This window comes from Cuculus canorus, chromosome W, assembly GCF_017976375.1.
Source record: "Cuculus canorus isolate bCucCan1 chromosome W, bCucCan1.pri, whole genome shotgun sequence".
NCBI lineage: Eukaryota > Metazoa > Chordata > Aves > Cuculiformes > Cuculidae > Cuculus > Cuculus canorus.
This window is the reverse complement of record NC_071440.1, coordinates 3729061-3801149: the sequence shown is the minus strand read 5'-3', so window position 1 is coordinate 3801149 and position 72089 is coordinate 3729061. Positions and strand designations below refer to the sequence as shown.

At 43.4% G+C, this 72089-nt stretch overlaps 1 protein-coding gene across 1 annotated transcript; it reads right to left on the bottom strand.

Annotated features, from left to right (window-relative positions):
- Positions 1-22926: 22926 nt before the first annotated feature.
- LOC128850189 (disabled homolog 2-like) lies at positions 22927-35579 on the bottom strand. The gene is made up of 14 exons (XM_054053177.1): positions 35533-35579; positions 34108-34291; positions 33279-33377; positions 32839-32970; positions 30891-30976; positions 30705-30728; positions 30314-30362; positions 28014-28076; positions 26325-26962; positions 25652-25670; positions 25349-25502; positions 24248-24760; positions 23655-23746; positions 22927-22989 (listed from the first exon to the last, which is right to left on the bottom strand). The coding sequence occupies exons 1-14, from the start codon at positions 35577-35579 to the stop codon at positions 22927-22929; spliced, it is 2163 nt and encodes a 720-aa protein (XP_053909152.1).
- Positions 35580-72089: the final 36510 nt, after the last annotated feature.

Sequence of the window (72089 nt, the reverse complement as noted above, 5' to 3'; positions counted from 1 at the left end):
GCTTTTAATCTCAGCACAGTTTTCTGTTATCGACCCTTTCAGGCCCCACAGAACACTGCTCTCAAGGCCTCTGGCTTCATCATTCTGCTTTTGACCCTTTCAGGCTCCACAGAACACTGCTCTCAAGGCCTCTGGCTTCATCATTCTGCTTTTGACCCTTTCAGGCCCTCAGAATGTATAATGGTTCTCCTCATTTCACCCTTTCTTTTTAAATTGAAAGCGGAATCGGTTTATCTTTAGTGTGTTCCAATTTCATTTTTTTTCATGTCCACGACTATTTGCCGAAACTGTTTTATGATAAGCCTTAAGATGTATGGACAGACAAGTAGTCCCAAAAGAATTACAATAGCAATTGTTATTAAGCCATAAATCCCTTGTTTAAAAGATTCAAAAGATGGAAAGGCAGATCTCAAAGCATTAACAAAGGTTTCTGCCTGTTTGGCTACTGATAGATCTACCTTATGGGAGTTTAACATATCTTGAATATGTTGCTTTAATTTATCCAAATCCAGAGAGGTGTTAGCATTATTCCAAATGCCTTGTAAGTGACTTTGGATTTTATCCCATGAAAACATAGTACAATTATATTCTACTGGGGTTACACAAATAGTACGATATTCTGCATGACACATTAGTGTCCCAGTCATGTTGGATAATCACCTCCTCACATGATGATTCGGTACGATGGATTTGAAAACACATTGGATTGCCATCTAACCTTCCAGAAAAGTTAAAACGTGCTGAAAAGATCACAATATGTTTATCAGAATATTGTCCCATAAACATAGTCTGATTATTATATACGGGAATATCTGTCGGCTCTTCCCATGTAACTGGATGGATAACAGGAGGGTTGGGAACAAATGCCCAATATGTTTCTGCCTTACATCCGCGTTGTAACAGCCATAGGGTGCTCAGCAACATTGCTAATAATCGAATCCCCGTCTCCCAGTCTCTACTCAACGACAGCCTCTGCATTCGTCGCCGTAGTTTCCCCATTCTTGTTTTTGGCATGTCGGATGCACCTTTCCGGAATCCACTGTGGCGAAGCTTCGTCTTGAGGTAAAACTTCCCATTGGTAGCGGTCCATAGGTTCGCTGTAATTAATAGAAGGAACACTAAAAGCAAATCTTTGGCAGTCATCAGGATCTAGCAATATGGTATAAAAACAGTCCTTTAAATCTATGATCAGCAAATGCCTGACACAGAATAACAAAAACATACATATTGGATGACCATCAAGTCGTCTATGGGCTTTTTTTTTTTTTTTTTTTTTCTGAGCAATGTTTTTTTCAATTTCGCCCAAAGTTTGTTGTGTATCACTCCTAAAAGTACGAGGTGCTGTTAAAGCCACGTCCTCCCTTAAGAAGATCAAATAATGGACTTAGTTCTGCATTAGTTATACCCAAATAAGGTTTAACTCGATTGTTTTTAGGAGCTTTTGTAAATTGTTTTAACTACTATTTGCAATTTGGCTTGCTGGGGTTCAATTGTAGCATTCAAAATTTTCCTACTCAAAATATTTCCAGGTTTGAATTTTTTCCAGGTGCGACTTGAAGGCCTATTTTCTCTAATACAATCTTTGAAATGGTATTAATTGAGTAATACAACTGCTTTGGGTGATATACACAGGTGGGAAAGGAATATAAACCATAGCTTGTATTTGTCCAGTAAAATCAGAATTAATAACACCAGGTTACACAAAAAGACTTTGCAAAGTGACACTCGAATGACCTACTAACCAAAACACTTAAACCTTTACCAATAGGACCAAAACCTGCAATCCCTTATTATTGAGGAGGCTGTGGAGAAGATCCAAGCAGGAGCATTTACTGTTGTCACACGTCTCCGCCACATGCTGGGTTGCTGGTTTCTTTGGTTCTTTGATGTTAACGGTTTACCCCCTGGCTTCTTTTATCTGTTTTTACCTGTATGGAAATTCTCAAAGGTGCAAATGCATTAACTTTTCTATTCCTTTGCAGTTTTTTACTCTCAGAGGATACTCCTTTTGGGATCTTAAATCATGTCTTCATTAGTATCTGGCTAAAATTCCCTTTATAACTGTCTGCACTAGGACCCAGCAGTTGCTGATCTGATAAGGGACACTGGAATGCAGAGTGTTCTTCATAAACTGTTACTCCCCTAGAGAGAGATAGAAACTCCCAAGCTGAAGCAAAACAAAAAACCTTCACTTTCAAACAAAATCAGGAGTAAGGGGGGGGTGGGAGGGGGTGGTGGTGGGAACTCACACACAGCCACAGGGCTGGGTTTTTTTCCATTTTTGTTTTGTTTTGTTTTGTTTTCTACGTTCTTTTTTCTATTTTTCTATTTTTTCTTTTTCCGTTTTCTTTTCTGTTTTTCTTTCTGTATTTCATATTTTCTTTCTTTTTTCTATTTTTTTTTTTAATGTATTTTAAAATCTTGTCATCTGTCGCCTTTCACTTCAAAGGTCCCAGGTAAATCTACCTGTTTGCCGGCTTAATGGACGTTTGAGATTGAAAGGTTTCAGAGTTGCATTTTAAAGATTAATCAAAACAGAGGCTCAATATAACCAAAACCCAATTTGCAAGTCTTACAAATGTTTAAAGCGCTTTAAACACACACACACATACACACATAGAACCACTCTTTTGAGAGCTAGCTTAATATACTTATACAATATTGTTTACAACCGGTCAATAAGAACAGCATGATGGTATGAATATTTAAATTACACACGGCACCGAACACACACAACACTCAAGACATGCACATATATCACAAAATTTAAAAAACGATCAATCTGTTTTCTAGTAATCTTTACTCCTCTAGCACCAGGCAGAGACTTTAACATGCTAGCAAAAACACTACGTTCGTTACTTGAAGCAATTCTCATTTTTTTGTCGTCTGTCTAAAATACCCTTGTCCTCGCCCTCGTTTCCAACTTACCAACCGCGGCTCGTGAAGGCGAGCGACGTCCTGTCCTTTAGCAACCGAGTATCCCGGGTTTCGGCACCAAATGACGGAGACCAGCTCACAGGGACGCCTAAATCGACAGACGGACTACCGCTCTGGTGGCAAGTAGCAACATTTTATTCTCCAAACGGAGTTTTTATACTCTTCTGGTTGAGATAACATCGTACTTGTATGCACTGTTTACATACTTTATTATTATTCTTGTCGTGAGAAAGCAGGCTCTACAAGTTCTACAAAACAAGGGTCTACGTGTCTGTCCAGAGTTCACATAACATCCTTAACTAAATCTGCAGGTGTTCCTGGAGTGTATACATTTAGCTTGGGCCCTGGAATGGGGAGAAACCCATTATATTGCCAGGAACCTCTGTGTCCGCATCCTCCCTTCCAGGAGGAGCGGCTTTTAATCTCAGCACAGTTTTCTGTTATCGACCCTTTCAGGCCCCACAGAACACTGCTCTCAAGGCCTCTGGCTTCATCATTCTGCTTTTGACCCTTTCAGGCCCTCAGAATGTATAATGGTTCTCCTCACAGGGGAAAGAGGGATAGTGATGTATTTTGGGTGATGTCCAACTACTAAATAAAAAATCAGTTGAGTATTCAGTAATCAAGTTCTCTGTATAAAGTAGTGGGGGACATTAAAATTCTAGTAAAGTAACAAAAATACCATATCTGTGTCACAAGCAAGATTTAAACTGTATTCTGTGTTGAAACCAGGATTTCCCCATAATCTCAGTAGTAGAACACTGAAAGGATTGCTTCATTGCTGTAAATTGGTCCCAGACTAGTGCTTTTTCAATTAAACTTTCAATGCAATATATCCATATAGTGATAACAGCAAATATCACTACAGATGCCTATAGTGACAATTAGCAAACTCATTACTTACTTTATAAAACTAAGAAATTTACTAGCGCAGCTTGTTGCGAATGAGGTTTTTAGACAAACCCCATATATAAAGTTTGATTTAATAGAGTTCAATGATGAGGTCACACTATTACTTAGTGCATGGAGGAAATAGATGAGGGAAAAAATGGTTATATGTGTTTATAGCTAAAGAATTATATGTCCTTATAGCCAAAGGATTATATGTGCACACCTTATGTCACTGAAGTGACAGGGCCTGATCAACAGACCCATGGATGATTCATATTGCATTGCTATGTGCACTGTTCAGTCCATAACTTCTCACATCAGTGCGATTGTGCTGTGCCATTCTTGGTGCAGAGAGTGTGAAAAAGAGACCCAGTGAGCAGCTGGGGCCAAAGACTCCACGTTTTGGAGGTGATGTAAGTTGTTTGTTTAATGGTATAAAAGCTAAGCCAGTAGTTCCCAGGGTCCTCCTTTCTACCCTTTTTAAAAATGGGCACAATGTTACCCTTCTTCCAGTCACCAGGGACTTCTCCTGACTGGCATGACTTTTCAAATATCATGGAGAGTGGCTTGGCAACCACATCAGCCAATTCCCTCAGGACCCTGAGATGCATCTCATCAGGTCCTATAGACTTATATATGTTCAGGTTCCTCAGGTGGTCACAAATTAGATCCTCCCCTACAATGGGAGGGGCTTTACCCCCCTGGTCCCCTTCTTGATGTCCATTGACCTGGGAGGGGTGAGGAGAAGGGTTGCCAGTGAAGACTGAGGCAAGAAAGCTGTTGAGTACCACAGCCTTCTCCTCGTCTGCTGATACGAGGCCCCCACTTGCGTTCATCAGTCAGAGTAAGCTTTATTTAACCTTCCTTTTCTGGTTGACGTACCTGTAGAAGTCCTTCTTGTTAGTCTTCACTTCCCTTGCCAAATTCAGCTCCAGCTGTGCCTTGGCCTTCCTGACTCCACCCCTGCACAACTGGGCAGCGTCCCTGTCCTCTTCCCAGGTTCTCTGTCCTCTTCCCAGGTTCCCTGTCCCTGCTTGCACTGCCTGTGCAGTTCCCTCTTGCTCTTCAATTTGACCAGCAGGTCTCCACTCAGCCACAATGGTCTCTGCCCTTCCCTACCTGATTTCCTACAATTGGGGACTGAGTGCTCTTGTGCTTCATGGAAAGCATCCTTAAATATTTATCAGCTCTGCCCTTGTCCCTGAGGACCGTGTCCCAGGGGGTCCTACTGAGTAACTCCTGGAAGAGCTGCTGGAAGTCTGCTTTCCTGAAATTTAGTGTCCTGACTATACTCCTCGCCTGTCCCATATCCCTCTGGACCTTGAACTCCACAAGGGCGTGATCACTGCAGCCCAAGCTGCCTCCGATCTTGATGTCACTGATGGACTCACTTGTATTAGTGACCATCAGGTCCAGTATTGCATCCCCTTGGCTGAGGGTGTCTGTTACCTGGGTTAAGAAATTATCTTTGATGCACTCTAGTAATCTCCTAGATTGCCTACAGCTCGCCGTGATACTTTTCCAGCATATGTCAGGGTGGTGGAAGTCCCCCAGTAGGATGAGAGCATGAAGCCTTCTGTAGCTGGAGGAAGAAGGCTCCATTGATTGGCTCCCCTTGATCAGGTGGCTTGTAGTAGACACCAACCACAAGGTTCCTTTTGCTGTCTTGGTCTCTTATTCTGACCCACAAGTTTTCAGCCTGTTTGTAGCTGTTTTTCAGGGGCAGCTCTTCACATTCCATCCCTTTCCTGATATAGAGGGCAACGCCTCCACCCCTTCTTCCTGGTCTGTTCCTTCTGAACAGCCTGTAGCCATCGATAGCCACACTCCAGTCATGAGATTTGTCCCACCAAGTTTCAGTAACAGCAATTGGGTCATAGCTTTCCAGTAGCACGGTAGCTTCCAGCTCCTCCTGTTTGTTGCCCAAGCTGCATGCATTTGTGTAGAGGCGCTTCAGTTGGGCTGTTGGCCATGTCACCTTCTTAGTGGAACACCCCTTATTTCCCTTAAGGTGTTCCATGGATTTTCCTTCCTGGCTCCTACTACCTCAGGAGCCCCCAGCTCATCTCTGCAAGACTTCAACTGTGCTGTGGCTTCCCCAGTATGCCCTGGGGCAGCATGTGGAGGGCCCATACCAGCACCCCATCCCTCTACCCATCATGTGTCCTCCCTCAGCTTGTCACAGGCAAGCCTGATATTATCCCCCTCCCCCTTCACATCTGGTTTAAAGCCCTGGATCTAGTTTAAAGTCCTGAAGCCTCTGTGTTTTCCTGTTTTCATTGGCTCTGGAGGCCATGTTTTGACTGAACAGGTTGTACGCGCTGGGGAAGTTGTAATTGGAAGTTCCCAACTTGTGGCCTAGTGCTTCAGAGCAAGTCTTGCTGCTCATGCTTAGAAAGCTAAGCAAATGGCGTACTTAATCTCACAATATTACAACTCTAAATGATTTATTCTATTTAAAACGTTACTTATTTAGACTAAGCTACTAATTCCTGCTAAAGAGGAAAGTTTCCTGGTGTGCAGTCCAGCTGCCATCCAGGGAGGTTTCAAATGGGGCTCATCAGCAATGACTTGCCATTGGTAAAAGATCTCATGCTTCAAGGAGCACTCTTGAAGGTGTCCCAGTGCAAGGGGAAATCACTGCCATATAGCCACACTGCCTAGCAGAGAGAGAGCTCAAAGCAGGCTCACTTAGGCTATCATATTTATGGGATAAAAGTGGTTGATTCATAGTCAAATCGTATATGAGGCTCCTTATTGGTGTTCACTGTGTTGCTCTGCTTCTTGTGGGTTTCCTGGAGGAGTTCTTGGTCAGCTGTGGGCAGGCCTTTACCTCCTCTGGAGCCTGAACCAAACTGCTGCTGGTTTGGTTAAAGGTGCAGATGGAATGCATCTGTCACACAACTACAGGCTTATTTGGTTGAGCACAACATAATGTAACTCTAAGAACAGATGTGGAAAAAAAACAATTTGAAAGAGAAAATATCTGGTGTATATATAGCTACATTTAAGGTAGATTTCATTAAAGATGGATTATGTCTGAATAACGTAATATCTGTTTTCATAGAATCACAGAATGCCAGGTTGGAAGGGACCTCAAGGAGCATCTGGTGATCTATAGTTAAAATGAGATTGCCCAGCACTCTGTCAAGCTGAGTTTCAGAAGTGTCCAGTGCAGAGGGATCCATCACTTCCCTGGGGAGATTATTCCAATGTTTAACTGTTCTCATGGTGAAAAGTTTTTTTTCTGGAATCCAATTGGAATTTCCCCAGGAACAACTTATATCCATTACCCCTTGTCTTTTCCATGTGACTCATCATAAAAAGGGAGTCTCCATCCTCTTGGATCCCTTTATGTACTGGTACATGGTAATAAGGTCTCTGCAGAAGGATGACTCATGATTTAATAGCAGTGAACAATCCAGGGTTTGCTGTCTGTAGCTAGGCCTGACCTTGAGATAAGATAAAAGGGAGCAGAATACAAGAATGTGGGATCCAGCGCGGGAAAGTCCCGAAGAGTCGTGATGAGAACCTTGTATCTGCCCCTTTCGCGTGCTCAAGAGCGTCCGGCCAGTTGCGTGACAGCATAAGGCGCGTGAACAGCGGGACATAACCAATTAGGATTTGTTTGTTAGCGCGTGCACTATTGGAATAAGTATATAAGAAGTGTAAGGTGTATGAATAAATGAGAACGATCATACTCATATTGAGACTCCATCGTTACTCCGGGTCTGCCTCCCACTCCGACATCTGGTAGTAGAGGATGGTTACAGGACACCTTTGACTTCTCCGAGACTGCGGTAAGCAGCTAGAGGAGGGGAGTGGGAAAACTGCGGCTAAGGGAAGCGCTGCCTGTGCATAGTCAAGGTAGACAGCTGGTGTGAGGTCACTCCTCACCCCTTAGGGATAATTATGGAAACAGAAGCTGCGGCAACGCTACTTGTGGGCATCCTCTCTAAGAGAGGGCATGAACTGCCTGCAAAACTGCTGATAAAACTTCTACATTTAGGTAGAAAATGGGGACACTTTACTGATCCGCACACGATGTTTTTTGTTACGGAGTGGCGAGATTATGGAGAAACGTTGTGGCAAAAGACTATATCAGGAACAGACAAAGAGGAAAAGGAAATTAAAACTGGTCGCGGGGATTGGAATTTGGTTTCGGACACTTCAAAAGAGATGAAAGCGAAGAGGGAAGTGGCTTGTGCAGCAGCCCAAATGCTGGGACCTCTACCTAATGTCGAAAAAACCCCAGCCGGGGCAGGTTCGATTTCCCGTTTATTCGGATTGCCTGCAGTGAAAGGCATGAAAGGAACTATTTGCAAGAATGTTGGTGAGTTAACGCGAAAAGCTGAAACAGGGTAGAAGGAGGGGGAGCGCTGGTTCGGGAAGGAGGAAGTTGATGCGTTGGGAGACATGGAACCGACTGAGAAAAAGCAAGAAGTACCCAAGGGTGGCTTTAGTTGCCGCCCACGTTCCTGTGGTCAGCCTTCTGCCCCCCGCAATCGAGGAATTAACTCCTCCGGTGCTGCCTTCCCCTCCGCCTCTGTATCCTTCATTGTCGCCGAACAAGCCTTACCGCCATGCTTATCCACTACTCGACTGGCTTTATTACGGGGAGTGCAATGGAAGGGAATTATCAAAGATGCCATAGTGCAAGGCCAGTGGATGTCACCTAACAATAGTGAGGGGCTAATGCCCTTAGCTTTTCCTCTCGTCCAAGAAAATGGACAGGGGAAGTGGGAACCGCATGATTGGAAGATTTTACAACAGGCACGTGCCACTGTGACCACATATGGGCTGAAATCCGAAGCTGCGCGACAGATAGTGACCTGGATTTTCTCAGTAGATTTGATGTGTCCATATGATTGTCAAAATTTAATGAGACTACTTTTGACCCCGACTCAACTTTTGCTATGGCAATCCTCATGGCAGCAGCGTGCAGTTACAGCAGCAGCACGTCGCCAGGATCCACAGGATCCCCTTAGGAGGGTAACACCAGATATGCTCACCGGTCAAGGTCAATATGCTGATACCAGAGTGCAAACCACCTTTCCTGAGGATATGCTGTGCTTATCTGCCCAATTAGCTTTAGAAGACTTTTTGAGCCTACCAGGACCTAGTGCCCCATTGTTTGGTAACCTGGTGCAGGGTGCAATAGAGAAATATACCCACTTTGTTGATCGACTTTGGGATAACGTCGTGAACCACCCTGATCTCTCTCCTGAAAGTAAAGAGCAAATGTTTCAAGTATTGGCCTTCGATAATGCCAACAAGGCTACCAAACAGATTCTAGCCGGGCTCCCAAAGGGAGCCGGAGTGGAGGAGATGCTTTTAAGAGTAGAAAGAGCTGACTCTTATAAACAAAGTAGCTCTGTTGCTGCCGCAGTGCAGAGATCTGTACGTGAACTTGTGCAATCACTTGCTACCGCAGCCCAGAAAGGAAGGGGCTGTGTGCTAAAGGGAGGAAAGTCATCAACTAACCAACCCTTCCACGGGAAGTGTTATTGATGTGGGAATGAAGGGCATTATTAATTATAATACCTGGATTGATCGACGCAGATTATACAGGGACGATACAAGTCATCGTGTATACACTTTGTCCACCTATCTTTATACCAGCAGGTAGTGAAATAGCACAGATTGTGGCCATTGAAAGTATCTTACCTTCACAGTCCCGAGTGGAATTCTATAGGGGCGACCGAGGTTTTGGATCTACAGGCCCTGCTGTTTGCTTTACCACTAAACTACATCAACGGCCTGTATTAACAAGTGGACTGCTCCGTGACAATGAGAATCAACACATTCGAGCCATGTTAGACACTGGTGCAGATATCATGATAATCAGCTGTGAAACATGGCCTCGACATTGGCCAGTGGAGCAACCTTTATCAGCTATAGCCGGAGTAGGAGGACACTCTCTCCCACAGATCAGTCGGGAACCGATTCAACTAGAGTTCCCTGAAGGACAAAAGGCTGTATTAAAAGTATATGACAACCAAGGACTGTTACCTGTTAAACAATTGATACAAACCTTATCTTATAATATATGTGCATATTGTAAGTGTTGTATGTGTTCAGTACCGTGTATAGTTTAAATATCCATACCATCGTGTTATTCTTATTGACTGGTCGTAAACAATATTGTATAGGTATATTAAGCCAGCTCTCAAATAGTGGTTCTGTGTGTGTATGCGTGTGTGTGTTTAAAGCGCTTTAAACGTTTGTAAGATTTGCAAATTGGGCTTTGGTTATAGGAGTTTGAGCCTCTGTTTGTTTCGATTAATCTTAAAAATGCAACTCTGAGACCTTTCAATCTCAAAGGTCCACTAAGCCGGCAAACAGGTAGATTTACCTGGGACCTTTGAAGTGAAAGGCTGCAGAGGACACAATTTCAAACTGAAAAAAAAAAAAACAAAAAACCAAAAAACCAAAAAAAACACAAAAAAACAAAACCAAAACAAAACAAAAAACCAACAAACAAACCCAAAAAGAACGTAGACAATAGAAAAAGAAAATGGAAAAAGAAAACCCCAGCCCTGTGGCTGTGTGTGAGGGGTTTTCCCCCCCCCCCCCCCATTCCTCCCTGCCCTTACTCCTGATATGTGAAGGTTTTTGGTTTTTTGTTTCAGCTTGGCAGTCCTTATCTTTCTCTAGGGGAGTAACAATTTATGAAGAACACTCTGCATTCCAGTGTCCGTTATAAGAACCATTTGATGAACTGGCACTGTAGACATTGAGGGATATGCTGAGAGATAAAGGACTTGTGGTTGCACCTGAAAAAGTACAAAGGTCAGCTCTGTGGAAGTATTTGGGCTGGTGCATTTCTGATGCCCAAATCCCACCACAGAAAATCAAACTGACAACCAGTTTACGAACTGTTAAAGATGTTCAAACATTGTTAGGGAATATTCAATGGGTCCACCGTTGTGTGGACATTTCCAACTCTGATATTGCTCCCTTGACTGTGTTGTTGCACAATGCTGACACAGCCTCCAAAATTGAGCTTACCGCAGATCAAAGGACTCTTTTACAAAAAATCAGTTGTCGCTTACAAAATATCTTGGTCATCTTGGAAGATACTGAATTTACCGATATCGCTTTTGGTTTGTAAGAATAGCGAATCCCCATATGCAGTCATCTGTCAATGGCAAAACAAAAGAGGGGAATCTGGGAAGGATGGAGACCTGAATGACCCTGCCATTGCCAGTAGTAAGAGAACTGATAAAGCTGAATCATTCTGTGTATTGGAATGGGTGTTTCTGGGTGTGCAGCCAAAAACGAGCATTCAAACCAGACCCAAAGCTGTGGCAGAGTTAGTATGAAAAGGCAGATCTTGAATTATTGAGGTCAGTGGTCAAGAACCTGCAGACATCAGCATTCCAGTTAATGCTGTAGACCTAGAGTGGTGGTTATGAAATGTAATACCACTTCAGGAAGCCCTATTAGGATTTGAAGAACAAATACATTCGCAGCAGCCGCAAGGGAAGAAGTGGCAAATATTGTCACGAAAGCAGTGGCTGGAAAGAACGAAAGTCAGTATGCAACCACTGGTGGATGGCCTTACTGTATATACTGAGGCCGGAAAACGACTGCATCGTGCTGTTTGTGTATGGCACGAACGTGCTGAATGGCACAAGCATATTTTGGAGGGACAGCCCCAAGATTCTTTACAGACCTTAGAATTAACTGCTGTTGGTTGGGCCCTGTTGAATTGGCTAACCACCCCTCTTAATGTTGTAACGGACTCATTGTATGTAGCAGGAGTAGTCCCAAGATTAGAGGATGCTCTTCTAAGACAGACAACTAACCCAAGATTAGGAGCATTGTTTGTGCAATTACTCTCCACGCTTCAACAACGCACAGAGCCTTGTTGTGTTATTCATGTGCAAAGTCATCAACTTGACGTAGGACTAGGAAGGGGTAATCAGATAGCGGAAAGCTTTGTTAGTCCAGCTCAGCATATGCCCCCTATGGATAAATTTTGTGTAGCAAGACAGAGTCACGACCAATTTCACCAGAATGCCAAAGGATTAAAACGACAGTATGGCTTAACAGAGAATGAAGCCCGTAGTATTGTACAAGCCTGTCCAAGATGTGGAAATCACGGTCCAGGAATAGGGATCGGAGTTAACCCTAAAGGACTAAAGTCCTTAGAGCTTTGGCAAAAGAATGTCACTCACATTGGGGAATTTGGAAGACTAAAATATGTTCACGTGACAATCGATACCTTTTCAAAATTTGTATGGGCAACCGCATTACCTGGTGAGAAAGCACAACATGTGTTTAAACACCTGTTGTCCTGCTTTGCTGTAATGGGGGTGCCTGAGACCATAAAAACAGATAATGGGCCTGCCTATACTAGTCAAAAGACGAGGGTCCTTTTTGTCCAAGCGGGGAGTACAACATATCACAGGAATCCCGCACTCTCCCACTGGGCAGGCTTTCGTGGAGCGAACTCATCAAGTGTTGAAAGATTATTTACAAAGACAAAAAGACACTGAAATGGACGTGCAAATGAGATTGAACAAGGTTATGTTCACATTAAACTATTTGTGTTTAATGAGTGATAGAGAAGAGCCACCAGTGATAATACATTATCAAAGTATAAGGTTGAATGAAAAGACAATTATCCCCAGCTTTCGAGTATTATATAGAGATCCAGTAACGGGAATATGGAAAGGACCTGTTGCTGTAATATTTAATGGTCGAGGATATATGTGTGTTTCCACAGAAGGTGGTCCTAGGTGGATACCAGCAAAAAGCATTCGACCCTATCTACAGACGTCATCAGAACGTGATCAACGGCCTACACAAGAAGATCCTGCACAGGAATGAATGAAGAAAGCTGTAATTGTGGGAATTGTGATCCCTGGGTGTTCCATAACTGTGGTGACTGTGATAATAATCAGTGACCCTGTAATATGGACTATTAAGGATCAAAACTGGAAGAAAGTAAAAGAAAACTGTAGGCATTCTTGTAAATGGAAACAGTATTGAATAATGTATGGGTTACTCTTGCACAAGTCTTGAACATTACTAGTTTTGTGCCAGTTTGGTGACAATTTGTGACTTGTCTTATAGGACTTCCCATAAAAAAAAAAAAAAAGAAAAAAATATTTAACTTTAATCAAACAATGCAAGAGTTGAAGTTACAGTTTAACATCACTAGTAACTTACCCTTTCGATGGGAAAACCAGAGCGAAGCATTCGATAAATATGATAATTGGGATAACAAACTTCCAATTGGATCCAAACCACAAGAACTTGAACTTGTGGATTCTCTGAATGCTACGTATTGTTTTTTGGTTTTGTTTTTGTTTTTTTTTTGTTGTTTTTATAGGTTTGGCATCGTGGTCTGAGGTATAGAAGGAAACAAGACTAGCAGACCAAGCAGCACCAACAATAATTAATCCCATGGGGAACAGCAGTGATTGGGAGCGGAAATGGTGCAACATTACAATGCGAAATAAAACTCACTCCGCTCCTGGCACTGTATTACCAAGACGATTACCACCAGGATACCTTTCGATCTGTGGTAATCGAGCGTGGGCAGGCATGCCCTCTAACCCAAAGGGTGGACCATGTACCATTGGTCAGCCCAGTTTGGGCGTTCCATATCATCATCCAAATCAAACTCATCCCACAAGGTGGAAAAGAGACCTGAATTATGGAATTCTTGGGAAAGATTTTTACATTTCTTTTGCTATCAAGAGTCGCAGCCATAAAAGCGCTTAAAAACTTAGAAGAATTATTTTGTTGGGTAGTGAAGCAAGCCAACATGACAAGTCGAATTTCGTCTGAACTGGCTGCAGCAATAAATTTTTCTTTTTTTTTGTTTATTATTGGCGCATGGTCATGGCTGTGGCGATTTTGACCTAGGTCTCTCCTTTTTTTTCTCTCTTTTCTTTGATTTGGATGGATTATCCAACTGGTTAGGATTGACTGGTTGGCTTAGGAGCGTATTAAAAACGGGATTAATGTTGTTGATAGTTATACTTGTAGAAATAGTTCTTTTCAGTTGTGTAAGGTTATGTCTAAGAAAAATGCTATCGCGAACAACAAATGAACCCTGGCTTGTTCAAAACAAAAAGGGGGAATTGCAGAAGGATGGCTCATGATTTAATAGCAGTGAACAATCCAGGGTTTGCTGTCTGTAGCTAGGCCTGACCTTGAGATAAGATAAAAGGGAGTAGAATACAGGAATGTGGAATCCAGCGCGGGAAAGTCCCGAAGAGTTGTGATGAGAACCTTGTATCTGCCCCTTTCGCGTGCTCAAGAGCGTCCGGCCAGTTGCGTGACAGCATAAGGCGCGTGAACAGCGGGACATAACCAATTAGGATTTGTTTGTTAGCGCGTGCACTATTGGGATAAGTATATAAGAAGTGTAAGGTGCATGAATAAATGAGAACGATCATACTCATATTGAGACTCCATCGTTACTCCGGGTCCGCCTCCCACTCCGACAGGTCTCCCCTAAGCCTCCTTCTCTCAAGGCTGAACAAACCCAGTTCTCTCAGCCTTACTTTGTATGGAAGGTTTCCTAGTCCTTTGATCATCTTAGCGGCCCTTCTCTGGACCCCCTCCAGCCTGTCCGCATCTTTTTTGTATACCAGGGACCAAAACTGAATGCATTACTCCAGGTGTGGCCTGACAAGCGCTGAGTAGAATGGGTTAATGACTTCTTTATCTCTGCTGGTGATGCCCTTCTTGATGCACTCCAGCATCCTGCTGGCCACCTTTGCTGCTGCAGCACACTGTTCACTCATGTTCAATCTGTTGTCCACTGAGACCTTCAGGTCCTTCTCCACAGAGCTGATCTCCAGCCAGGTGGAACCCAGTCTGAGCTGCACTGCAGGGTTATGTATTTCCAGGTGCAAGATCTTACACTTATCTCCATTGAACTTCATAAGGTTTCTGCTAGCCCACTCTTCCAGCCTGTCCAGGTCTTCCTGGAGGGTAGCTCTTCCCTCTTGAGTGTCAACCTCCCCACTCAACTTGGTGTCATCTGCAGATTTCATCAGGATGCTCTTGATCCCAACATCCAAGTCACTTATGAAGATATTAACAGTGTTGGGCCCAGTATCGATCCCTGGGGTATCCTGCCTGTAACTGGTTGCCAGTTTGAGAAAGAACTATTTACCACCACCCTCTGGGTACAGCCTGTCAGCCAGTTCCTCACCCATCACACAGATCATTTGTCTAAACCATAACACATCAGTTTTTCTAGGAGGAGGCTGTGAGGAACCATGTCAAAAGCCTTGGAGAAGTCCAGGTAGACAGTGTCCACTGCTTGCCCCACATCAACTGATTGGGTTACATTGTTGTAGAAGGTGATCAGGTTTGTCAAGCACAATCTGCCCCTAGTGAATCCATGTTGGCTTTTCCCAATCATGTGCTTCAGGTGACTTGTGACAGTTTTGCTAAGTTTAACTGGCATTCTAGGCAAAGGTAATGCAATTAACTTTATCTATCTAGTTTTAAGCAGAGTATTTCATATAATATCCTTTGATGAATTTTAAGTGATGAGAATAGGGAGAGGATATGACCTGTCAGAAAGACTGCAAGGTAGAAAAGGAGCTGACTAAAGCAACATCAGTTTAGAAGTGGAAGGAGAATTCCTGAGTTTAACTGGGATTGCTAGCAGTGTTCTGCTGGCATAGGTCATGGGACTGATCCTGCTCATTACTTGGGTCAGGAATCTGGTTCAAGAGCTGATGTTATCTGAAGATGTACTAAACTGAATGGTGCTGCTAATACAGGGGAGAATCAGGTCATTGCACAGGAAAAATAAGACTGAGTATTTGAGTGATAGAAGTAAACCAAAGTTTATTATTAAAGTCATTTACTTAGGGCTAAGAACAATAATTTTTGCTTTGAGACAGGAAGACAATGAAGGAGAACTGGTATCTGAATGCATTGACTGAATATATAATGAGTATGAGTCACTGACGCGATATGGACATGTGAAAAGCTCATGTGATTTGAGGGCAAATATCTTTGAGGAGATACAGGAAAAGACTTCATGCAGAGCACCAATGAGAGTTCATTTAGAGTGCTGTGTGCAGTTCTAGTCAATTATGTTGAATGACCATGAATTTCAACTGACACAGGTAGAGGTGAAGTCTTCCTGGCTTCTGAAAAGACACTTAAAAGAGCTTGCATTGTCTAGCTTAAGAAAGTGGAGATGAAAGGGCATATGCTAAGGACTGAAAGTATCAAGTTCATCAGCAAACTTTTACTTTTCAAATGCTCTCCTCTGTAGGGGCCTGGGGAACAGTTCTCTCTCCTGCTTGCTTTCATGATGTTTTATCTTTGGTGCTAAAAGTCTTCAGGGCTCTTTGTGTTGGGCAGAAGGCAGGCAAAAAAGGTTCCAGGGGACTCTTCCAGACCTGGACTGCATGCATGCAAGGGACTGGAACAGGTTGCCCAGGGAAGCTGTGGATGCCCCATCCCTGGAGGTGTTCAAGGCCAGGTTGGATGGGGCCTTGGGCAGACTGATCTATGGCAGGGGATTTGGAACTAAATGATCTTAAAGGTCCCTTCCAACCCTAACTATTCTATGATTCTATGACTGATCTCATTGGTCTGATGGCTTTTACCATTTCTGTGTTTCAAAACTGCTCAGCCCTCATACACCTTTGTTCTTAACCTTTTAAAAGAAATCTCTTTTCTTGTATCTTGCTTCCCTGTAGATCTTCTGGTGTCTAGTAGAATAGCTAACATTAATACCTTTTCCAAAATAGGGACACTAATTTCCTTTATTTCTCTCAAATTAGCTGCCTTTTTTCATGAAATTTCTTTGAGAAGTATCCTTCCTCCCCACTCCAATTGAATTTTCTAGTAATTGTCCACAAAGTTCAAAAGTTACTGAGGAAGACTGACAGGTAGGTGCAATTACAGAACAATTGCCTCAGCCTTGTAACCACTGGAAGTTGCTAAAAATATGGATGGTTATACAGTAATTCTTCAATCCCATTTTAATGTACCCCTGCTTTAATATTAAACTCTTTAACACATTGACATAGACAAGATACAATATCAGGCTATTCAGCAAATGTTTGGAGGAGCAAAAGTAAGAAGTAAAATGTCACCTCGTTCTAGCTATCTGCTGCTGGGTAGCGGGGGTGTCTCAGCCTCAGGGAGTAACCTTGAGGGCTGTCCCTGCTGAAAGGGGAGATCACCACCATGCAGCCTGCTGCCATACAGGAGAGAGATCAAATGGCTGGCAGTGGCTATAGGTATTTATAGCATAAAGTGATTGACTCATAGTCAGACTCTCCTTTAGTGTATATGCAGCTGTAGTAATTTTTATTTTGTCTAGTCCCAGTTTAGGCTGGCACTGTTAGCTCTTGATAAGATATGGACTAGACTCCTTGGCTCCCGAGAAGATAGGGCCTAGCACAATTCTCAAGGTTTGCACAGCAAGGCTGATTTCAGGCAGGCCTACTTTTCAGTGATGACTGAACCAAAGTACTGTTCAGTCAGAGTGGGTGAATCCATCACACATACTGCAATTTAAGTCTTAAAGCAGACTGATCCAATTTTTTTCTGATGTCCAGTCTGAACCTCCCCTGGCAGAGCTTGAGGCCATTCCCCCTTGTCCTGTCCTCTGACACTTGGGAGAAGAGGCCAGCTCCCTCCTCTCTGCAACTTTCTTTCAGGTAGTTGTAGAGAGCAATAAGGTCTCCCCTCAGCCTCCTCTTCTCAAGGCTAAACAACTCCAGTTCCCTCAGCTGCTCCTCATAACACTTGTTCTCCAGCCCCTTCACCAGCTTTGTTGCTCTTCTCTGGACATGCTCCAGAGCCTCAACATCCTTCTTGTAGCGAGGGGCCCAGAACTGAACACAGTTGTTGTGCCCCAAGTGCAGGACCCGGCATTTGGCCTTGTTAAACCTCATGCCATTGGTCACAGCCCATTGGTCCAGCCTGTTCAGGTCCCTTTGGGGAGCCTCTCTATCCTCCAACAGATCGACACTTCCTCCCAGCTTAGTGTCATCTGCAAATTTGCTAAGGGTGCACTCAATACCTTCATCCAGGTCATTGATAAAGGTATTGAATCGCTTTGCCCCAGGCATCCTCCAACCACCACAGACAGTTTATTACCAAGAGGACAAACAAAAAGCAGTGCTCATTGAAGAATGCCAATTACTGGCCAGAACTGACTTATGGTAAGCACTCTAAAGTCCGCTTTTCAGAAAATTCTACTTTTTCCCTATATGGAGACTGGGAAATAGTGTAAAATAGTTTCAAGACTGAAAGCAAAACATTTTTTGTTTACTAGTACCTTCTATATATGGGAAAGACATTTTCTATTTAATTACAGAGCAGTTAACTGCCTAGTAAAAGGTGTCATAGAAGTGGCTTATGTAAGGAACAAATAGTTCCTAAAGCAGAGCATGGGTTGAAAGACCTTTAAACTAGATTTGAAGGGGGAAGGGGATGCCAGCAGACTCACTGGAGCTAAACCTGTTGGTGAAGTGCTGACGTCTGTGGGATGGTGCGTTAGTGAGATTCTTCAGTCTGCTGTCTCAGTGGAGGTTGAGGATGGAGATCCATGCAGCAACAAAGACGCAAGGGTTACTGATCAGTTAGCAACCGTGGAAGCTCCTGAGAATGGCCAGGGAAGGTCATGGAGCAGATCATCTTGAATGCCATTACATGGGACATGTAGGGTGATCAGGCCAAATCAGCATGGGTTCAGGAAGGATTAAGATCCTTCTTAATTAACCCAATCCCTTTCTGTGACAAGATGACTCGCTCAGTGGATGAGGGAGAGGCTGTGGACATTGTCTACCTGGACTTTGACACTGTTTCCCACAGCATTCTCCTAGAGAAGCTGGTGGCTCACGGCTTGGATGGGCATACGCTTCACTGGGTAAAAAACTGTCTGGATGGCTGGGCACAAAGGGTTGTGGTGAATGGAGCTAAATCCAGCTGGCAGCCAGTCACAGGTGGTACTCCCCAGGGCTCAATACTGGAGCCAGTTCTATTTAATATCTTTATCAATGACATGGATGAGGGAATCGAGTGCACCCTTGATAAGAGAAGTAGTTACTATTGCAAAAAGTGGAATATTTTGATTTAAGCTAAAGTAGAGTTAAGTTTCATGTAAGTAATTGTATTTTTTTGAAAGTTAGACACAATGTCCCTCTGATAGCATTTTTTCTTTCAAACAGTATTTTCCCAGACACTGTTCATTCTTTGGAGGTGATAACATCTTGTGTGAAGTATGCTTTGTGCTGAACAGGTGTCTCTTCTTCTGTAATCACCTCTTTTTGCAGCCTTTCCCTATCTCAAAGGCAAGGTCAAGCAGAGAGCTGGCTCCAAAGCGCCAAACTAGCCAGGGATTTGACTTTTGTGAATTTCATAATTATGATATCACAACCCCAGGCAATGCTACAGGCTTGGAGAGGAGTGGCTGGAAAGCTGCCTGGAGAAGAAGAACCTGGAGGTGTTTATTTACAGTTGGCTTAATATAAGCCAGCAGTGTGTCCAGGTGGCCAAGAAGGCAAATAGCATCCTGGCCTGCATTGGCAATAGTGTGGCCAGCAGGACTAGGGAAGTGATCGTGCCTCCTATACGCAGCACTGGTGAGGCCACACCTTGAATCCTGTATTCAGTTTTGGGTCCTTCACTACAGGAAAGACATCAAGATGATGGAGCGTGTCCAGAGAAGGGCAACGAGGCTGGTGAAGGGTTTAGAGCACGTCTTACAAGGAGCAGCTGAGGGAGCTAGGGTTGTTTAGCCTAGAGAAAAGGAGACTGAGGGGAGACTTTATCGTTCTCTACAACTACCTGAAAGGTTGTAGCAAAGTAGGGGCTGGCCTCTTCACCCTGGTGGCTAGCGACAGGACAAGGAGAAATGGCCTTGAGTTGCACCAGGGGAGATTTAGGTTGGATATTAGGAGGAATTTCTTTACTGAAAGGGTTCTCAGGCACTGGCAGAGGCTGCCCAGGGAGGTGGTTAAGTTACCATCCCTGGAAGTGTTTAAAAGACAGGTAGATGTTGTACTTGGGAATATGATCCAGTGGCTGGATCAGTGGTTTTAAAGGTCTTTTCCAACCAAACACATTCTATGATTCTATGATTCTATGCGTCTGAATACTAAATTACATGTTGCCATGCAGCCCCCAAAAACTTCAAAATAGTGATTTTTGAAGCACTATAAGACCTATATTTCAACCTGGATACCAACACCCTTTTAATTAGTTGGTTTCCCTCCTTCAACCATCCCAATCAAATGGTACTGAAAGAAGTAAGCAAGCATCCATTCTATTTATTCAGTGATGCATCAGTTGACAGTTATAGGTCTGTCTCCAGTACTAAAAGCTAGTCTAAAAAAAAAAAAAAGGGATTTTTCCAATCAGTTTGTTCTTGTTAGCCATCTGCATGAATGGAATTGTAAAATTTGTTTTGAACACCAGTTAAATGTGTTCCCTATTCTAATTTAGTTTTCCTACCATCACTTTAGACCTCTTGCAGAATTGGAATAGACAAGTTGAATGAATGAATGAAAGTTCTAAATGCAACATCCAGCTTCCATGGTCCTGCAGAAGAGAGCAAGAAAGCATCTTTAGTAGTAGGAAACTCAGGTTAAGCAGTTGATGGAGTGAGCCTCTAGTGACATTTTACAAAGACAGCTGGAGACTGTATATTTTGCTGCAGGGCAGTTCATGTTGAACAAGCCTGATGCAAGAAGAATACTTAAATTCATCGCTTTTTCTTCTGTATTACAGAAAGAGCAAGAGAAATTTATATACAAGACTAATTACATGACTGGCTGAATTTGATACTAAGGCTGTTTTCAAGTTGACTTTCTTAGCTCTCCAGTTCAGCAACTGCTTAGGCATTTGATTTAACAATACTATTTCAAGTTTATACTTAGCATTAACAGAAAAACCTCTGACATATCAGCCATCATCGCTATCCAAGAATGTAGCTGGTACAGTCAGTTATACCCAACTGATTTAGAGATCCATTATCAAATAAGTTTTTTAGAAAAGGCACTGTTTTCAAAAGACTGAGAACTACCTCACATTAATGGCACATATGTGGTACATCTGTTCACAAAGAATCTAGTATGGGAGAAAGCATGTTTGGGTTTGAATTTGATGAGAGAAGGCTTTGTCCCTAAAATGTACAGACTTAAAGACTCCACTATTGCACATATGCTGGCGCAGGTGGCCGCTTGCTGGTATGCCTATAATGTCAACAGTGAGCACAGACCAAATGGCCATTGGTCTGAAGCTTGCTAGCTAGCCTAAAGTCCTTGAATCATTAAGCTGTACAAGTGGGATGCTGGTGAAGTGTGTGAGAAGTGAAGAAGCAGAAAACATAGCAAGGAGATAAGGTGTACATCTCTAGCTGCAGTTTTTGTCTTTATGAAGTCATATAGTGGAATTTTACTGGGGTAGCTGCTAACGAGCTAGATGAGGGTATAAAAGCTCTGTACTTTCACTCAATAAACGATTTCGTTTGCACCTCAAATTAAGTCCTTGCCCCTTAATCACCACAACCTAGGCATAGAATAAAGCCATTACTGTCTTTCTGTTGTCTAACATACTGGAAACATGCCACATTACACTACACCACGACTCAAACTGAGCAACATCAGGGACATTCACTGATATAAGCATGCTAGAAGCCTATCTGCTTGTTCCATTTGTCTGCCAAGCCACTTTAATAGACTACCTCAGTGTTCTGCAAGAGGTGTTCCAGCTTATCTTACCCTACAGTGCAGACCTCTAGTACTCAGGACCCCAGCAGTTCTGTTACAGACCCCACAGTTAGTCCCTTTATTACACATTTATGTCAGAGTGCTACTTTTACCATTAGTTAAATGGACAAATACTGGATTCTCCCCCCCCTACAGTTTACATCTTTGTAGCTCATATGGTCCAGTGACCAACTAGGAGTAGTGTCCACTTAACTTTACAACTGGCTGCTGTTGTGATAACATGCAACTGACCTAGTTGTTTAAGGTGGAGTTTTAGCTACTAATTCAATTCCCTTATGTGAAGGCAGCATTTCTTCACCAGGTACATGCTGTCCTAAAATATAGGAACTGAGTGTGTTACAGAAAGAGGAACTGTGGTGACCATATTTATGAGACATACGACTTAATGTTGCTAAACTCTTCTGTGGAAGACTACAAAGAACTAAAGTAAAATTAACATCCACAAATTTGAATTTGGATCTTCAGCATGAGTCCAACTTCCCATTTGCTTTGCCCTGAATTATGAACTTCACAGCATGTTCTTTGAGGGTTCTTGTTTCAATCCACCTGGACATGTTTTAGATTACATACATCATGGAATGGCAGCAAGAGCAGCAGACAGCAAAATGAAACAAGTAGAAAAGTCATGTTGAGAGGAGGTCCATTTGTCCTTTTCTGGTTATGCCTAGCATGATGAAAAGGACTTAAGGTTTGGATGGCTATAAGTTATAGTTTTATCACTTAAACTAGCTTAGAGCCACTAAGAGAACAAAAACTGAAGCAATAAGTAGTAACACTTCTGTTAGAAGCTAGACAGTATTTCAGGGGAAGACTTAGAGATGTGGCAGGAGAATAGATTTGCTAACTTGACAGTTCATGTTCTCTAGTCAGTTGTAAAAAAGTTCGAGTTACATTAGTTTCTAGTGACAAAAGCCCTTATTCTGGTTTTACTGTAATTCACCCAGAGTAGAAACCTGCAATATTTAGGGGATTAAATTTCAGAAAGCTGTATAGGATGCTGTGTGCTAAAACTCTCCTAAAGAGATAGCTGAAAGATTTTAGTCAGGCCCTCTGAGTTTTTCAGTATGTTTACTTATTAACTTTCCTCAAGGAAGGGAAATCTAGATCTATTGTGGCCTTGAGATTTAAGTCCATGGAAGAATAAAATCTTTATTTCCAATAAAGTGAAGCCAGCTAAGTCTTAGTCAGAATGCAGCTATACAAGTCTGAATAGAGGTACTCTAGCAGAAGTGTTCTAAGGGACTGTTTGCCATACTTCAGAGGAGCATTAAAGTTCAGCCAGCTCTTTGCCAAAGGTTTTCCAAATAAATTTTAGAGAATGAAGTAAATTGCCTTATTAGTGGAACAATTACCTGATCTATGCAAATGGGTTGCCAAAAGGTTCACCAAAAGGACCACAAGGTGGTTTCTGAGATTCCTTCTAAGAAAGAGACATCACATGCTTGTTAGTGAATTCCCAGGTTTCATCAGATTTATTCTGCATGTTTGTATCAGATAATTCCTGTTCCAAACACCTTCTGGAAAGAAAATCCTGCAGAGTGCCTGCTAAATACACATTAACTGTACAGCTTTTACAAGAGAAAAGAGCTCTAAATCCATTTTAGCAGTTATCCTAGTCTGAGGCAAGGTATCTTTCAGAAAAGCCGAATGTCCATAATGGACACTCATTTGGACCTGAGCCAGTATAGTCATGATGAGATCTGTTTTAGCCAAATGCTAGATGTCTTAAGTCAGCATTCCAGAACTGATCCAGAGTTTCCACCAAGGACATCAAGTGCTGTGTTCCAAATGGAGTGATGTGGCAAAGCCACTTACTCCCCCAGGGAATACTGAACATGGGAACCTCACATTTATTCATCTAGAGAGCTGCACAGTCCACACTCAGTCTACTCTACAGAGGGGTAAGCACAGTCAATGTGGAAGACTTCTGCAGCTACATTATTTTACGGTCTTTTGTAGAAGCTCCCAATACAGAGCTAAAGAAATTCATGGTAGGACTTTTAGCTTGGGGAACTGGTTACAGACTCCCCAAGGGGGAGTGAGTGGTGGTGTTTGGGTTTTGTTTGTTTTTTTTTCACTACTTACAGATGATGCACTGAAGAGGTCTGTTTTAGCTTGACTTTCAAACAGGCCATCATCTGGCAGCACAGTTTTTCGGGAAACAGGCTTTAGTGGATCTAGGGAAAAGAGAAACATACTGCTATATCGCTAAAGAGCTTTAACGAATACTTGACTCTGTATAGCAACACAAAAGCTCGTCTAATTAGGTGCACAAGAACCACCGCAAAAGTTGCTTCAGTTTTACCTCCTGCTTGTCCCTCAGTACACTCAAGCTAGATGGGACATCTAACTAACACTGTGCAGATCCAGTTTACCTCAGTCTAGTCAAGTAGTATATGCACTAAGTATCAGCATTTGGCCACTGACATTGGTCAATTCTTTAACATTATTAGAGGAGATAGTCCTTCAACTCTGTTTCAGTAACCATTAAATCCATTTTTTAGTTCTATCAGAAAAGAAGAGCCATCAGTCATCCCACAGCCTGAGCAGCTTCCAAGCAGAAAAGTTTTCAGTCATTTTGGCAGACAGTACAGATCATGATGACATGGAAGTTAGCAAGCTATCTTGAGGAATGCCTACTTTAGTAGTAAAATAATTGCTGAAAGATCCAGAAGCACCTGAAAAGCTTTGCTGCTCTCCTCTCCTTGCTGGCACTGCAGGTGGCTTTGTCATCTGGAAGTCTTTGAACATTTCCTTGACATCCTTCATATCTCTATCACCAAGTGGATCCAGAGCAACAAAAGCATCCCACTCTCTCTTGGATAGCTCCTTCTGGAGTGCAGTTCTAGATGGTGGCTGAGGTGGGCTAGCTGTTGTTGACACAGAGGGCAGTACAGATGAGGTCTGAACAGGTAGTGTTGAAGATGAGAACACACTGCTCTGGAAGGGATTTACAGCACTGGATGGCTGTGCCCATGAAGTAGATGGAACTTGTGCTGGCTGTGCCCAGAGACCAGAGGTCTGAGAGGTTGCTGGACCAAAGGATGCAGACTGGCTCCAGCTTGACACTGCTTGAGTACCAAAGGCAAGTGGTTGAGTAAATCCTGTAGGCTGAACAGGAAAGATTGATGCAGTCAAAGTGAAGGCAGATGTCTGTGCACTCCATGGTGATGAAGTTACTGGCAAGCCACCTAGGGGGAGATTGTTGTTACACAGCACATTAGTGATCTGAAGACCTCAAGGAGGAGTGTATCCATTCCACCAAGGATGCTGGCAAAACATTTTTCATATGCTGTTTGCAAAAGACTGTCAATCAACAATTAAAATCAAGTCATTGGAGGGCGGGGGTTAACATTTTTTCCTTACTTGGCTCCATTTTGGTCCTGGAAGAACAGAATTGAGGTTGATAGATGTACGTTCCTATCCCTGTTCTATCACTTCTATGCTGGGACTATGTATTTACCATATAGTAATAATTTATACAGAAGTAACTAAGACTCTGCAGCAGTGCTACCCTGGCCTCCCAAGTTCTGTTTGGCATGTTTGAACCTTGTGTACCTGAAGCAGCAAGTTGCTGTCAAAGTTTAAGCAAAAAGCCTTGTTCCAGTTAAGGATGCAAGTTTAGGGCTCTATTCACAGAATTTAACATTTTAGGACAGACAGCACATGAATTAAAGGGCAGGGCACTGCACATGAAGTAGAGGACAACTAGAACCCATGTCAGTGTTGACAGATATCTTGGACTGGAGCAAGAGTTGAGCTTCACTTTGTGAACTAACCTAGACCAGCCAATGGAGGCGCTGTGGTAGGACTTGTTTTGAAGAGATCCAGTGGATTAGTTGGCACAGGTCCTGTCTGTGCCACTGAGGTCAAACTGAGGCTCTCTGCAGTTGGCACAAGCAAGTCTGAGCTAAATAAATCATTTGATGCAGTCTAGAAAGAAAAAAGCTGTTGTGAGACAGCATGGCAGAACACATACTAGCTTCATTGAGATCCACTAGTTCAGAGCTACAAGCTTTTATTTCAGCTACAGTAGAGAACTCTGATGTATCCTTTAGAGACCAAGTATAAGAGTTTCAAACCTCACCATTTTGTTCACACCTACTGAGATGCACGGCATTAAGTAAGCATAATATACAGTATTTGCAAGTCAACAGCAGATGAATAAGACTTAAAGTGACTGAATTATTTGCTAGCATAATGAGCTTCCCCCCTCCCCCCCCCAACATTCCTGCTCAGTTTGCAGTGATCTCTACAGTTGTGGCAAGGTCAGCAATTGAGTTTTGCATCATTTCAATGCAAGACAAGTGCAACTGACCCAGAGCTATCCTATGTCTAATCAGGCATGTCATTGAGATTGCTCTCAGTAGGCAGGTACTGCAAAACTACATAGGTTTCTGTAAGCTAGTATAAGTACCTCATTGTTATGAGACCACAGGATGATGGGCATACAACTATAACAGGTCTGACATTATATCAATATACATAGCAGTATACTTACCACATCTTCACAGAAGTATGGCAGCATTAAGGAAGCAAGCGTATAATTTAGTGATCATAGCTACTAGGAAGCATTCATGAATGTTAGAATGTACCATAGCTGCAGAGAGGTTAGAGTAAGCATGACATGTGAAAGGAGATGTACTGTGAGGCTGTTTAGCCAGTTATAAAATATGAAGAAAGAAAAGCTTCCTTCACCCATCTTCTTTAAGTAACAGCATGCATGTCACCATTAATTACTTGAACATTGTTCACCTTGACATTGTTCTCCTTCCTCTTCCTGGCTTGGTACTTTGTGGTGGTGGGCTAATTGTTATAGACTCATGTGACATGAGCTGGATATTGCTTTCAGAATCCAGCTTTACTCCATTCTGTAGAGATACTCCTCTGGAAGGACCTTCCACAAACAGGTTTGATGGGGCTTTAAGAAAGTCATTCTGTTCTCTCTCTGGTATCCCATTTGGAGTTTTTGCTGCAGGCAACTTACTCTCAAATGGCCACTGGCTTGTTAGTGATTCTTGTTTGCCATTTCTATTAGAAATTGGGTCAAATTGTTTACCAAAGCAGTCAACAGCAACATTTGAAGCACCATTACCCACTGGTGTCAAGGTACTTGGACTTTCCTCCTTCTGATCAGCAGATTTTAGAGAATCAAGTAAAGGCAGTGCAGGTTGGTCTGGCTGTTCAAAAGGATCATCACTGAAAGGGTCTGGATTAGGTGTAGGAAAGAAGCTGAGATGGGTAGAGAAAGAACTCTCAGGCAAGAAGGGTGGCTGTGGCTTTGGTTGTGGAAGAGAGGTTGTGATGCCGTTCAAGAAGAGATCCTCTATTACAAAAGTCTGTTTGGTCTCAGTTTCAGAGTTTAGATCCACTAATAGAATCTCTTTAGCTTCCTATTTGTTCAGAAAGAAAAAAAAAGTTAGGTTTATGTATTACTTGCTGCATAGTACACAAGCCTGTGTACTATAAAAATAGATGCAAAAGGAGTGATCCTGGTATCCAACATATCATACTATTAAGTATTCAGTGTCACAATGAAGTTACACTAAAGCTTCATCTTCTAAACCATTAATGGCAAGCACCACAAGCTGTGGCCAAGTCACAGTTATTTGGTGTCAGAAGCTCAATGTTAAAATCACTTGTTTTAAGATCCCTTAGTTAAATATCAGATGCTTGTTCTACAGCCTAGAGACTGAAGAGTCATTAAGCACTAATTGTACCTAAACTTTCACTTGAGTCAAGAAGCCCTGGTTGAATTCTAGTCCTTTGTTTTGACAAGTTGTGAAATCACACTGCTTTAGTGACTTCAAGTTGCAGTTTCAGCTTTGGAATAAGATTAGAGAGCCATCTCTCCACCAAGCTGGCAGTAGAAGGGTGAGAGTTGGTCACTAGCTGGACTGACACATATTGCAGCACCAATGGTATCATGGATGATGGTGGTTTATAGTAGGATTTTTGGAGTCACACTGAGCTATGACAAGCTAAATGCATACTTTTGTGGAGTTAGGCCACATCTTGAACTAGGGCCACTCATCTAGAATGGTCACTCAGGCACTAAAGTATTTGCTTGCCCATAAAATGATCTTCAGCTTTAAGGGTCTTTAGTTCAGTTTTTGTGATAGCTCTCATGACAGCAGAGGCATGTACTGCTAGTACATATTTCTAAAGGCATCTAACAACACAAGATTATCTCTGTCATGCAGTGTCAAGTGACCTCCAATGGATAGCGATGACATTAGCTACTCTAGTTATTAAGTAGATACTATTATAGTCCTAAGACACTTGTACACTGATGATAGTTAAACAGATGTCTCAGTGAAAGCAGAAACTGGAATTAGCAAAGTAAAAAACCCAAAACCCAAAAAAACCCCACAAAGATCTATTACTAGGAGAAAGTTTGCTCTCAAAGTAAGAACTAAGACAGCTAAGCTAGATTCTACTTACTGTGGGACTGCTCACATCAGGAGGTGTTGACATATCCCCAAACAAGCCCATCTGGTCAACTCCCTTGAGATCAGAAATATTGAAAGAATCAGTATCTGTTATAGTTCTTCAAAGAGCAAGAATCAAGCATTACACAGATCTATTGCAAACACATAGAGTCATAGAATGAATCATAGAATCATAGAACAGTTTATGTTGGAAGGGACCTTAAAGTTCATCCAGTTCCAACCCCCCTGCCATGGGCAGGGACATGATCCACTAGATCAGGCTGCCCAAGGCCCCATCCAACCTGGCCTTGAACACCTCCAGGGGGGGATGGGGAATCCACAACTTCTCTGGGCAACCTGTGCCAGTATCTCACCACCCCCATTGTGAAGAATTTCTTTCTAATGTCTAGTCTAAACCTTCCCCACTCCAATTTAAAGCCATTCCCCCTTGTCCTATCATTCCATGCCTTTGTAAAATGTACCTCTCCAGCATTCTTGTAGGCCCCCTTCAGATACTGGAGGGTCACTATAAGATCTCCTCTGAGCCTTCTCTTCTCCAGGCTGAACACCTTCAACTCTCTCAGCCTGTCCTCGTATGGGAGGTGTTCCAGCCCTCCGATCACCTTTGTAGCCCTCCTCTGGACACGTTCCAACAGCTCCATATCCTTCTTATGTTGAGGATTCCAGAACTGGACACAATACGCCAGGTGGAGTCTCACAAGAGAGGACTAGAGGGGAAGAATCCCCTCCCTCGACCTGCTGGACACACTTCTTTTGATGCAGCCCAGGGTACAATTGTCCTTCAGGGCTGCGAGTGCACATTGCTGGCTCATGTTGACCTTCTCATCAATCAGCACCCCCAAGTCCTTCTCTGCAGGGCTGCTCTCAATCACATCATCCCCCATCCTATATTGAAACTGCAGATTGCCCCGACCCAGGTGTAGGACCTTGCATTTGGCCTTGTTAAATCTCATGAGGTTCACACAGGCCCACTTCACCAGCTTGTCCAGGTCCCTCTGGATGACATCCTGTCCTTCCACTGTGGCAACTGCATCACTCAGCTTGGTGTCATCTGCAAACTTGCTGAGGGTGCACGCAATCTCGCTGTCTATGTCATTGATGAAGATATTAAACACCACTGGTCCCAGTACGGACCCCTGAGGGACAACACTGGTCATGGATCTCCATCTGGATATCAAGCTGTTGACCACTGCTCTCTGAATACGACCATCCAACTAATTCCTGATCCACTGAACAGTCCAACCATCAAATCCATCTCTCTCCAATTTAGAGAGAAGGATGTTGTGGTGGACAATGTCAAAGGCTTTACAGAAGTCCAGATAGATCACGTCTGTAGGTTTTCCTGTGTCCACTGCTGTGGTTACCCCATCATAGAAAGCCACTAGATTGGCCAGGCAGGACTTGCACTTGCTGAAGCTATATTGGCTGTCTTGAATCATCTCCCTGTCCTCCATGTGCTTTAGCATAGCTTCTAGGAGGATCTGTTCCATGATCTCCCAGGCACAGAGGTGAGGCTGACAGGGCGGTAGTTCCCAGGGTCATCTTTTCCACACTTTTTAAAAATGGGCACAATGTTGCCACTCTTCCAGTCACCAGGGACTTCTCACGATTGCCATGACTTTTCCAATATCATGGAGAGTGGCTTGGCAACCACATCTGCCAATTCCCTCAGGACTCTGGGATGCATCTCATCAGGTCCCATAGACTTATATATGTTCAGGTTCTTCAGGTGGTCATGAACCTGATCCTCCCCTATAGTGGGAGGGGCTTTACCCCCCTGGTCCCCATCTTGTTGTCCATTGACCCAGGAGGGGTGAAGAGAGTGGCTATCACTGAAGAGTGAGGCAAAAACGTTGTTGAGTCCCTCAGTCTTCTCCTTGTCTGTTGATACAAGGCCCCTATTTGCGTTCATCAGTCAGGGTAAGCTTTCTTTGACTTTTCTTTGACGTTCTCCTTAACCTTCCTTTTCTGGCTGACATACTTGTAGAGGCTTTTCTTGTTAGTCTTGCCAAGTTCAGCTCCAGCTGCGCCTTGTTCTTCCTGACCCTACCCCTACACAACTGGGCAGCGTCCCTATTCTCTTCCCAGGTTCCCTGTCCCTGCTTGCACTGCCTGTGCAGTTCCTTCTTGCTTTTGAGTTTGACCAGCAGGTCTCAACTCAGCCACGCTGGTCTCTTCCCTTCCCTGCCTGATTTCCTACATCTGGGGACTGAGTACTTCCCACACAATGAGGGGACAGTCACTTATTAACTCCTTAATGACATCAGAATAAAGCTCTAAAGTTCAACTTACCAGTTTCAGTTTGTCATCTTGATCAGCAGGTAGCACTTCACTATCATTTAGTAATGGATAGACAACAGTGCCAGTGATTATTGGAATATCAAAACTTGCCTTAAGCAAGGGACTTTCAGGCTTGAAAAAGTAAGTAATGGAAAGAGGAAGCATGAGGGCGATCACTATTTAATATTAGTTCTGGAGACTCCTTTTACTCCCATTTCCAATGTAATTCAGCATCTGATGTTTCCTCCATAATGCTAGCAGAAGGTCAAAGCTAGCTGTATCACAGCATCATATCTAATCTAGTGGCGTCAAGTTGCAGTGACTTACCTCAGTCTTACTTGCTTATATGACTCTAAAGAGAGGTCTTTTAGTACCTAAATATCGTGTAGAATATGCAAAGCCTCTTGTTTTGGAGAGCTTATCAGATCTAGGAGTTAATCAAACTGCTGGTACGACTACCAACCAATAGCCTCAAACGATCCTGGCTCTAGACAGACCTCAGTGTCAAGTCTCACAAGACCCCAAAACAAAGCCAAAGCTGAAACAAGCTTTATTTCTATGCAGACTAATGCAGTTTCTATAATTTTACTTGCCTTTTTTTTTGTCTTCCTCCTCCTTCTTCATATTATATATTAGCTGGAAGAGGTCCTTAAGATCAATAACTAGAGGCTCAGCCTGAAAGAGAATGTAGATTTTAGGCCATGTACTACTTCACAGCTTGCTTCAGTAGAAATCCAGGGAGCAGCAAGCCAAACTTTCCTAATTGGTGCAACAGTTAAGGCTGAGATAACAGGAAAAGGAAGAGTTTAAAATGACTGTCTAATCTCTGCATAAGAGAGCTTATGCAGAATCCAAGGGTAATGGGGCACAACCCCGTTTTTGCTAAAAGCATGTAGCACAAGATTTCATAAATACATGGCAAGTCCTAATCATATTTCCTCAAAAGTGCAAAGGGTATCCAAACCCTCTGATAGTCTCATGAGAAAAACAGTTTGCATCCCTCTGTTTTCTATCAACTCTAACACAGTACCTGAAGAAAGCTTCTATAGCTAGTACTACATTTTAAACACTATGCAAGTAGTAAATCGGTGATGCAAGCATAAGATTATCATTATCTAAAATGTGTGGAGCAGATACCAGCTTTAGTGAATTAGAAAGGCACTGCATTCCCTGCACACCCATTAACAAGAATGTTTTGAGTAGTTGCTGAGTTGGTGGCAGGTTCAGCTACATTGATTTGGATCTTTTGCTTGAGGCACATAGCATCTGTGTCAGTATCGAAGAGCAGAACAAGTCCTCCCATTCAGGCACTACTTTTAGCTCAAGCAGAGAATCTATTGAACAGCTCTCAATGTTTACATGTGAGCATCATCCTCTCCTAATCAAGGAGTTTAGACATGCAAATGCAGGAAGAGACATTTCAAGAGTTATGGCCTTTGACAAACAGTACAGCTGCAGCAGTCCAGAGCTGCAGAAGTCCTTACTTATCAGCTAGACAAGTTTGTGTTCTAAACAACTAGCAGCAAGCTTTCTACAGCTTAGCTAAGCTTATAGGCTGGAAAGCAGCATCCTATGGTGAAAAGCTCAGAGAATAGACTCCACTCCAGAGCACACACAGAAGGCTTTTGTACTTTACAATTCCAGTGAAGTCAGTATAACACAGGCTCTGATAAACTAATAAAACAAGCTTAGGACAGTATTACAGCTATTACTAAAGTAATAACATGCTCCAGCAAGGAATCCTACACAGTCTCACCTGTAGTGGGTCTGAAGCTGCCAATTTGTCCAGGAGGGCAGGCATGGATGTGTATGAGGATATTACAAGCTTTGAAGCCTTGGCTCTTCAAGTAATTTTAATGATTATTATAAAGACATTATAATGACAAGCTAATAAATGATAAATACTCAACTTAAGTTCATGTAATTTAGGAAGCTGCATAATACTCAGCAGTAATTCCAAGTACTTGTTTCCAGTACTGCTTATTCACAGCTTCTCTTCATAGAGACAGACTCTGCATATGGGTTTCCCCCATGCAGAAAACCTGTAACAGAAAAATTAGAATTCTTCCCAGAAGTAACTCTAGGAGGACCAGACCTGCCATTCATTGGCCCCAGAAACTCTGTTGCACAAGTCAAAGCATCGTGAGAACTAGATTAGTGCAGTTCTAACTTCTGACTCAAGAATTAGCATTCTCACTGAAAGCAACAGGCCATTGTACAGCAAAGCCCATGATAATGAATTCATTCATCTCACTAATGACTTCTGTGGTACATGGACATGTTAAGAAAGATTAATCACAGTAAGCAAGGCTACTTGAGTGTTTTTATTCTGGACTATAGAGAAGCTGAACAAAATAAAAGCCACTTGTGATACAGTCAATTCCTACTACCCTTCTCTAGGAGGAGAACCAATCCATCTGTGCTGATGTTCTCCTACACCTCATAGGGCTAGTAGCAAAACACTACACCCTTATCAGATATTGTGTTTACACAATAGCATTACTCATAGCAAGTGAAAAAAGGCCTCTGATCCATACCTGTTGTGCTGTTTTTATTGCAAAAAATTGGTGTTGGCCTTCTCCTCCACAAATATATCCAAAAGCACGATTATCTGTTACATCCCGAGCAATAAAGGAGACTCTGTTTACTGGATGCTCATGCTCTATGACCTAGAATGGGGAGAGGGAATATTAGTTTAAATTGCAAGAAACGTAATAGCTGCTCTTCTCTATAGTTAGAATTAAGATTGTTAGAAGGCTCCAGTTCAAGACTCGGATTTATCAGGCTTTGACTAGCCACAATAGGATGTAGCTATTTTTCTGGCAGGAGGCGTCAGCTTTACAACCCATTCCACAAGACAATTCTTATATACAGAAGGAAGGCATGATGTTATTAATGAATCTAGTTCAGATTGGCCTAACTTCCAAGTGTCTTGCTTGCTTCAAGAATCACATTAAGAGAATGAGTCATATCTTACCCCCATTTTCTCATCTATTATCTTGATACCAGAGAAGGAAATGTTCACCCAGATCTTCTGTTTGTGTTGACCTTGGGAGCGTGCTGCCATTGCCATTCCCTGAATAGGATGAATATCAAAGTATTGATGAGACTTCTGTTAGATCGAGCTTTAACTTGTTTCCTTACATTTCTCATGAGCCCATGGCTGTGACTGTATTAGTGCTAAACTAGTTATTCCTGTGCAACTGTACAATTAGAGCAGCATTCTTCTTGGAACATGTGCCTGACTAGGTTAGAAGTGATAACTCAGAACTAGACTGTATTTCTCCTGTAAATGTTTAGGAGCTTTAAAACTTCCTATCTTAGTTCACAAAACTGCTGCAATAGCAGCATCCTTACTAGCTTTCATGGTCTGATTGAAGCTATGCGAGAGTTCTGCCCTCCAGAAGTAATCATCTTTGCTGCTGCAGGGTCTCTTCTTTGGCTTATCTACATCTCTTGTTGTCACCATTGCCATAGGATGCCAACTTGTGCTTTGAGTTCTTATGTTAAATTGCACAGTTACCCACTCCCTGCCCAAAACCCAAGCTCACTATTTGTGATCAAGTTCATGCTATTAGCATCCATACTGAATGCCAACAAGAGATCTAAAGGAGTATTCTTAAACTGTTAGAGAAACACTGTCCTATGAGCAAAGGGTTACAGCTTTAGAAGTAATGTCCATCTAGGATGGTGCTGTTATTATGCTACCATTAAGCTGTATTTTAAGTTATGCCATAGTGACCATTTGAACAGCTTTCTGAGGGCTACCCAGATGATGTTCCTTACGTGCCAATTCAAGCTTTTACCTTCAGCTTCATCATTGAATCCTGACTCATTTTGTCACCTCTTGCCTCTGGGACATCATCAATGCCAATGAGTTTAGCTTTGTATCTTGCACCATCACCTTTGAATCTGGTCAACAGAAATTCATCTGTCTTTTCTGGCCCTGGAGACAGAGAAAGGTTTGTGGGTTTTTTTTGGGGTGTTGTGGTGTCATGGGGGGGGTGTGTATTTGTTTGTTTATTTGTTTTTTAAAGAGAGAAATGTTGTGGCTGAGAGCTTTTTTCATATTAAAAAAATACATCATATTAGTACATATTAAAACTGTCCCTTGAGTATAACTGAGTATCCCTCGGTTCTTCCAGTAGTGCATGCACTGCAAGACAGTTACTCCTTTAAAGTTACAGTGTTCTTATAGAATCTGGCCTCAGTTCAGAGAGTGGAACCCAATGCTTAATATTTGGGGACTTGAGGAACAATCATTTGCCACATAAGACTAAAATATTTATAGGTAATGCCAAAAAGATTTAAGTGCTAAGCAACAACATCAAGCAAAGTGGGACTTCCCACAGCCATATAGGATGTTCAGTAAGCCTTTCAGATGTTAGCCTCTAGTTCTGGCATAATCAGATATCTTCTTGGCATGCAAGAATCACCTAGTCCCTGTGCTAGACCTTTCTATCAGCACTATCATTTCTACAATTCCTGGTACCCCCATTCCTTTAATCACTTTGTATTTTAGCTAGATTTGCTATTTCCAGTGTTCCCACTACTTCTCAGAACTGCTTGGTTTTCTTCTTTGCATGCTTAACATACTCAGGGTGTGTGCCTAGGTATGTACCTCTTTTTGAAGTAATTACATTCACATAGAATCATAGAATCACCAGGTTGGAAAGGACCCACTGGATCATTGAGTCCAGCCATTCCTAACGCTCCCTAAACCATGCCCCTAAGCACTTCATCAACTCGTTCCTTAAACACCTTCAGGGAAGGTGACTCGACCACCTCCCTGGGCAATCTGTTCCAGTGCCCGATGACTCTTTCCGATGACTCTTTCCGTGAAGAATTTTTTTCTGATATCCAGCCTGAACCTCCCCTGGCGGAGCTTCAGGCCATTCCCCCTTGTCCTGTCCTCTGTCACTTTGGAGAAGAGGCCAGCTCCCTCCTCTCCACAACCTCCTTTCAGGTAGTTCTAAAGAGTAATAAGGTCTCCCCTCAGCCTCCTCTTCTCCAGGCTAAATGACCTAATCTATGAAAAAATCCATTATCTGATTTACAACAATTCTCATTAAATGAGTTTTCTAGCTTCTCTGGACTAGAATTTGTATGTGTCCATCATGTCATTCCCTCTCTAGAGGGAGGGGAGGAAGATAGTTCAGGTTCAGACTGACAACTATCAGGATGGTCCCGAGTCTGGTCACCTCCTCAGTAGGCTTTTCATTTCTCTCCATTGCTCAGGCTGGCTGTTGATAGTAGTAGTTTCAGCTTCAGTAGACATGATGAGATGGTGGTCAGCTATGCTTGCTGTAGTTTTTAAAAGTCCAAATAACAATCAGTATGCAGGCATAATATTTTACCTTGAAGAATAAATATTCTCGTTAGACCTGTTAGTCCATTTTTTTTTTCTGCTGAACACTGAAGCCCACTAATGCCTGAAGACATGCTCTCTAGGAGCTGAGCTTTAGGACATTCTGCCCAGATCCATGCTGGAAAAAACCACAACAACCTCAAGGCACCGAGTCCTGCCTGTATATGTTCCTGCTTCCCCAGTTTAGTTGGCAGAGCTATACCCAGCTCTGATGTTATACAGCCACAGTAAGTATCTGACTGAAGTAAAGTTAAGAGGCAATAACACAAATAATCTAGGAAGGAGCAAATATACACCAGCAAGACCTCACTTTGGTAACTGTAAAGTGATAGAACTCCAGATGGAGAGTTGTCATCTTTACACTCTAGTCATCCCTCCATTATTGCATCGTCCTCCATCCCACAGAGGTAAGACCACCTATTTGCATAGACCCAGACAGCCACAAAACCCCAAGGTGGAAAAAATTGGTGTAATGGGTTGACTGGCTGGATGCCAGGTGCCCACCAAGCCACTACTACTCCCCCTCCTCAACTGGACAGGGGGAAAAAAATATGACTACATGCTCATGGGTCAAGATAAGGACAGGGAGAGATCACTCAGCAATTACCATCACAGGCAAAAAAGACTTGACTCAGGGATATTAATTTCATTTATTTGCCAATCAAATCAGAGTAGGGTAATGAAAAACAAAATAAAATCTTAAAACATCTTCCACCCACCCCTCCTTTCTTCTTGCACTCAACTTCACTCCCCATTTCTCTACCTCCTCCTCCCCAGCAGCACAGAGGGACAGGTAATGGGATACACACAAGTCTGAGCTTCTCCATAGTAAGGCAAGGGTATTTGCAAGGGTTCAGCCATTCTCAGCATTAACAATTCATTTTGAAAAGATTAATGACTGGTTTCTAGTCAGTTTACTCTCCTATCTGAGGTGTGGCACAGCTCATGTCACTTGGTGAGAGCTCACAGTACATGACAGTTATTTAACTGGAACTTGGTATCTTTGAGAATCATATCTCCGGAGCAAGAGAATTAGCTGCTAAACTACAAATGCAAGGATAAAGGATACCTTAATACAAGTTCATATCTTAAATAGCTACTTCTTGACATCTTAATTAAGCTACTAGACTAGCACAAAGTCCCCTCAGGCTTTGCTTTAAAATTTCACTGGGACAGGAAGTAATGTTACATAGCAGTAATCTAGTCTGCTTGAGATACAAGAGTCTCAGCCACAACTAAATTTGGATTCTATGATTTAGACCAAAGCTGTGCTACAGTGCAAGGTATTTTTCACACTTAAGTTTGGCTTTTCTTAATGGAAAGTGCTGGTGTGGTCTACACACAAGTAACTAAAGTGAAGTTAAAATCTTCTATTTGTAGTTCTTGCTTTTGCTTGGAAGCTTCCTCTTGCAGTACTCAGTCCCTTAGTCAGACTGCAGGAGTAAAGCAATAAGAGACTAGAACTGTTCTATTGCATTTGAATTCTGAGTTCATCTGAAAAAAAGCCAGCCAGTAGCATGGCAGGGTTAGAGATGCATGCGCTCTCATGCAGGGACAATCATGTCTTCAGTTATACTGGCATAATGAAGAACAAGATCATTCCCACAGCAACTATGCCAGGACACTCAGAAGTGATGTCTTTTGAATCTTTGCCATGTAGATAAATCCATTGCTATCACTACAGCTTAATTGCTATGCAACTATATGGCCCTATGCTAAATGCACTATTTAAAAAGATCTAGACTACAGATTTCTGGATATTGCTATCCTAGAAGTGCCCCAAACTCTTGCCTGTATCAGTAGCTACACACAACATTTTGCTCACTCATTTTTCAATTTACTCCAGAAAGGGCTTGTTAATAGGCCACTAGTATAATTTCCCTAATTTTTTATAGGGACTAGCCTGTGAAAAATGAGTACTAATCACTCCTTTGGGAAAGACCATTTCAGGCCCTCAACACGTAGACATTGAAATATGAGCTTTTTACCTACTATCTCAAGTCAGGCAACTCTCTGTTCAAGCACTGTACTTAGTTTCTATACATCTACCCCGGGAGAGTCAGTCTTAAGACTTCAGACATACTGTGCTCTTGGTGTCTTCTCTGAACTCCCTACAAAGAAAGCTGTTGGAAGTGACAGACATCCCTAAAATACCTGTTTCTTCACAAGAATTGAAGCACATGCCAAACAATTTTGTTGACAAACATTTAGTTTCCCTTAAGACATGTTTTCACAATTATCCCTTATTTGAGCAAGGAGTGGCAACACAGTAGCTACCCTTGATTAGATTTTTGTCCTGTGCAAAAGCAAGAGATTTGGCTGCTGTGAAGTGCATAATAAAATTAAAATTAGTCTTTGGAATGGGTCACTGAACCATAATGCTTTGTGACAATTAATGGTTTTTCTAAGAAGAGAACAAAAATGGGACGAAACTATGTATTTGGATATGTTTTATACGTTGCGGTATCACCTAGAGTGGCAAAGAGAATGTGGTACAAATTTAGAGCCCAGTAATCTCCTTGTTTTAGCCTTGGAAAAAGATAAGGGAAAGGCTTTGAAAAAATGTTGTTCTGCTTGTAGTATTGGGCAAAGATGTTTGCAAGTTTATGAACAATAAAAAGAAAGTGAACCTGAAGACAAAATAGGCTTATTGATCACTCCCGGACGCTGTCTTGGAGGGTCTCACAAGAGATCAGAAGTAGATGAATGAGAGAACGATGATCGGGGTGGTAGATCGTTAACGGGAGCAGAAGGTTTCAGTCTGATTGTGGGGTGAATGAGAGGTAAGCAGGGAGAAGTTCTACCAACTCCCTTATGTCAGGCTGTGGAAAATGCAGAACTGGTGATTTATTATTAAAGTCCCTATTTTATTACCAATTTGAACAGTTGGAAATTAGCAGCTGGAAATGATAGAGACAATCCAGATCGGACAGCCAGCGCTTTTGAGAGAATGATTAAAAAGCAAGGCTGACTGAAAGGCATTAGGGCAATTATGCAAGTGTTGTTTGATGACTCATAAAGCAGGTATTGGGAATTTTACAGGGAACAGCGGCTCCATTGTTTTACAAGGAGCTGAGGCACGAGGCTCGGAAAAGTTACTGGATGTGGCTTGGACTGCGTATAGAAATAGGGAGAGAAAAGGAGATCAATAGCAGTGCTAGAAGGTGTTGGAGAATGGCTCGAAGAACAAGGACATGGCTCTTTAAAAATGCTACATTCAAGCAAGGCATAGGCCCACACAATAGACCGAATGGAGGAGTACCGAGAAGCTGCACAATCATGTTGATAGCGCGAACTGGCAAGGACACTGTGACCTTGACTAGTTTCATAAATAACCTTAGGGAACTAGCTGTAGAAAGAATGAGAAACTAGCTTAAGCTGAAACCGCAAGTAGGAGGACTCATGCAAAAACCTAACCCTTAGGCTTCGCCAATCAGAGTAGGACTAGTAGGCATAATTAACTCACGCTGTATATAACTGAGCTATCTGAAGGCAATAAACGGAGCCTGCTTATAACTCATATTGAGTTGTGCACGTCTTCCTTTCTCGACAAAAAACAAGGGCCTCTGAACCTCCCTCACAACAAGAAGGGAATGCTTGTGGAAAAAGAAGATACAGAGGGACACAGGGGAAGGGGCCAAGGCTGGAGCCCCTTCCCACAGAAAGCCCGAGTACAGTCAGGAGAAAAACAGTGTGCTTATTGTAAAAAGGAGGGGCATTGGAAGCAGGAACGCCCTCTGTTGAATTAAGATACCCTTCCAAATCCCCTGTTCTCTGTAGAACAGGATTAAAGGAGAAAGGACAAATTTTCTGCAGAACCCCTGCTTAAAATCAAGCTGAGGGAAGAGGACATAATAATAATAATATATAAAATAAATAATATAATATAAATATCATAAAATATAAGCAGTATTGGTGTGATGGGAGCCAGGGAAAGCCAACCATGGTTTTAAATCTTTGAAATTTAAGTTAGGAAAACAGTGAGAAACTCACCAGTTTTTGTATTTGCCAGGCTCCCCAAAGCCATTGTTAGGAAAGGATTTGCTTGAAAAATTAGAAGCTCAAATAAGATTTGGAGAAGGGGAACTTGAATTTTATATACCAGGATCTAAATACATCAAAGCGACAACTTTATTATGACAGGATGTCAACATTCAAGGAAAATAATCCCTCAAGAGTTTGAAGATGCTGTGGTCCCGCCAGTATGGGCTGGAGAGATACCTGGGAGGTCCAGGTGAGCAGAACCTGTATGAGGTGATTTGAAACCAAGGTCAGCCCTGGTAAGAATTAAACAACACTCTTTAAAATTGGAAGCTAAGCTTGTGCTAATATTGGTAATTCAGCAATTCTTGAAATATAAGTTGTTAGTGGAATGCGAGTCAAAATATAATATCCCGATTTTTCTGGTTAAAAGGCAAATGGTAAGGGTTACCATTTAGTAAAGGATCTTAGAGCAATGAATCCAATTGTTCAGGAAATACACCCAGTGGTTGTGAATCCCTATACTCTTTCAACAGCTTTAACTGAAGAACAAGGGTAGTTTACAGGATTAGATCTAAAAAGATACCTTTTTCTGCATTCCCCATGAAAAGGGAAGTCAAGAGCTTTTTGCTTTTGAATGGGGAAATCCAAAACTGGTAGAAAAACTCAGTATACACAGACTGTTCTACCCCAAGGATTGAGAAACAGTCCAACAATTTCTGGGAATCAATTAGCCAAAGAACTAGAAATATGGGAAAAGAAAATGACGGAGGAACAATATTACAGTATGTGGACAATATCCCCACTGCTACAGCTGCTAGAGAGGATTGTTTGTGACTGGTTATAAGTCTTTTAAACTTTTTGGGACTGAGTGGATACAGAGTTTCCAGAGAGAAGGCTCAGGTGGTATGAAGAACTGTGACTTGGATTTCAGATACAACAAGAATGGCGACAACTGGGAATGGAAAGATAAGTAACTATTTGCCAACTACCCCGGACAGTTTGCGAGTTAAGAACTTTTCTTGGGATGGTGGGATGGTGTCGGCTCTGGATTTCAAATTATGGACTGTTAGTAAAACCTTTGTATGAGGTATTGAAGATATCTACCCCATAGCACCTGGACTGGACTGATAACAGCAGGGCATCCTACAAATATTTGAAATTGTCCAGCACTCGGGACGCGGGACGGCCCTGGGAGTGCTATTGCAATTTCTGGGAGAGCAGAGATGCGCAGTGGCCTGTCTCTGAAAACAACTGGATAATGTCAGCCAAGGATGGCCAGGCTGCCTGAAAGCAGTTGCTGCCACAGTAATATTAATCCGAGAAGCTTGCAGATTTACAGTGGGTCAGAAGATGGCAGTATATGTACCACACATGGTCATCACTGTCCTGGAACAAAAAGGAGGACATTGGCACTCTCCTAGTCGATTGTTAAAGTAGCAGGTGCTATTACTGGAGCAAGATGATGTCCTCCTTAGGACCACCTCAGTTGTTAACTGGGCAGTGTTTCTTTCTACTGACCATGTGGAAGGGACTCCTGAGCATGAATGTTTGCAGACAACTGAAGAAGTATATTCCAGCGGCCTGGACCTTAAAGATCAACCACTTGGAGAGTCCAGATTGGGAATTATTTACAGATGGGAGCATTTTGTGTGGGGTTGTCAGGGTACGCAGTTACCATGATAAGCTCCATAGCGGAAGCTCATTCTTTGCCATCAACAGCCTTTGCTCAGAAGGTCGAATTAGTGGCCCTAACCAGGGCCTTGGATTTGAGTCGAGATGAGAGTCAATATATGGACAGATTCTAAATATGCCTTTGGAGTTGTGCACGCCCGCGAAGCCACATGGAAAGAGAGGTCGCTTTTAACAGCACAAGGGACTGAAATCAAGCACACAGAACAAATCCAAGAATTACTAGCCAGCATTCAGAAACCTTCAGAAGTGGCTTTTATGCATTGTAAGGCACATCAGTCAGAGACATCTAATATTGGATTGGGAAATCAATTGGCTGATAAAGCTGCTAAAGAGGCTGCAAAAAACAGGCATCATAGCTTTAGTGCCAGAGAATGAGATAAAATTGCCAGAAACAGCTCCTAGATAAGATAATGAGGACCTTAGATTGGAACTGTTGGAACAGGTCCAGAGGAGGGCTATGAAGATAATCAGAGGGCTGGAGCACCTCCCATACAAGAACAGGGTGAGACAGTTGGGCTTGTTCAGCCTGGAGAAGAGAAGGCTCTGAGGAGATCTTCTAGCGACGTTTCAGTACCTGAAGGGAGCCTACAAGAAAGCTAGAGAGGGACTGTTCATAAAGGCTTGTAGTGATAGGACAAGGGGGAATGTGTTTAAACTGGAGAGGGGCAGATTTAGGCTAGACATAAGGAAGAATTTCTTCACCGTGAGAGTGGTGAGGCACTGGAATGGGTTGCCCAGGGAAGTTGTGGCTGTCCCATCCCTGGAGGTGTTCAAGGTCAGATTGGATGGGGCCTTGGGCAGCCTGGTCTAGTGGGATGTCCCTGCCCATGGCAGGGGTGTTGGAACTAGATGATCTTTAAGGTCCCTTCCAACCTAAACTATTCTATGATTAAGCCATTGCAGGCGAAAGAATAAAAGAGTGGGTGGTTTGTCACACCAACCGGGCAGGTGGGTGTGTTTGTCACACCAACTGGGCCAAAAGGGAACATGATAAAGTACACTGGGGAACAGAGAATCTTTTAAAACATTTGAAGAAAGTAGTTATAGGAAGGATCATGACAGAAATTGTTCATTCAGTTACAGAAAAGCATGGGCTATGCCAAAGAAACAATCCCAATACCAATAATCAAGTAGTATTTGGAAATGTTAAGGAAGGAAATTCCCCTGGAGATTAATGGCTAATAGATTTTACTGAGCTGCCCCCAAAAGAAGGATACAGATACATTCTAGTTTCAGGAGATACTTTTTCGAACTGGCCAGATGCTTTCCCTGCTCACACCAATAATGCAAGAGAAGTAGTAAAAATTTTACTTAAAGAGATTATTCCAAGGTTTGGGGTGCTTTAGGAATGTCTTCAGATAGAGGTCCTCATTTTGTGACAGAAGTAATCAAACAACTAAGCAGTGATCTGGGAATATCCTGGGATTTGCATACACCTTATCATCCTCAGTCTAGTGGGAAAGCGGAGAGAATTAATTATACTTTGAAGCTGCAGTTGAGCAAAATATGTCAGGAAACCTCTATGGCCTGGGTAAAAAAAGCACTGTCTTGAGCGTTATTAAGAATTCAAATTCAACCTTGGTGAGGAGGCCTTAGCCCATATGAGATATTGTATGGGAGGTCTTATCAGATGCCACATGTCCCAGGAGATATCACTGTTACAGGGAATTTGGACATTAATAACTATTTGATATCTTTAGGAAAGACTCTCCAGGAACTGCAGAAATTCCCGACTGTTAACAAATCCCTAGAGCTTGATACGCCAGTGCAACGGGCGAGGGAAGCAAGCAGACGACTCAATGTGAGTGATAAAGCAAGCTTCAACTTTATTGATTACAGTTGCGGTTTATATATCTTTTACTACATTTTGCTTAGTCATTCCCTAAACTTGATTGGTTTGGTTATACATTTGTCAAACAATCATTGGCTACTACTACATTCATTTAATCTTATTCCCTTCTACTTGCGGATACAACTGGGGGGCCCAAGATATGTTCCTGCTTCCTGCTTCCTTCAAGTTGTTTGTTCAGCTTATCTCCAGATCCATTTGATCTTCACATTCTTCCTTATCAGCATGTTTTAACATACTTCTGGTACATCTTCCTTGCAGCTGATAAGTTTCCACTGAGATACTCATGCTAAACAAAAGCCTCATGATAACCATGTCTCGCACATTTTCTCCATAGATCCATGGCCTTGTTCAGTTAGCCATTCATGCATCCATTCTCCAACACGCCAGCACATCCCTTCCAGCCTGGAGACTGGGTGTATATCAAGACCTGGGACTCGGAACCACTAACTCCTAGGTGGAAAGGACCATACCAGGTACTTTTAACTACATACACAGCTGTGAAGCTAGCTGGAAAAGGACCTTGGATTCATTATTCATGTATTAAGAAGGTTCCTGCTTCATGGACTGCAGAACCACGATCCCCAAATGCTCACCACATGGGAATTGAGTGGGTATTGAAGCCTGAGTGGAAAATCCAACGGGACTCAGGGAACCCACTAAAGATAAGAATTCAAAGAGTTAGATTTTGGGATTATGTTTCAAATGACTGTCATTACAATGATAACTGTGGGTAAAGGGGTGGATTGGAACGACAACAGCATTTTGGAATTGATAAAAGGTTTTGGTATAATGAATAGACTCTCTAGCATGACAGCCTGCCTCCCCATGCCACATTCCACCCCAGACCCCATACCTTGGGGAATTATTCCATTAAGTTTTATAGATCTTCAAAAATTGGATACTGTCACCAAAGCGCTAAAACAGGCAAATGCGAGCTATAATTTAGATAGCGAGAACCGGTGCAGACAGAGAAGGAGTGATGTACGGCACGATGCAATGTTTTGGAGGCTGGGAAGTAACAGGACTGCTTGTGGGCATCGCACTAACACCCCTTGCCCAAAGGGGTCCACCCCATTGGACCATCATTTCTTAGACTGGGTTGCAGGGTCCAGTGAGACACAAGTCATTGCTGGATTGATGATCCTATGTGTTACCAACCACAGCAGTGACGTGACTAAATTACCAGAATGCAATATCTTGAGAAAAGGCTCTGGGACTTGGGATAAAAATTACAAGGAGTTGGAGATATATTTTGAATTGGTGCCTTAAATGGGGAAAGAAAGATAAATTTGATTACTCCAAACTGTCCTGGAAGCACACACAGGAAATCACATGTAACTTTGCCAGGGGCAGATGTAATAGCAGCTTTCCCTTTATTATAAAAAGAGCATGAGAATTACGAAAAGCCTGTATCAACACTTCCAGCTGTTCACAGCCCCTGGGTACAGCATATGGGTATTGGGAAGCGGGCCTTGGACTGCCAGATTATCTTTTACTGAAGGAAACACGCCTGTAACCTTAGGCCTCCTGACAGCGTGCCCTGTCTGGGAGTGAAGCCCAATAAACCCTCGGTATTGGGGAAACACCAAAAGAGCCAGTGACGAGGATAACTGGCAAGGGCCAAGCACATCCACTGAGATAGGATGAGGATTACAGAGTGTTTTTTACTCCCGGGATTGACTGCATTGGAAAATCGGATTCTAATTGAAAATCTTACCTTGCAAGTGGAAACACTGTCAATTTCTGTTACCAAAGGATTCAAATTGATCAGTCAGCAGGTACAGGCCAACACTAAGGCAGTGTTACAACACCGCCTGGTTTGAGATTTATTGCTGGCCAAAGAGCATGGAGTCTGTGGGGATCTGAGATTGTACACAGATCATTGTTGCATCCATAGCCCAAATGTAGCAGAAGATCCTAATAAGCAGATAGAACAAATTTAAAATGTTGCCCGACAAGCTCAGGATCTTAGAGAGGATGCAGAAGACAACTGGCTGAAGAAATTTTAAGCCATATAGGTGGAATATCGCTGACCGGGTGGCTGGCTTCCTTGTTACAAACTTCAGTGTAAATCACTGTCATAATAGGGATCGTCTTTTCAGCATTATTGTGTAAAATGCATAGTTTTGAAAAGCTCATGTTTCTAGAATAGAGGTAGATAAAAAATGTTGGTGTTATTCTGCCTTCCTTGTTATCCGGTGGGAAGAAGGGTGATATGGACCTTTAGACAAGGATCTAAAGGTCCAAAAGAAAAGGAGGGATTTGATACAAGTAGTTACTATTGCAAAAAAGTGGAATATTTTGGTTTATGCTAAAGTAGAGTGAAGTTTCATCTAAGTAATTGTATTTTTTGAAAGTTAGACACAATGTCCCCCTTGTTTTCTTTCAAACAGTATTTTCCCAGACACTGTTCATTCTTTGGAGGTGATAACGTCTTGTGTGAAGTATGCTCTGTGCTGAACAGGTGTCTCTTCTGTAATCACCTCTGTTTGCAGCCTTTCCCTATCTCAAAGGCAAGGTCAAGCAGAGAGCTGGCTCCAAAGCGCTAAATTAGCCAGAGATTTGACTTTTGTTAAGTTCATAATTACATTAAAATTAGTCCTTGGAAAGTAAGGAAAGTCTGGGAAAAAATTATCCATATGCATGTAAGTGGGAAATATATTCTGTAACCAGCTCTTGTCTCACTGCACATGATTGATGGAGATCACTCCCTCACATTGCCGAGGCCTGATAAAGGATGCTTGCTTTCTAAAACTCCAAAACGAATCTTAGAAAGTTTTATTTGCCAGCATTTTCAGTATGAATTGCATGAAATATTAACCTCAAATTAGAACCCGAGAGGCTAGAAGAGGACAAGAGAAGCTTTTACTGCCAAGTGCAATATAGCCTGTTAGGATGAAGGAGTAACCAGGAGCGCAGCAATAGTTTAAGTGCTAAACATGCTTCAAAGGCATGCTGTTCTCTCCCCTCCTTCTTGAAGAGTTAGTCAGGTTCTTCTGGTTAGAAGGTTTTATCAGGACATGCACAACATATCCTTAGAAATGTCTCTAGCCATCAAGTTCTTGACAGAAGAGCTGTTTTCAGAATGCTGATAGACAACTTGTCCATTTGAATGAATTCAAGACTTTAGTTTTGCAGGCTGAAGTGCTTTCTGCACACTTGAATCTCAGCCAAGTGAACATCACTAAGTTTACAGCTGAAACTGAACAGATCACTCAGTTCAAGCGGTGTAAAAAGTACTGGTCCAATTACCATCGTACTATGCTTTTGAGCACAGCATTATTGAAGAGATGATTAGTTACTTCTCAACCCAGCTACCACAGTCACTCTACTTGGGATTTCCCCACCACCACTTGTCATGGGAATCAATACAGATGTTGCAGGACTATTAGAACAGAGGTCTCAGGAGAAGTCATGACTAGTTTAAACAAGCTGGTATGATATAAATAACTTTGTATGATATAAATTAGTAAGCCCTCTGTTTACTTTAAAGCAAGAAAGTTAAATTCTCTTCATGTGCTATTGCTATCTGATTCCCTGAAGAGTTCATGTCATGAAAGGAACTAGTACTGTCATAGTCTGATACACAAGAGTTATTTTTAACCAGGCACTTCTGTGTCCAAAGGTAGTGTCCAGAAACCTAGCTAGTCTATTTCACCTTATGAGTTGTCCCAAGAATAATGCAGTATCTTGCAACAAGTCTTGGTAGCAGTCTTTCCAACCTCTGTGTTCAGCATGCTATTAGTTCATTTCTCAGACTAAGAAACCCATTCACTCTTAGCACTAGCAATATCATCATCTTAACTCCAGATTCTTCTTTTACAAATAGATTAATAGATAGAGCATACTAGAGTTAGATGCTTAGATGATCTATGCTTAGATCATATAGTTAGATTTTCCACTAGAAGTTTCTTTATATCAGTTTTCCAGAAAGACAGCATACTTTGCAACTTGCTAAGGAGCCACTCCTCTATACCATTCATTTCAGTCTCCAGTGCTGAAGCCCTATAAGTCAGTGGCTCCTGAGCCACAGTTCAGTTGTCTGTTGTAGCTATTGCTCAGGAAAGTATTACCTGACCTGCCTACTCACAGAATGAGGAATCTCAGGCCATGTGCCTGCAGTGTCTACCACTCAGTCTTCTGTCAATACTACTTGATCAGACTCACTGGATATACCAAGCAACCTGGAAGCAAAGCAGTTGTTAATCAAAGCATTTACTCAGATGCAAACTAGAGTATGAACTAGGCAACAGCTCAAAATTCACATCCAACTGTACTCTTCACTCCCTCCTGCTCTAGAAGGAATGTTTCTGATCTTCTTACTAGTTAGTACAGTAAAGGGCTCTTGCCAATAGCCATGCTTTTCACCTCCCTTCCTCATAGCAGGAACTTGATATATATTGAAGCTGTTGTCATAAGTTATTTCAGCTGCACACTGTTAACTGCCCAGTGCTGACAGAGTTACTCCTCTTTGCAGTTTGGGTGTGTGCAATCTGTACCAAGAGAGACTGCATACGTCCTGCATAGCCTATGCTGAACTGTAAGTGTTCTCTACCTGTTCACAAATGTATCTGCATGAGAAATAGGATTTTGCTGTATTATTCTTTGAGTTCACCCAACTTAAAACTATATAGTCATTACTACACTGTCAAGGTACTGCAGTTTACTAATCCAGATGGTAATTACCCAGCCTGATGATACCACGAGCAACCAGAAACCTGTCCTTAAACATTTGTTTAAGCAATATTTGAAGAACCCCCTACCTAGCCCCCAGCTACTTGCTAGCCTCTGGTTATTTAAGCTGTTACAGCAGTCATTGGTCACGAGTTACTCCTTACTGTCTCTTAAGAGATGTAAGTTATGTTCCTGATGTGCTATTAGAAGGCTGATGATTCTGTTTGCACCTTATGAAGACAGGTTCTTCTACAGCAGTTTCAAACCTCAGTTAGATAGTATGAAGCATACTGCTTAACACAAGGGTTACTCTTGCCTTCAAGATCACAAGGGAGAGCTGGGGCCCTTGGTATATGCAACAAGAAAGGCAATGAATAACTAAACGAGTCAAATCTAAAAAGGAGGTACAGAAATATCTATACCAGGGGTAGAAAATGATCTAACTATGATTTTAAGAGCTCCACTGTAGCTTCTTCAGTAGCTGTCCTACTGAACGGCTAGTCAAGTTCCACAGATGACTCTTCTTTAGTAAGTTTCCCTATATCTAATTGTAGTTACATGTTTATGATGTACATTTAGAAGCTTACATTTTTGCTCCTAATTCTAAACTCTGAAGTAATCCTGACCAGGCTCCCTCTAACTTTCCATCTTTATGATGACCTTGACATCAGATTATGTGGATGTCCCCATCCATCAGAAGCATGCAAGGACAAGTGTCAGTCTTCCATCCTGCTCTAGAGTTTACCTTCCATCAGACAGGATAGCAGCTGTTTACAGATAGATCTGCTATTCAAGCTACCAGGAAACTACTTCTTACTCAGTGACCCGTGTGCCCTCCTTTAAAGCACAAATAACCCTGTTTTGAAGGAGCACAGAAGACAGTCTGTAAGGTAGAAATGCTGGTTGCAATATTAACACTACATCTTTAGTGTTCCAAACTTGCCTTGGCCTTTCCTAGGAAGAAAGTCTCATCCCTAAGTGTTTTGGTCATAGGGCAGGTGTATTAATTCTCATAGGAGGAGACTTGCAGTTGTATGACATATCAGCATTAAGAGTTCAGTATACTTTGATAGAGGAGCCAGTTCCTAGCTGACACAGTCATGAAGCCTCTCAAATGCCAAGATAGAGGTCCATTATCCTGTCTCTGACCTACTTATTCTCAAGAGAAAATCTTCATCAAGCATGTCACTTATGTTATTGCTTAAGGATGCAACATGAACTGAGAGAGCAGCAGGAAATTCAGCTCCAAAGCCAATAGTCTGTCCTTAACTAGCCCCATAATGTCTGAGCTTTGAGCTTTAATGTGACATGCACCAGCTATGAAGCTTTATTAGAAGCTTTTAAAAACTGCACAGATAGTTGGGATTAAAGGTCTGCAGGGCATTTCAGCCGAGACACTTCATCCTCAAGCACTTCATAGCATATGCAAGGCACATCCTTTCAGAGGGAAACCTGGAATGGTCTATGTCTCCATTAACCAGGACTTACATGAGTTATATGGAAAAAGATGCTTTGTTCAGCACTCAGCTGCCCAGCTTGTATAAACAAGTTAAACCTGTTGAAATTGGTACCTCTTGTTTATTGACTAGGCCTGCCACTATGCTTCATCCAGCTTCTTTATAACCCTGAGACCTTTGAACTCAGATGCAGCCTCAAAACCAGGTTCCTAAAGTCAGTTTGTTTTGTCAGTTATGGTACTTAGACATTTTATTCTATTTGATCCTTCAAACATGACCCCAAGCTGTATTTCTGTGGAATCCATCCTGAGGCAGGGGAGTAGTGGCTTATTCTTGATTATGTTTCACAGCAGAAGCTCATTAAGACCTCTTAGCATTCCTACTCTGAAAATTCCCAGGGATGGGGGGGGGGTAGGTTTCTTGATTCTACTAATAATCCCCTTAGTCTACATGCAAGAAACAGTTCTTTTCCCCCAAATCCTTGTGTATTACAGGGTACCTTCATGCTATTTCTTCATAACTTCTTTTGACAGAATCTAGCCAGCAAGCAGGATTTTGTACCCTCAGTACTGTTTCCAGAGGAAGCTAGCTTTCTCTATGCACAAAATTTATTGCTTCATTGTCCAAGTGACTTCTTGCTTCTGAAGTGAGCACATATGAGGTCCAACACAAAAAAAAAGAAATTATGCCTGTAACTCTTTATTTAACAAATTAAGCAAATCAACTACTATCAACTTTGAAACAGTTCCCTTCTGAGTTGACTCTCATATGATGCAGCCAACGCTCAAAGCAATTCCACAGTTCATTTCCTGAAAGGTTGTTGAGGACCTCCATCATTTTTGCTTTCACATCTTTGACCGACAAAACATGGGTTCCTCTGAGCACCAACTGGATCTTTGGGAAGAGGGAGATGGGTCTGGTGAATAGGGTGGGTGTTCAACCACAGGGATGTTGTTATTAGCTATAAACTGCTTCACAGACAAAGCACTGTGGGCTGATGCACACCGACATTTTCTGACTGAGAGTAAGAAAACATCTATATTTGAACATACATCTTCTCATACTGAGTGAAGCCATTGGGTTCAGCCTTGTCTCACTGTGACAGGTTAGAACATGTTCTACAACCATCTCTTTATCTCTCATCTCCCACTCTTGGTTCCTGAGCTATAGGGTTAGTCTCTTTTTTTTTTTGTGTGTGTGTGTGTCAGAACTTGTATTGCTAGCCTTGCTGAATAAAGTCCACAAGCATTCCTAAGAACTGGGCTAACCCAGCAGGCCATACAAACATCCTAGCAGTGTAAACGTCACCAGGAGAGAAAAAAAAATCTATAGGTTTGGCAACAATACTTAGTGATTACAGCACATTATGCATTTTTATTTACTTCATATCTCAAACTGTCATTTTTATCCTAAACATCCTGTCCAGACACCAGCCCTTGACTCCTCCTTCCCTGACACTAAGTATGTTTATTTGCTTTTGCACAGAGAAAAAAAATCTGAGACCTCTTTTTGCCACCCTTTGCATGTATCACATTCACCTGTTTAGAGTGCTTCTTTCCATATATGCTCATGAAGTAAAGGCCTTAAGCAAGAAGCATATTCATAACTACTACTGGTCTGTAGTGTCCAGTAACTAGGTCATGCAGGCATTTTGACAAGTAATATTCTTCTCAACGCAAAAGTGCATTGTGTACTGCAGGTGTATAGAGATACTAGGAAACACAGCAGAAGGCACACATTAGAATGGATAACCATCTCTACCTTCACAAGAAGAAACTGATGCCAGATTTTTGGCATTTGGCCCATCCTTCCAACTGACAGTGCTGAACACAACTGCTGGTGCTCAGCCAATAGTTTTGTTTGATGTAAAAGCACAATGGATGAGAAGTATCATAAGTCACAAGCCTATTAGAGTACTGCTCATCATTCTCCTGTCTGCAGTGACAGGCACAAAAGACCCTGTTAGATCCCCCTCAGCACAACCATCTCTTTATTTAAGACTTGGAGTACCTGGCATTCACTCCACTGAGCCTTCCTAAACCAGCAAACTTCATGACTTGGAGTAAAGCCTCTGTTTTGATGGTTCACCTTACATTCATTTAGCACTCACATACCCCTTACTATTTCTACCACTTGGTTCTCTTTGGTGTAGCAAGTTACTATTAATAGAAATTTCTGCTTTAGACTTGACTACATCCTTGGGCCATTCAGGGAATTTTGGAAACCAAATTAGGCCTCAAGAGCAATTGTGCTGGATGTGGCTACAGTGATTCTTTAAACATATGTGGTAGATTACTCCCTCAGACAGTTGCCTCAGCTGAAGAGATTTCCTTTGGTATCTGATTTGCCCCTCTGATTAGCCACCTACTGCCTCACCCACCTCCTGGAATGTCCTATAATCACCTAATGGAAACTGATGTGAAGACCTGTTAGCAGTTATAAGGCTAGTAGAATCACTCATAGAATCACTAGGTTGGAAAAGACCTTTGAGATCATCCAGCCCAACTGTAGGTCACTATCAGACACCAGGACGTGTTTTAAATTTACCAGTGCCTGATAAGTCTTCACAGCCAGCTAGAATACATAGCTTCATAATTACTTTTCTCTAATCGAATCTGCATCTCCATTTTGCATATCTACACAGGAGTTCCCATCCCTAAACATACCTATGCACATTCCTTAACATACAATGGGCAACATGCTCTCAGATTTGGTCCATTTTGGACAGTCTTGTTACAGAAGACTTCTGAGGCAAAAATATAGCCTTTTAAAGCAAACTAGTTTTACTAAGAGAAGATGGAAACACCCCCAAGTTAATCCCACTTTACCAGTAGATTTACATGCTTCCCTAGTAAGTGCTCAAGTAACTAGCCTCAGCTTATCCAAGGGGTAGAAACTCTATTACTGAGAAGTCTAGCTGTATCAGCAATGCCTGCATTTATCTTACTGCTCAGGCAGCACACATGCCAACGTAAGTGTTACCATATGATAATCATTAGAATTGAAGTCTCCCCAAATTAGAAGTTAGTTTTTCTGACAAGACAGAACACTTATTTCTGTTAATCCTGGACATATTTAACTATACTTATTTACTACAAACACAAATAGCATCCTGAGATTCACCAGCAGATAGAGAAGTGCCCAGCAAGGATGCTCTATCCAAAAGAAAAACCCAAACTCTTTCCTCCTCTTTGCTACTAGAGAGATTCTTTCATCTCAGTTTATGTGAAATTTTGTGCCTATATACATATTGTTCATGTCTTAATCCCCTCCTCTCCACTCACACAAAAGTGGAAAAGGCCCTGCTAGAACCCAGAGCAGGATGCAGGCAGGCGGCTTCCACCTCGCTCATCCAGTCAAGTCATCCAGGACCAGTCAATCGAGAATAAACTCTCTTCCCTTTATGAGGGCTGAAGGTTCATCAGCCCAGCTGAAGTGCATTTACACCAATGCACGCAGCATGGGCAATAAGAAGGATGAGCTGGAAGCTGTTGTAGGGCAAGGTGACTATGATGTCATTGCCATCACAGAAACGTGGTGGGATGACTCACATAACTGGACTACAGCTATGTTGGGATATAAACTCTTCAGGCGGGACAGGAAGGGTAGGAAAGGAGGCGGGGTAGCCCTCTATGTCAAAGAGTGCTTTGATACTCTTGAACTGGATTACGGTGAGGACGGGATCGAGTGCCTATGGGTTAAAATCAGAGGAGCCCACAAGAAAGGGGACTTTGTGATAGGAGTCTGTTACAGACCACCCAGCCAAGAAGAAGCTGCTGATGAACTCTTCTATAAACAGCTGGGGACAGTCTCTAAATCTCTGCCTCTTGTCCTTGTGGGAGACTTTAACTTTCCGGATGTCTGCTGGGAGTACAATACAGCAGAAAGGAAACAGTCTAGGAGGTTCCTGGAGTGCATCGAAGACAACTTCCTTGCACAACTGGTTAGCGAACCAACAAGGGAGGGTGCCTTCCTAGACCTGCTGTTTGTGAATAGAGAAGGTCTTGTTGGGGATTTGACGGTTGGAGGACGCCTGGGATTAAGTGATCATGAGATGATAGGGTTTTCAGTTCTAGGTGGGATTAAGAAGGGGGTTAGCAAAACAGTCACATTAAACTTCCAGAGGGCAGACTTTGGCCTGTTCAGAAGGTTGATTAGCAAAGTCCCGTGGGAAACAGTCCTTCAGGGCAAGGGAGCCCATGAGGGTTGGGCGCTCTTGAAAAATGAAATCCTAGCAGCTCAAGAGCAGGCCATCCCTGTGTTCCGGAAAAGGAGCCGGCGGGGGGAAAAGCCAGCTTGGTGGAGCAGGGAGATCTCAAGATGCGTCAATAAGAAGAAGAAGCTCTATGTGCTCGGGAGGAAAGGACAGGCATCTTGGGTGGACTACAGGGACGAAGTGAGATCGTGCAGGGAAAAAATCAGGAGGGCCAAGGCCCAACTAGAATTAAAACTCGCTAAGTCTGTGAAAGACAACAAAAAGTCTTTCTACAAGTACATTAACAGGAAAAGGAGGACGAGGGAGAATATCCAGTCTCTAGTGGATGCAGAAGGAATAACAGTGACAGGGGATAAGGATAAGGCTGAGGTACTTAATGCCTTCTTCGCCTCAGTCTTTAATAGCAAAGGAAGTTGTTCCTTCTGTTTACAAATCCAAGAGTTAGAGGGGCAGAATGAGGCTCCCGTGATCCAAGAGGAGGCGGTTAGAGACTTGCTTGCCCAGCTAGACTCCCACAAGTCTATGGGGCCGGATGGGATCCACCCAAGAGTATTGAAGGAACTGGCGGATGTCCTTTCCAAACCCCTATCCATCATCTTCCAGAGGTCCTGGCTGACTGGGGAAGTTCCACTAGACTGGAGGCTGGCTGATGTTGTGCCCATATACAAGAAGGGTTGCAGAGAGGATCCGGGGAACTACAGGCCTGTCAGTCTCACCTCAGTGCCAGGGAAAGTCATGGAACAGGTAATCTTGAGTGCTATCATGAAGCACACGCAAGAGAACCGGGTGATCAGGCCCAGTCAACATGGGTTTACAAAAGGCAGATCTTGCCAAACTAACCTGATCACCTTCTATGACAAAATCACTCGACTACTGGATGGGGGAAAGGCTGTGGATGTAGTCTTCTTGGACTTCAGTAAAGACTTTGACACAGTTTCTCACAGCATTCTGCTTCAGAAACTGTCAGCCTCTGGCCTGGACAGGCGCACACTCTCCTGGGTTGAAAACTGGTTGGATGGCTGGGCCCAGAGAGTGGTGGTCAATGGAGTTAACTCCAGCTGGAGGCCAGTCACAAGTGGAGTTCCTCAGGGCTCAGTACTGGGTCCAGCTCTGTTCAATGTCTTTATCAATGACCTGGATGAAGGCATCGAGTGCACCCTTAGCAAGTTTGCAGATGACACTAAGCTGGGAGGAAGTGTCGACCTGCTGGAGGGTAGGGAGGCTCTGCAAAGGGATCTGAACAGGCTGGACTGCTGGGCCGAGACCAATGGCATGAGGTTTAACAAGGCCAAATGCCGGGTCCTGCACTTGGGGCACAACAACCCTATGCAGCACTACAGACTGGGGGAAGAATGGCTGGAGAGCTGCACGGAAGAGAAGGACCTGGGGGTGCTGGTTGACAGCCGACTGAACATGAGCCAGCAGTGTGCCCAGGTGGCCAAGAAGGCCAACGGCATCTTGGCTTGTATCAGAAATGGGGTCACCAGCAGGTCCAGGGTGGTTATTCTCCCTCTGTACTCAGCACTGGTGAGACCGCATCTCGAGTACTGTGTTCAGTTCTGGGCCCCTCACCACAAGAAGGATGTTGAGGCTCTGGAGCGTGTCCAGAGAAGAGCAATGAAGCTGGTGAGGGGGCTGGAGAACAAGTCTTACAAGGAGCGGCTGAGAGAGCTGGGGTTGTTTAGCCTGGAGAAGAGGAGGCTGAGGGGAGACCTTATTACTCTCTACAACTACCTGAAAGGAGGTTGTGGAGAGGAGGGAGCTGGCCTCTTCTCCCAAGTGACAGGGGACAGGACTAGAGGGAATGGCCTCAAGCTCCGTCAGGGGAGGTTCAGGTTGGATATCAGAAAAAAATTCTTCACAGTAAGAGTCATTGGGTACTGGAACAGCTGCCCAGGGAGGTGGTCGAGTCGCCTTCCCTGGAGGTGTTTAAGGAACGGGTGGATGAAGTACTTAGGGACATGGTTTAGGGAGTGTTAGGAATGGTTGGACTCGATGATCCAATGGGTCCTTTCCAACGTTGTGATTCTGTGATTCTGTGATTCTGTGATCCGGGACACGCAGACCCGCTCAGGCAGCGCCGACCTTCCCCCCCACCGCCCTCGCATGCCGCAGCGCGGCCGAGCTCAAGCGCTCCCTGCACCCACCTCTCCGCGCTGCCAGCGCCGCAATTTCGCCGGCTTTCGGAGGAAAAGTGCAGCCTCACCGGCACCTATTGCCTGGGGCTGCGGTAAAATGCGAGTAGGCAAGACAGGCTGAGCTTCGGCCCGGCCGCGGTTGGATCTTCCCCTCAGCGCCCCATCTTTGTTAGTGCCCACCATGCGCGGCCCAGCTGCTGCTAGGGCCAGCAGCCCTACCACGAGCACCGACTTTGACGTCCTTGGAGGAAAACAGGCCCTTTTTTTTCCTCTCAGTGACAGCACCCACACGCTTTGGGGGAGCCCAGCCCCTCTCCAAAAGCTACTTACAGGCTAGATGCGTTCCGCTTTGTGCATGATCTGACAACTGCAGACGGTAATCTGGTTGAGACCAGGAGCCCGGTTAAATATTCAGTTGTACTCTGGCCTTCAGATTAGTTAGTCACTCACAGCGAGAGATATGGTTTTAATGAAATGCTGGAAGTTGAGGACTACCCAGGAATGATGTTTTTGCTGCTTGCTCTTGGCTACTCCTCCTCATTGTGTGGGTGCTCATAGGCTTAACCCCTTTCGAGCCTCTGCTTCGGCTCCTGCTGCGGGTGGGGGGAGCTGGGGCTCGGGACAGCCCCCTTCCAGGAGCGGGTCAGAGCCCCCCCGGAGGACACGCCAGGAGAGGAGTGCAGTGGGTGACCGAGGGACCCTGCAGGGGCATGGAAACGTGTGGTGCCCACAGTTTGCAGGGCATAGTTATTTATGCTTCTTAGGCAGCATTGGCCCCAAAACACTCTTCTAGAAAATGGGTCCCCTTATATGTCTGTATAAATGTATATATATACACCACCCTCTCCCCTCCAAATCTGTGGCTAGCTGAACCAAAATATTGGGTCAGTACAGTTCAGTTTCTGGGTCACATCCAGACCTGACCTTTGTACTTCCCACTCATCTTTATTCAAACATCCATCATGTTTTGTTTCACAGTACAGTACAGCTGTTTTCCAACTTGTATTAAAGAACCTCTGATAAAAAAAATCACATTTTTGTCCTTGTAGCAGAACTTATTTTTTTTTCAAGGCTGTAAACTTAGTCTAACATTTATTTTCTCAAAACAGTGCAAAATATTTCTGTTCAAAACTGTGATATTGCCCTCTACGGCAACACCCTATTTGAAAAGAGAAAAGAAGAGCAATATTTTCCCTGCAGTTTGAATACATTTGTTTCATATTTTTAAGTGTTTTGGAACAGGGAAATATTTAATATAAAATTGCTACTAAGGAGTTCAGGGCTCGAAACTGGTGGATGCATTTGGTCATCATCCACATACAAAGCTGCCAAATGATATAGTGCTGTCCTTGATATGGTGTGGCACTCTTTATGACCAACCACTTGGGCCTGGAATGACAAAAGTGGTAGGAGTCCTGTGCCTGAGGTGACTAAAAGCTAGTAGTTGCGCCTCACTTGCCTGTATTTGTTTTTCATTTCAGAAGTGCTAATTTTAACCAACAAAGGACTCATGAGGTATATATTTTTATACACTAGCCTAGAGTTCACAGAAGGAAGTGCATGCTATATAAATAAAGAGGCATTTGCTACAATTAACAGGTGGCTGTCAATATTTGCAGGATTAGATCTGAATTCTTTGGGATACTGTTGTATTCATATTTAACAATGTTGTTTTTGTACAGCTTGCACTGCACATTGTTTTGAACACCTTGCACTTAGAGACCTACCAGCAGGACTGGAGCTTCTTTGTCCTGGGGCAGTATATTTTTAAAGAATAATACTTTGCTTAGCATGCTTTGTGGAAGTGAGTTACACAGACTGCCTAAAATGGAGAATGAGATTGTGCCTAGTTTAAACACGGTGCAGTAACAAAGCAACTTCTATAAATCAGCTCAGCTTGGTGCTGCATAAGCAGGATTATCATTTGTATTTTGCCTAACACAAAACCTAGGCACTTTTCACTGAAATACCTTGATTAGTTGCCTTGGAATTTGCCATAAGGTAAACTGTCTGCTCCTGGAAGCTTCCCTGCACTGCTACAGATGTTGTAGGCACAGTAAAGTGACTGAATGTAAGAAGACTTGCACATTTGTATCTTAGTGTTTAAAAAAGGCTGACAGGAATGAAGTAGTTGTTCAGATGCTCAGATGAAAATTAATGGAAAACTGGCCTAGAAAGTATATTTTCAGTGAAGCTTCACTATTGTCAACCGAAAGAAGGTGAAATACATCAAAGGAAACATGAAGAGTTTGTACTTCAGCCTTTGGACTTCTCAGACAAGTTTCTCATGTGACTTGGACTTGCTGACCACTTCTTTTTATAAAGTCCACTGAATATCTGATGCAAAAAGCATCCTTGCTATTTTAAAAACCTTAAATTACAATCTATAGTTCATTTTAGTATGGTTCTAGGCATATCTCTGGGAAATACAGTCTGCATGTTAACAGCCTTGCTACCCAAATGTTGGATCATCAACAGACCTCAAACCTGTCTTGAAAATAGTTTCTCCTAGAATCAAGAATAGACTTGAATAATTATTTAATCCAAGGCATGTTTGTTGAGGCCCAAGTTTGAGCATCTTAGGCTTAGACTGCTATAGGGATTTAAAGCGGCAATATGTTCAGCCATTTAGGAGTGATTAAATAAAGGAAGGGTAAGAACTATTGCCCCTCAGCCAAGGTACAACAGGGCTCTCAGTCTGTGCCTTAACCAACTGCAATGCAAGGAAAAACTAATTATTTTAAATTGCCTTCAGTGGTATTTGCTAACAACTGAAGATAACCTCTCTCTCAGCTGATGACTCCAAATAATTGACTAAGAAAGAATGACTTCCCATAATACTTTGCCCTCTGTCATGCTTCAGGCAGGGATCTTTCAGGAGATGGTGAATTGTAGGACCAGAAGCTCATGCATTGCCCTCATACCTCTGTGACTCCAGCCTTGAGGGTCTACCCATCTGATGTGGTCACCAGTACAATACAAGAGAGACATTGTGGGGCAGTTCAGCAGTTTGTCATCTCTCCTTTCATCTGCAGCCATAGTTTGCTTCAGGCCTGTCTGTGGATGTGTGCTGGCATGAAGGGTAGGCATGATCTTACGTCACACAACATGGTCACAGTACGCAGCTTCACAATCATAGAATCATAGAATAGTTTAGGCTGGAAGGGGCCTTAAAGATCATCCAGTTCCAACACCTCTGCCATGGGCAGGGACACGTCCCACTAGATCAGGCTGCTCAAGGCCCCATCCAACTTGGCCTTGAGCACCTCCAGGGATGGGGCAGCCACAACTTCCCTGGGCAACCTGTTCCAGTGCTGCACCACTCTCATAGGGAAGAAATTCCTCCTTATGTCTAGCCTAAATCTGACCATCTCCAGTTTATAGCCATTCCCCCTAGTCCTATCACTAGAAAACATTGTAAAAAGTCCCTCCCCAGCTTTCTTGTAGACCCCTTTCAGGTATTGGAAGGTCGCTATAAGGTCACCTTGGAGCCTTCTCTTCTTCAGGCTGAACAACCCCAATTCTCTCAGCCTGTCCTCATATAGGAGGTGCTCCAGCCCTCTGATCATCTTTGTAGCCTTCCTCTGGACCTGTTCCAACAGTTCCAATCTAAGGTCCTTATTATCTTATCTAGGAGCTGTTTCTGGCAATTTTCTCTCATTCTCTGGCACTAAAGCCAGACTGAGGATTCCAGAGCTGGACACAATACTCCCGATGAGATCTCACAAGAGAGGAATAGAGGGGCAGAATCACCTCCCTTGACCTGCTGGCCACACTTCTTTTGATGCAGCCCACGATACGGTTGGCCTTCTGGGCTGTGAGCGCACATTGCCGGCTCATGTCAAACTTCTCATCGACCAGCACTCCCAAGTCCTTCTCTGCAGGGCTGCTCTCAATCACATCATCCCCCATCCTGTATTGAAACTGCAGATTGCCTAGACCCAGGTGTAGGAACTTGCACTTCGCCTTGTTGAACCTCATGAGGTTCTCACAATCCCACTTCTCCAGCTTGTCCAGGTCCATCTGGATGACATCTTGTCCTTCCACTGTGGCAACTGCACCACTCAGCTTGGTGTCATCTGCAGACTTGCTGAGGGTGCACTCAGTCTCACTGTATATATCATTGATGAAGATTTTAAACAGCATTAGTCCCAGTACGGGCCCCTGAGGGACAACACTGGTCATGGATCTCCATCTGGACATCAAGCCATTGACCACTACTCTCTGAATATGACCTTCCAACCAATTTCTTATCCATCGAACAGTCCACCCATCAAATCCATCTCTTTCCAATTTAGAGAGAAGAATGTTGTGGGGGACCGTGTCAAAGGCTTTACAGAAGTCCAGATAGATCACATCTGTAGGCTTTCCTATGTCCACTGCTGTGGTTATCCCATCATAGAAATTCACTAGGTTGGTCATACAGGACTTGCCCCTGGTGAAGCCATGCTGGCTGCCATTAATCACCTCCATGTCCTCCATGTGCTTTAGCGTAGCTTTTAGGAGGATCTGTTCCATGATCTTCCCAGGCACTGAGGTGAGGCTGACAGGTCAATAGTTCCCAGGGTCATCTTTTCTACCCTTTTAAAAAATGGATATGATGTTGCCCTTCTTCCAGTCACCAGGGACTTCTCCTGACTGCCATGACTTTTCAAATATCATATAGAGTGGCTTGGTAACCACATCGGCCAATTGCCTCAGGACTCTGGGATGAGATGCAGGTGGGATGTTCTTCAGGTGGTCATGAACCTGATCTTCCTCTGCAGTGGGAGGGGCTTTACCCCCTGATCATGACCTTGTTGTCCATTGACCCAGGAGGGATGAGGAGAGCTGTTGTCAGTGAAAAGTAAGGTAAAAAAGTTGTTGAGTGCTTCAGCCTTCTCCTCGTCTGTTGATACGAGGTCACCATTTTCATCCATGGGGATATGTTCTCTTTAACCTTCCTTTTCTGATTTACATACCTGTAGAAGCCCTTCTTGTTAGTCTTTGCTTCCCTTGCCAAGTTCTCCAGCTGCCCCTTGGCCTTCCTGTCCCCACCCTGCACAACCGGGCAGTGTCCCTCTCTTCTTCTCAGGTTCCCTGTCCCTGCTTGCACTGCCTGTGCAGTTCTCTTTTGCTCTTCAGTTTGACCCGCAGGTCTCAACTCAGCCATGCTGCTCTCTTCCCTTCCCTGCCTGATTTCCTTCATCTGGGGACTGAGTACTCTTGCGCTTCATGGAAAACATCCTTAAATATTTGTCAGCTCTTCTCTGCTCCCTTGTCCCCGAGGATTGTGTCCCAGGGAGTCCAACTAAGTAACTCCTGGAGGAGCTCAAAGTCTGCTTTCCTGAAATTTAGAGTCTTGACTATATGACTATACTCCTCATCTTGATGTCACTCATGAGCTCACTTGTATTAGTGATCACCAGGTCCAGTATTGTATCCCCTCAGATGGGGGTCTCTATTCGCTGGATTAAGAAATTATCTTTGATACACTCTAGGAGTCCCCTGGATTGCCTACAGCTCACCGTGCTACTTTTCCAGCAGATGTCAGGGTGATCGAAATCCCGAGTAGGATGAGTGTTTGCAAGTGTGTAGCCTCCTGTAGCTGGAGGAAGAAGGCTTTCTTTGTTTTCTCTCCTTGATTGGGTGCCCTATAGTATACACCAACCACAAGGTTCCTGTTGGTTCCTCAGGCTTTTATTCTGACCCACAAGCTTTCAACCTGTTTGTAGCAACTCTTGAAAGAGAGCTCTTCACATTCTATCCCTTTCCTTATATAGAGGGCAACATCTCCACCCCTCCTTCCTTCCCCATCTGTCCCTTCTGAACAGCCTGTAGTTGTCAATAGCCACACTCCAGTCATGGGATTCGTCCCACCAAGTTTCAGTGATGGTAACTAGATCGTAGCTTTCCAGTAGCACGGTAGCTTCCAGCTCCTCCTGTTTGTTGCCCAAGCTGTGTGCCTCACTTCAGCTGGCCTGTTGGTCGCATTGCCTTCTTAGTGGAAAACCCCTTATTTCACACAGAATCACACAGAATCACACAGAATCGCACAGAATCACCAGGTTGGAAAGGACCCACTGGATCGAGTCCAACCATTCCTAACACTCCCTAAACCATGTCCCCAAGCACTTTTGTTTAAGGCGTTTTGGAGAAGTTTCCTTCCTAGCACCTACTACCTCAGGAGCCCCTAGCTCGTCTCCACAGGACTTCAACTGTGCCACAGCGTACCCAGCATGCCCTGGGGCAGCAGGTGGAGGCCCCATACCAGCATCCCATTCCTCTACCCATTGTGTGTCTTCCCACAGCTTGTCACAGGCAAGCCTGATATTATCCCCCTCCCCCTTCACATCTAGTTTAAAGCCCTGTCAACGAGCCCTGCAAGCTCCTGAGCAAAGACACTCCTCCCCCTTTGAGAAAGGTGGCTCCCATCTGATACCTCTAAGCCTGGTGCCGTGTAGGTCATCCCATTGTCAAAACCCCCAGGTTGTTACAGTGACACTATGTTGAGGAGTGGCTTGGGAAGCAGGGCCATGGATCGTTAGAGCTGCTATCTAACAGCAAAGTGTAGGCCACGTTGGCTGTGGAAAAGTACTAAGAATGTGTACAATCATGCCGATATGGCAAGAAGACAAGGACGAGCTGACCTTGGACAGTTTCGGTAAACAACTTTAAAGAAGTAACCGCTGAAGAATGAGGAACACTAGATGGCGCTAAACTGCAAGTAGAAGGACACATGTAAAAACCTAACCCTTAGGCTTCGCCAATCAGAGTAGGACTAGTAGGCATAATTAACTCGCGCTGTATATAACTGAGCTATCTGAAGGCAATAAACGGAGCCTGCTTATAACTCAATATTGAGTTGTGCACGTCTTCCTTTCTCGACAAAAAACAAGGGCCTCTGAACCTTAACTCCCAACAACACTAGCCATGGAGCCATGTATTAATACACTGTGTGGGCATGGAAGATTCCACCGCCGAATACGTGCAGGACAGTATGGCCGATGTCCTTGCACTCATTGGCAGGAAACCGTGGGACAGTTAAGCAAGAAGCTGTGAGACAGTTAAGCGGGAGGAGAAAACATGGAGCTGAGCTACGTGAGAAGAATTTTGGGACTTTTTGGTTGCTAGGCAAGAGATACATTTGTAGCAAGTAGAGTTATGCTGAATCTCTGTAACTGTGGGACTTTTAGAAGTGGAAAATCACTGGGGTAGCTGGCTAACAAGGCAGATAAGGGTATATAAAGCTTTGCTTGTGCTTAATAAACTTGATTTTGTTACTGCACTCAAATGGAGTCTGTGCTTCAATCTCCACAAGACTGGACCCATCTGATCCTTCCAGTGTCACCTCCCATTACTGGAAGGAGGGAGGAAAACATCACCTGGGCCCCAGATGCCCTCAGTAGCCATCCCAAGACCCTGAAGGCTCTTTTGTTCACCCTTGGGCTACGTGCTGCAGCTTCATCACCTCCCACATGGAAGAGCAGTAATGAGTAGTAGTCTGAGAGCCATACCTCACTGGGGAGTTCCCTGCCAATATCCCTAACCCGGGCTCCTGGGAGGCAGCAGACTTCCCTGTGAGTAGGGGCTGCTTGACATATTGGACCTTCTGTTCCCCTCAGCAGGGAGTCTCCCACAACTATGAGTCACCTTTTCCTCCTTGTGGCACTTGTAGTGATATGTGAGGTGTGTCATTCTGGTCTTGGCCCTTGTTCTGATGTAGATGAGTCATCACCCACATTTTCCTCTGTTCCATCTTCCACAGCTAGAGCCTCATATCTGTTGTGCAGAGGCACCTGGGGAGGTGTGGGCAAGGTGGGGTTTTGCTTGCTGTCCCATCAATGGACTTGTTTCCTCTCACTCCATCCCTTTAAGTCCCTGCCTCCATCCTGGTGGGGAGAAGATACCAGATCCCTTTGATCAGGAGCTTTTTCCAGTGGCTGTCTCTGTTCCTGTGTGAGGGAGCTCAGGGTGTGGTTCCGCCAGTTGATCTCTTGCTCACACTCCCTGATGCTCCTTAGCCTCTCTACTTCCTCTCACAGCTCTGCCCCCAGGCTGAGGAGATCGTCCACCTACTCGCACCTCACACAGCTGTACCCCTGCTGCCTCCTGTTTCCAGTGCAAACTGGTGGCACTCCCTGCAGCCTGAGACCTGGATGGCTGTGTGTTTTCCTGGGAGCTCAGTCTGGGGTGATGCGTCCCTTCTGGTAAGTGCGGAGGATGCAAGCTCCTGCCGGGTGGACACTATGGCTGGGCTCCCTCTCACCGACTGAACTCATCTCCTTAGCATGAAGACTGTGCTCTGCCTTCACGAACTGGTGTCACAAACTGCTTGAACTCATCCTTCTGATGAGGCCCGCCCCTGTTTGCACGCTCCTGTTCACAGCATTCCGGGTTGTGGCATTCCCTGGGGGCCGTTTAAATCTCTTGCGGTGTCTTCCGGGACCTCCTCCCCCCCCCCCCCCCCCCCCCGCATCAGCCGTGATGTAGGAAGTGCTGCTTCTGGGAGTCAGGAGCCCCTGCCCCTACTCCCTCCGGGGTTCCTGAGCTTCCCTTGCTCTGGTAACGGCCCCTTCACCTCGACCTAGTGCCCAGCTGCAGCACTTACTGTTTCTGCCGCCAATCCTCACCAACTGAGCATTGCTGCTGACTTTGTTGTGTTTAAATCAATACCTCTGTTCATAGAATCATATAAACTTAGAATGGCTTGGATTGGAAGGGACGTCAAAGATCATCCAGTTTCAACACCCCTGCCATGGGCAAGGACACCTCCCTCTAGATCAGGTTGCTCAAAGCCTCATCCAACCTGGCCTTGAACACCTCCAGGGATGGGACATCCATGACTTCTCTTGACAATCTGTTCCAGTGCTTCATCATCCTCACATTAGAAAATTCTTCCTAATATCTAATCTAAATCTCCCCTCTTACAATGTTAAAACCATCCCCCCTCGTCCTGTCCCTGCACTTCCTTCTAAAGAGCCCCTCTCCATCTTTCCTAGAGCCCCCTTTAAGTCCTGGAAGGCTGCTATAAGGTCTCTCCAGAGCCTTTTCTTCTCCAGGCTAAACAAGCCCAACTCTCTCAGCTTGTCCTCGTATGGGAGGTGTTCAAGCCCTCAGATCATCTTCATGTCCCTCTATTGGACTCGCTCGAACAGATCCATATGTTTCCTATGCTGAGGCTCCAGAAATGAGGTGGGGCTCCAGGTGGGGTCTCATGAGAGCAGAGTAGAGGGGCAGAATCCCCTTCCTCACCCTGCTGCTCACACTTCTTCTGGTGCAGCCCAGGATATGGTTGGCTTTCTGGGCTGCAAGTGCACATTGCCAGCTCATCTTGAGCTTCTCATCCAGCAGTGCCCTCAAGTCCTTCTCTTCAGGGCTGCTCTCAATCCATTTGCCTGTATTTGTGCTTGGGATTGCCCTTACCCAGGTGCAGGACCTTGCATTTGGCCTTACTGAATATCATGAGGTTTGCACAGGCCCACATCTCAAGCCTGTCCAGGTCCCTCTGGATGGCATCCCTTCCCTTGAGCGTGTTGACTGTGATACACAGCTTGATGTCATCGGCAAACTTGCTCAGGGTGCTCTCAGTCCCACTGTCCATGTCTGCAACAAAGATGTTAAACAACACCAGTCCCAATACCACTGCCTGAGGAACGCCACTTGTCACTGGTCTCTACTTGGACACTGAGCTGTTGATCACAACTCTTTCAGTGCAACCATCCAGCCAATTCCATATCCACTGAGTGGTCCATCCATCAAATCCATATCTCTCCAATTTAGAGATAAAGATGTTATGCAGGACAATGTTGAATGCTTTGCACAAGTCTAGGTAGATGATGTCAGTTACTCTTCCCTTGTCCACCAATGTTGTAGCCTGGTCATAGAAGGCCACCAAATTTATCAAGCATGATTTGCCCCTAGTGAAGTCATGTTGGTTATCACAAATCACCTCCTTATTTTCTATGTGCCTCAGCAGAGTTTTCAGGAGGATCTGCTCCATGATGTTGCCAGGCACAGAGTTGAGACTGACTGGCCTGGAGTTCCCTGGGTCTTCTTTTTTTCCTTTTTAAAAATGGGGGAGGGGTTATTTCCCCTTTTCCAGTCAATGGGAACTTCACCAGAAGTTGAAGCAGGGCTATGCTTGGCTCAATGGGCAGCAGATTTCAGTTGAAGCAGCAGTGACATTTCCATCACTGAAACCCAGCATGTGGCCACTGGTATGGTCAGTCAAGACCATGAATTCATCTGAGCAAAAAATATGCTGAAGGCAATATCATCTTATTTGAAAGAGTACACTGCCTCCTCTCATGTTAAGGAAATAAACACAATATTTTGTTTGGCAGCCCTCAAGATGAAGAAAGGCCAATATCCAAGCCATGTTCTCTGACTGGGAGACTACTCTGTAAAAAGTAGGAGGCGACCACTCTCTGTCTTAAAGGAAGAGTGGCCAGTATCTGTGGCTCAGATGACAGTGAATGTGCACACAGGAAGGGATTTTGCTGTGGTGCGCTTCTTCCCTGGAGAGGTGCTGTGTCCAGAAGAGAGAGAGAAATTCAGATGCATCCCTCTTGCCAGTGTTTTATGTTGATGTCTGTAGCTCGCTCTGTTTGTGTGCATTTGTATTTGGTCTGACTGGAATGGAGTCAACTTTCCCCATTGCAGTTCTCAGTGTTGTGCTTTGTATTGGTAGCCAGAAAGGTGTTAATAACACTGGTGTTTTGGCTGTTGCTGAGCAGTGCTGGCACAGTATCAAGGCTGTCTTTCTAACATTCTCCCTGTCACCCACAAAGCCCAGTAGGCTGAGGATGGGCAAGATCTTGGGAGGGGCCATAGCCAGGACAGTTGACCCAAACTGACCAAAGGGATATTCCATACCATATGGTGTCCGCTCAGCAATAAAAGCTAAGAGAAAGGAGGAGGGCATTTATTATTATGATTTTTGTCTTACGGAGCAACCATTACACATGCTGCAGCCCTACTTCCCAGGAAGTGGCTGGACATTGCCTGCTGATGGGAAGTAGAGAAGAAATCTTTTGTTTTACCTTTGCTTCCACATGCGCCTTTGGTTTTGCTTTCATTAAACTGCCTTTCAACCCGCAAATTCTTATCCATCTTATTCCCTTATTCCTGCCCCCCTCCCCCTTCCCCCCTGTCATGCTGAGGAAGGGAGTGGTAGAGCAGCTTGGTGGGCACCTAGTGTCCATCCAAGGTCAACCCATCACAGTATTATATGTTCTGGTTCTGTTTTTTGAATTCACAGCTGGCACCTGACTTTTGCCTTCATAATAATTAGCATCCAACATGTGTGCCTCTTCTGGGTCTGGCCCATCATTCCTAATCTGTACAGATTGTTAAATGGAATTTGACAGTTGTCCTGCTTAGCTGTGTTTGCAAATTCTGCTAAAAATGCCTTGATGTTTTAGGTGTCTAAATAGCTTTATAAACCTAGTTTCATTCCTTTCAGTTAGTTGAAACCTGTCTTTGGCATGCTGTACAATTCCCTGCCTATATATATCAACATGAAATCTTGTTCTTAACCCTTGTGATCTGTAAAATGAATTTTGCATAAATTGCACATTGTAGATTATTTAAATCTAAGCAAATCCAGAAGAATGTATTAAAACCCACTGAATCTTATTTGATGTAACACAAAAGTGGGTGATGTTTATATTTTTATTCTTGCAATACTGTTAGCAAAAAGAGTTAAATAGATTGGTAAGATCTTCCTTGAAGTCTCTCGCATATTTTCAAATTTACCCACACGTGATGTTCATCACATTGTTCCTAAACACGACATAGTTCTGCAGTCTGCTATCAGCTACTTCTAGAGACACCACTGCATTTTTTCCTACTCAACAATCAAATAACTTACAAAAAAATACCCTAAATTTTCAGACCATCTTCATAAATCATGCAAATATGTACTCTCTAACTACCTCCTCAAAAAACCAAAACAATCCTCCAAAACAGAAACCCCATCTTCTTTCCTTCAACAAACAGTTTTATTTTTATCTACATTTTACAAGTAGAGGGAAAATTATGATTCATTATACAAGCCCAGGTGATTTTTTTCCTCCCTCCTTCCAGTTACAGGTGGTAACACTGTAAGGATCGGACAGGTCCAGTCTATTAATACATGGCTCCGTGGCTGGTGTTACCGTAATAACTGGGGTTTTTTTGACAGTGGGATGGCTTACATGGCACCACACTTAGAGGTATCAGATGAGAGCCACCTTTCTCAAAAGGGGAGGAGAGTCTTTGCTCAAGAGCTTGCAGGGCTCGTTGATAGGGCTTTAAACTAGATGTGAAGGGGGAGGGGGATAATATCAGGCTTGTCTGTGAAAAGCTGAAGGAGGACACATGATGGGTAGAGGAATGGGGTGCTGGTATGGGCCTTCCACATGCTGCCCCGGGGAATGCTGGGGATGCCGCAACACAGCCGAAGTCTTGTGGAAATGAGCTAGGGGCTCCTGAGGTAGTAGGTGCCAGGAAGGAAACTTCTCCAAAGCACCATATAGGAAATAAAGGGTCTTGCGCTAAGAAGGCAATATGACCAACAGCCTGGCTGCAGTGCCTTTATACAAATACATGCACCTTGGGCAACAAACAGGAGGAGCTTGGAAGCTACCATGCTACTGGAAAGCTAGGACCTGATTGCTGTTACTGAAACTTGATTGGACAAACCCCATGACTGGAGTGTGGCTATCGATGGCTACAGGCTGTTCAGAAGGGACAGACCAGGAAGGAGGGGTGGAGGCGTTGCCCTCTATCTCAGGAAATGGATAGAATGTGAAGAGCTGTCCCTAAAGAACAGCCACAACCAGGTTGAAAGATTATGGATGAGAATAAAAAATGAGGTAACAAAGGGAACCTTATGGTTGGTGTCTACTACAGGCCACCTGATTAAGGAGAGCCTACCAATGGAGCCTTCTTCCTCCAGCTTACAAGGTCTCATCTTACTGGGGGAATTCAAGCAATGCCACTCAGCTTGGTGTTGTCTGCAAACTTGCTGAGGGTGCACTTGATCCCACTATGTCGTTGATGAAGATATTAAACAGCACTGGTCCCAGTATGGACCCCTTAGGGACACCACCTCAGTATACACCACACAGTATTCTCACCTCGAATACTGCATTCAGTTCTGGACCCCTCGCTACAAGAAGGTTGTTGAGGCTCTGGAGCATGTCCAGAGAAGAGCAACAAAGCTGGTGAAGGGGCTGGAGAACAAGTCTTACAAGGAGTGGCTGAGGGAGCTAGGGTTGTTTAGCCTTGAGAAGAGGAAGCTGAGGGGTGACCTTATTGATCTCTACAACTACCTGAAAGGAGGTTGTAGAGAGGAGGGTGCTGGCCTCTTCTCCCAAGTGACAGGGGACAGGACAAGGGGGAATGGCCTCAAGCTGTGCCAGGGGAGGTTCAGACTAGATATCAGAAAGAAATTTTTCACAGAAAGGATCACTGGGCACTGGAACAGGCTGCCCAAGGAGGTGGTTGAATCACCATCCCTGGAGGTATTTAAAAGATGGGTAGAGGAGTGTTGGAGAATGGATGCATGAATGGCTAAGTGAACAAGGCCATGGATCTATGGAAAGGCTGTGCGAGACACGGTTATCATGAGGCTTTTGTTTAGCATGAGTATCTCAGTGGAAACTTATCAGCTGCAAAGAAGATGTACCAGAGGTATGTTAAAACATGCTGATAAGGAAGTGAGTAAAGATCAGGCGGACCTAGAAGATATGCCGAACAAACAACTTCAAGGAAGCAGGAGAGTATCGTGGGCCCCCCGCTGTATCCACAAGTTAGAGAGAATAAGATTAAATGAATGTAGTAGTAGCCAATGATTGTTTGACAAATGTGTAACCAAACCAATCAAGTTTAGGGAATGACTAAGCAAAATGTAGTAAAAGGTATATAAACCGCAACTGTAATCAATAAAGTTGAAGCTTGCTTTATCACTCACATTGAGTCGTCTGCTTGCTTCCCTCGCCCGTCGCAAGTGGCACCCGAACAGGGACCCCCAATCCCTGTTTCCACCGGACGGCGAGCTCGGCAAAGCACTGGTAGCAGCGACCAGAGGGCGGAAGATCGGCAACACTGAATCAGTACTTACGATCTGCGCCTGAACCCGGATAAGAAAAGAAGGGGTTCGCCGGCCGAGTAAGAAGACTACCCAGACGCACAGAGTGAAAGGCTGCATCTTATATGACCGGATAACGAAAGAGGGTCACAGAGAAGTGCACAATGGAAAGAGAGGTAGCATTTGAAATTTTACAACGCTTTTTAGAAAAGCAGGGAGTAGGTCCGATTAAGGACTTAATAGACGAGTGGAGAAATTATGGAGATTGTTTGTAAAAGTCGGGAAAAGCGCCGGGATGCAGCGACCGGAGTGCGAAGACTAAGAGCTTATGATTTTGTTAGGGATCGTTGCACTCTAGTCCGAACACCTGGATCGTCCAAAAGGGATCCGCCACCCGACATCATAAGGCTTTGGAGAGAAAAGACGGAACAGGGCTGCACGTAAGACTTTATAAATTTATAAGGGGTTTTTTCTCTGACCAGAAATGGATAAAGAAGTGGCTTATGAAATATTACAAAGCTTCTTAGAGAAGCGAGGACTTGACTCACAATATCTCAAACAACTTGCGGGCCTCATTACCTTAGGAAAAACTAAGGGATGTTTTAAGGATCCGGATGAGATATTTGAGGAAAGTGAATGGTGCAAATTTGGGAACATCCCGTGGGAGGCACTTATAGATGATGATAAAACTGCAAAGAAACTAACGAAAGCTTGGAGAGAGATTACAAATTGTATAAAATGTTACAAGGTAGAAAAACAGTTAGATGTTGAAATCCAACACCAGAAAAAAGCGAGGAATCAGAGGAGGAAGAAGATGCCACGAAAATGCTGTAACAACCAAGGACTGTTACCTGTTAAACAATTGATACAAACCTTATCTTATAATATATGTGCATATTGTAAGTGTTGTATGTGTTCGGTACCATGTATAGTTTAAATATTTATACCATCGTGCTATTCTTATTGGTCATAAACAATTTTGTATAGGTATATTAATCCAGCTCTCAAAAGAGTGGTTCTGTGTGTGTGTATGCGTGTGTGTGTTTAAAGTGCTTTAAACGTTTGTAAGACTTGCAAATTGGGTTTTGGTTATATTGAGCCTCTGTTTTGATTAATCTTTAAAATGCAACTCTGAAACCTTTCAATCTCAAACGTCCATTAAGCCGGCAAACAGGTAGATTTACCTGGGACCTTTGAAGTGAAAGGCTGCAGATGACAAGATTTTAAAATACATAGAAAAAAAATAGAAAAAAGAAAGAAAATATGAAATACAGAAAGAAAAACAGAAAAGAAAACGGAAAAAGAAAAAAATAGAAAAAAACCCCATAGAAAATAGAAGAAGAAAATGGAAAAAAAAAAAAAACCACAAAACCAAAAAACCCAGCCCTGTGGCTGTGTCTTGGGAGTCCTTATCTCTCTCTAGGGGAGTAACAATTGATGAAGAACACTCTGCATTCCTGTGTCACTTATCAGATCAGCAACTGCTGGGTCCTAGTGCAGACAACCATAAAGGGAATTTTAGCCAGACACTAATGAAGACATGATTTAAGAGTCCAAAAGGAGTATCCTCTGAGAGTAAAAAACTGCAAAGGAATAGAAAAGTTAATGCATTTGCACCCTTGAGAACTCCCATACAGGTAAAAACAGACAAAAGAAGCCAGGGGTAAACCGTTAACATTAAAGAACCAAGGAAACCAGCAACCCAGCATGCGCTCCAAGCTTTTGGTCCTATTGGTAACGGTTCAAGTGCTTGGTTAGTGGGTCATTCAAGTGTTACTTTGCAAAGTCTTTTTGTGTAACCTGGTGTTATTAATTCTGCTTTTACTGGACAAATACAAGCTATGGTTTATATTCCTTTCCCACCTGTGTATATCACCCAAAGCAGTTGTGTTACTCAATTAATACCATTTCAAAGATTGTATTAGAGAAAATAGGCCTTCAAGTCGCACCTGGAAAAAATTCAAACCTGGAAATATTTTGAGTGGAAAATTTTGAATGCCACAATTGAACCCCAGCAAACCAAATTGCAAATAGTAGTTAAAACAATTTACAAAAGCTCCTAGGAACAATCAATCGAGTTAAACCTTATTTGGGTATAACTAATGCAGAACTAAGTCCATTATTTGATCTTCTTAAGGGAGGACATGGCTTTAACAGCATCTGGTACTTTTAGGCAAAATTGAAAAAGCCATTACTCAGAGAAAAGCTCATAGACGACTTGATGGTCATCCAATATGTATGTTTTTGTTATTCTGTGTCAAGCATTTGGTCTAATAGCACAATTAGTACCTTTTAAAAGTAAAGCTCCTCAAACTGGGAAAAAAAAAAAAAAAAAAAAGGAGAAATGTTAC

What these genes read in the sequence shown, in the direction of transcription:
- LOC128850189 (XM_054053177.1), bottom strand. Translation starts at nt 35,579, where the DNA reads ATGTCTACTGAAGCTGAAACTACTACTATCAACAGCCAGCCTGAGCA. An exon ending in ATCAACAGCCAGCCTGAGCA is followed by an intron (nt 34,292 to 35,532) that starts ATGGAGAGAAAT and finishes CCCCCATGACAC; the next exon opens with CACAACACCCCAAAAAAAAC. An exon ending in TAATAGATGAGAAAATGGGG is followed by an intron (nt 32,971 to 33,278) that starts GTAAGATATGAC and finishes TCCCCATTCTAG; the next exon opens with GTCATAGAGCATGAGCATCC.